Here is a 60,948-nt window from a genome sequence, read left to right as displayed (position 1 = left end):
ATGCATATATACATAAAAACACGCTGCGGACTCACCTGCGGCCTCGGAATTCCCAACGGAGGTCTAATTTTTTAAGTCACCCTCATAACGACCCAGCGGGTCATTACATCAGATACCAATTAAACACCCGTTCGTCCCCGAACGGACAAAGAAGAGACACAGGGGAAAAAATACCCGACTCAGTGAAAAGATGGGGATAATTCTTTCACATATCGAATTCTGTCTCCCAATTAGCTTCCTCAACGGGATGGTTCTTCCACTGAACCTTCATCGAAGTTATTTCCTTCGACCTCAACTTGCGAACCACTCTATCTAGAATAGCAATAGGCTCTTCCTCATAGGACAGATTCTCATCCAACAAGATAGAATCCCAATGAATGATACACGAACCATCACCATGATATCTCTTCAAAATAGAGACATGGAACACTGGATGAATGCCTGACAAACCTGGGAGCAAAGCCAACTCATTGGCTACATCCCCCACACAATTGAGAATCTCAAATGGACCAATGAATTTGGGACTAATCTTACCTTTCTTCCCAAACCTCATCACACCCTTCATGGGTGAGACCTTCAACAAGACCTGTTCCCCAACCATGAACTCAAGATCTCTGACCTTTCGATCCGCATACTCTTTCTTTCTACTCTGAACAACTAAGAGATTTTCCTGAATCACCTTGACTTTATTTAATGACTCCTTCAAAATTATCTGTACCCCATGGCCTTACCTTGAAAGCATCAAACCACCCAATAGGATACCTACATCTCCTCCCATAAAGAATCTCATACGGGGCCACAGCAACGATCTAGTAGTAATTATTGTTATAAGCAAACTCAGCCAATGGTAAAAACTGATCCCAATTGGCCACCGAAGTCAATAACACAGGCTCGAAGCATATCTTTTATGACCTGAATAGTCCGCTCAGACTAGCCACCTGTCTGAGGTAGAAAGTTGTACTAGAATCCAATCTAGCACCCAATTCCAAATGTAAATTCTTCCAGAACCGGGATGTAAACGTCGTGCCTCTATCCGATATGATGAAAATAGGAACTCCATGCAGGCGAAAAATCTCCTGGATATAAATCTGGGCCACCTTTTGAGCCGTATGGGTATCTGAACCTGTATAAAATGGGCAGACTTGGTCAATCTATCAACAATGACCCAAATCGAATCAAACTTACCTAAGGTCTTTGGAAGACCAACCACAAAGTCCATCGCTATCCTTTCCCAATTTCACTCTGGAATGGGCATCCTTTGAAGTGTAACCCCGGGTCTCTGGTACTTATATTTCACCTGCTAGCAATTCAAATATGGTGCAACAAACTCAACAATGTCACGCCTCATCTTAGCCCACCAGCAGTGCTGCCTCAAGTCACGGTACATCTCAGTAACGCCAAGATGAATGGAATATCTAGAACTTTGAGCCTTTATTAAAATTATCTTAATTAAATCATCAACACTGGGAACACACACACACCCCTTGATTCTCAAGGCACCTTCATCATCAATTACGGCCTCCTTGGCCTCACCATGCAATACTTTATCGCAAATCCTACTCAAACTCGCATCCTCGAACTGTCTGGCCTTAATCTGCTCCAGAAATAATGATCTCGCCTCAATACAAGCCAATACTCTGCTCGAACCAGACACATCAAGCCTCATGAAGCTGTTAGCCAGAGTTTGAACCTCCCTGGCCAACGGACGCTCTGACACAATCAAACGAGCCAAACTCTCCATGCTGGTTAATTTCCTGCTCAAAGCATCTACTATCACATTTGTCTTGCCAGGATGATACAAAATAGTACATAGTCCTTAAGAAATTCCATCCATCTCCACTGTCTAGAATTAAGATTGCTCTAAGTAAATACATGCTAAAGACTGCGATGATCAGTATATACCTCGCAACGGGCACCATAGAGATAGTGCCTCCAAATTTTCAACGCAAAAACCACAGCTGCCAACTCCAAGTCATGAGTAGGATAGTTCTTCTCATGGATCTTTAGCTGTCTGGAAGCATAAGTGATCACCTTCTTTTTCTGCATCAAAATAGCGCCCAAACCAGAATGAGACCTATCACAATAAACTACAAAGTCCTTGCCCTCCACAGGAAAAGATAGAATAAGAGCTGCAGTCAACAAGGTCTTAAGCTTTTGGAAGCTCTCCTCACACTTGTTGGATCACTGAAAAGGTACCTCTTTCTGAGTCAAACGGGTAAAATGCAAAGCAATAGAGGCAAACCTCTTTACAAACCGACGGTAGTAACTGGCCAAACCCATGAAACTACCGATCTATGTCATGAAAGTGGGCCCGGCCCAATCCCTCACTGCCTCAATTTTCTTCGGATCTAACATAATCCCCTCCTTTAAAACCACATGCCCCAAGAAGGACACAAATGTAAGCCAAAACTCACACTTAATTAGAGAACTTGGCGTACAACTCCTTGTCTCTCAACAACCCTAGGACTGCTCTCAAGTGTTTTTCATGACCTCTCTTACTCTTCGAATAAACCATGATGTCATCAATAAACACTATCATAAAAGAGTCCAAGTATGGATTTAAAATGCCATTCATCAAATCCATAAAAGTAGTTGGGGCATTAGTAAGCCTGAAAGACCTAACCAGAAACTCATAATGCCCATACCTGGTCTGGAAAGCTGTCTTAAGAATATCCCCTACTCGAATTTTCAACTGATGATATCCTGATCTCAAGTCAATTTTTGAAAACATAGAAGCCCCATAAAGCTAGTCAAACAAGTCATCAATACGAGGGATAGGATATTTATTCCGGATGCTGAATTTATTTAAATGGCGGTAATCAATGCACATCTGTATAGTCCCATCTTTGTTTTTCACAAATAGAACAGAAGCGCCCCACGGGGAGACACTCAGACGGATGAAACCCTTTCTAATCCTGAAGTTATTCTTTTAATTCCCTCAACTCTACTGGTGCCATCCGATATGGTGGCATGGAAATACGGCAGGTTCCCGACTCTAAGTTAATGCAGAAATTAATGTCACGGACCGGTGGCATGCCCTGAAAGTCTGCAGGAAATACCTTCGCAAACTCACGCATCACAGGAACTGACTCAAGAGATGGATTGTCAACACTGGTATCATGGATATGTACCAAATAATCCTAAAACCCCCCTATCCACTAATTTCTTTGCATGAATAAAGAAAATGATTTTCTTCGGGAAGGAACTAAGGTTACCCTTCCACTCAAGTCTAGGCACCCCGAGCATAACTAAGGTGACTGTCTTGGCATGACAGTCCAGGAGTACATGATAAAGAGCTAGCCAACTTATACCCAGGATGACATCAAAGTCTACCATGTCTAAAATCACTAAGTCAACCCAGGTGCAATACCCCATAAGTGTGACAGTACAAGATCGAAAAACTCTATCTACAACCACATAGTCTTCAACTAGACTAGATATATGTATAGGGGCATTAAGTAAATCACAGACCATATCAAGACCCATAGAGAAATATGTAGACACATAATAAAATGTAGAACCCAAGTCAAACAATACAAAAGCCATCCGGTGACAGACTGAGATATTACCTCTAATAACTACATCTGAGTCCTCAGCCTCTGTCCTGCCAACAAAGGCATAACAATGAACCCGTCAGCCAGTAGCCTGGGAACTATTGCGATCAACCTACCTTGCCCGGGCTTCTCCCCTACCGGTCTGATATCCACCTTTACTAATTTGAAACCCGCCTCTGTTAGGTTGGTTTCCTCATCTACCTGCCGTGTGACCTCCACGCCCAGATTGAGCTTAATTACCTTCATAAGATCCTCCCCCTCTACCTGATGCTGGAGCGCTGAGAGCCTAAAATTGAGTACCCTTGCCACCTTGACTAAGTGTGGGATAATTTCTCTTAAAATGCCCCGTATCACCGTACTTGAAGCATCTGCGGTCTAGTGTCGGACGCTGAACAGAAACGGACAAAGCCAGTAACCACCATAATCTGAGGCTATGATCTGCGAACCCCTAGCTGATTGGAATAGTGCTGACTGGCCCTTGATGGGCCCCCATCTGTAGCATGTTGGCTGATTGAACAGGATATCCCGAAAAGACATGGGAACCCTAGCCTTTTGAGAAAGAGCCACTGAAACTGCCGCCCTTTCGAGCCTTCTTCTCTGCGTACTTATTATAACCGTCCTGCCTCACACCTTCGATGGTTCTAACATGATCTGGCTCCAGGCGAAATTCGTGCTTCTATCAAACCATTCAGTAGGTTCAACACTCGGAGCATCACATCTGACAACACTAGAGGAGCTATAATATCTGGCGGAGCCGGTGCTACTTCAAAATTTACTGCCTCATCTGGAACTACCTGAGGCTCAGGGGACCTAGCATTGTGCTGACCAACCACATGAGCCCCGCCCTTGCCTCTACCACGACCACGGCCTCTAGCCTGGCCTCCTCCACGAACTGTGGCCCTAGCTGCCTGACCTCCCCTGCAAGCTGCGACCAGCGCAGGTTCCTCATTTGCTGCTACCTCACGAGTCCTTACCATCTATGAGAGAATAGAAAGAAAATTCAGATACCAATTTGAATTATCCAAATACCAATTGGAATCAAATAGCACGAAAGAAGGAAGAAATTGATTTTTTCTAGTGTCTGATAGCCTCTCGAAGATAAGTACAGATATCTCTGTACCGATCCACAAGACTTACTAGACATGTCCTTGTACAACGTGGTCGACAAACCTAAGGCTCTGATACCAACTTTGTCACGACCCAAATAGCCGTGACTGGCACCCACACTAATTCACCTAGGGGGCGAACCAATCCTCTTAACCAACCATCCAACTATTACCAATTACCTACCCATTTTTAGACCTATCAAGAATATAAACAAAGTAATAATCATTCAAACGTCAAGTCAGTGCCATAAACAAATAAAGGTGTGGAAGTCTAACTATTACAACCCCAAAATCTGAAAGTCATCGTATAAGGACTCTAAAACATAACTGTCTACGAATGAAAAACTGTCTGAAATAAACATAAATGTCTGAAGTGAAGTAAACATCTATAGTAAGAAAAATCTTCAGGCGGCCTGGCATGGGTAGGAGCTCACCCTCGAATATGTCGGAAACTGGCTTCACGCTAAATATGAGGTTTGGTAGATGCCTCTGGATCACAATCCGCATTCAAAAGAATGCAGCAAGATAGTATCAATAGAAACATTATGTACCAGTAGATATCATAGGCCGCCTAAGATTAGTATCATAAATAAATCACGAAATCAATAAAATAACAGATAGGCATAACAGCACATAACTATAAGAAGTTATCAACAAGAATCATCCCACTGAATTAAGATAAGCCCAGACAACAAACAATCCATAAAAGTGACTCAATCATGCAATCATAAATACAGTTGTATCTCATGAATTATCTCAACTCTGTCATATATATGTACACACATGGTAAATGGTAGTGTTTTCCCAAATAGCCATGAGTTCGATGCAATACAATAAATAATGAAAGTACCTCCACGTGTACACACATGCTAAATGGTATTATTTTCCCCAGATAGTTATGAGTCTGATGCAATGCAATAAATAATGAAAGTATCTCAACCGTGTACACACATGCTAAATGATATTGTTTTCCCCACTTAGTCATGACATGCAGGGGACCCATGGTGTCCATGTACCACTCGCTTCGGAACTGACCTTGGATCATGAGCCCATAACTAGGCCACATCCTCACCCCCTGTCAAATGTGCCTTTTCATAATTATATTATCATTCTCATCATAATGTATTTCCGTTCCACAATCAATTAAGGAATGTGACCAATCAATAAGTTAATATCAAGGAACACAAGTCAGCATGCCATAAGTCATATCAAGACTCACGAATCAATTTATCAACAACATGGATATGAAATTACTTCAAATCAACAAGAAGAGTATTCATTAAATCCTTCTTTTTTATTTCATAATAGTTAATCACAAAATGAGTAAACCAATATTAACTAAGAAATTTCCAACCACACTTATGTCTGAAGTCCTAATCATGCTTCTCCTATCAATTTCATAACATATATAATCAACTAATCAAAGTCTAACTCAAGTAGACCGTAACCTACCTCAAAGCAGAACTGGGACAATGAAATCACTCTGCGATAACTTTCCCCTTTCGCAAAGCTTCCGAACGTTCAAAGTCTAGAAATATAGCGCTACTCAAACAATACATGAGTATTCGAATCATCTACTCAAACAATACAACAATTGGGGAAAAGAACCCAACTATTTCTACCCCTCTTCAAATGGGTAAACTATCACTAAGCGTGAATTCACACTAGTATTGATCCCAATAATCATATTCTATCCCCGTTCATGGATTTTCTAATCATTTCAACCCTTTTACAAACATTCTGTATGCTAAAGTCACCCTCTTTATGAAACCTTAAGTCTAAGAAAATATAAGAATACTGGTTAAATTAAATAAGGCAGTAGTTTGTAAAAAAAAACAGACTTTAATTATAAGTTAAACCAAAAGAAAGTGTCAGATCAGCCAATATTTTTATAAGCATTAGGAATAAATCACGGCTAAGTGTCAACTGATTTTAGATGATTAAGGAAAATATATTAAGCGATCAACTAGGATAAGTAACAATGCAAATTAGCCAATATTAATTTGAGAAGTAGCTCCATAAGCAAAATCATGTTATTTATTAAAATACGAACTTGGTGAGAATGGAAGATTCACAAATATAAAAAAAAATGCTGAAAACCTATTTTCCAAAGATGCACTAAAACAGATTGTGAAGATCATTTTTTATCCATTGTGCACTTCCAGCCATATTCAGTTGATTCATTTAAAATGTGCAACCTATATGCCACGTTCTATGATGTAACATAAATGTATTTCACTAATAACTAGAGTGGGAATCCTAATAGAGTAAATAAATAATCATTATTCACGCTATGTTAACTACAAGTTTCAACGTGCAATCCCAAAACTTAAGATGGATCCCACACACACACAAATAAGTCAACAATCATAAAAGATAGGATGACGGAGTAAAAAGAAAAGACGCCATAAGCGCCCCAAATGTTGGGCTCGTTTTCTCGCTATGTGGTGTAATTCTAAGGAAGATGATGTATGATGATTCCAAGCATGGGTATGTCGAGGGTATGTCGAATCTCATTTTGAGACTTTCAATTTTGCGAGAGTCCCGAATTAAGACTCCATTTACTCTAAAGTGTACATGTAAAAGAAGGGGAAATAAAAAAATAGCAAGAAGTCATGATTGATAATATGTGGAATATACATATCAGTAACATTTGACTGAACAAACTCTTAAGCAATTTGACCGTAACATTTTTTTTAAACACCGAGTAAAGAAAACTTAAAATCAAGTCCCAGAATCAGCTACATTAATATTAACTAGCTCATTCCATATGCATATATATCACTTACAAAAATGCCACAAGACATGGTATTTGAACAAAACAACATTTTATATTCATGTTCTTTATTACGAATGCAAACTCATAGTAAGGTGCAGTACATGAACATACGATGGCACTTTAGCTTTAAACAGATTCATGACGAGAGAATTTTAAAAGTAGGGATGTCAATCAAAATTTAAAGACTACTTAATACCCAAGCATTTTTAAGTACACAGGGGTATAATCAGATTTCCTTTTTTTTTTTTTTTAAACTCAAAGTTCACTATTTTTCAGATGTGAATAACAAAAGGCACAAGCTACAAACCAACAAAAGTTTGTGCGACATTGTAAGAGAATTTACTACCTCAATATTAGAAGACAACAAGATAACACAAAATCCATGTTCAACTACATGAAACAGTAAGCACATAAAAGAAATTCATATATTAATATCTTGAACGTACCTAGGAATATTCCACATTTTATCTAACAAGGTAGTAAAAAGATGAAGAATAACTTTGGCATAATTCAAGTCTTCTTTGGCTGAAGTTGTTAGCCTTCTTTCTTCTTTTAAATGTCTTTGAGCTTCATAATTGAACAAAACATATTCTTTTAGTCATATTATATATTCTTCATTTAAAATTCATGTTTGGGCTTTAATTTGGCTGAAGTTGTTAGCCTTCTTTCTTCTTTTAAATGTCTTTGAGCTTCATAATTGAACAAAACATATTCTTTTAGTCATATTATATAATACCGTGTAATATAAACATATTAATGTTTAAGTAACTAATTATTTAATATACCTTACAAAATTATAGTTGCTACCACTTAAATAAATTATGACATATTTCAAAGTTATGTGAAATAAAAACACTATAGTAAAAATATTATAGTAGCTATTTACAAAGTGTAAGACTAGAATTGAATCATGAGAAGCCTTAAAGATGATAAAAACGAAAAAAGAAAGAAAATGGTAATATTAATCATACTAATAGTAATAATAATAATAATGAGAATAATATTAATAGTAATTGATTTAGTAATAGTAGCGACGATACAATATTTGATTTATTACTAATTTAGAAGCTCGAAGAAATAAATTGGAAGAAAGGAGAGTCAAAATTGGGTGTCAACAGCTTGCCCCTCTTGGACCAGAGACGATATAAGAGTTTTCGGGCAAAGAAGTTGACGAAGTAGCTGATTTTGTCCCGTCCATCAGAGCTGAAACAAATATTAGAAACGTATGGGACAAAACAAGTTTTAAAAAGATTGCGACTGGACTTTGGTTTATGAGTTGTCTAAATATCTCAGGTTGCATGAGAATCAGGCCGTATGTAGTTCAAGAAGAACTATGGTACTTATGAATTGGGAAACAAGGTTAATGCGAATCCTTAAAGGTATTTCCCCAGTGTCGAATTTTGATTTGATGACACTGGTATTGGTTGAGGAGAAGGTGTTTGAATGGGTGGAATCTAATTATGAACACAACTAAACTTAATCGTCGAGGTACAGACGAATCCCAAAAATGTTGCCCCCATTTCGAATTATGATGACACTGGCATTACGGTTGAGGAAAAGGAGTTTGAATGGGTGGAATCTAATTATGAACACAACTAAACTTAGTCGTCGAGGTACTGACATAAATAAGACATATGAGAGTAGAGCCAAGCGGAGTTTGTGTAGACCCTTGACCTTTGTTGGGAATTTTGGTTCCTTCCTAACAAATTGCCCCAGTTTACTGTCATAAATAAAGTTCCACGTTGTGTGATGCTGCCTGCTAAATCTGTTGCAAAGATCTCAGGTACAACTATTAGTAATAAAATGAAAGCATTAAGATATAATTTAGGATGCTTATAAAAATAAACGCGATAAAATTGGTGCAAGTGAAGAAATCAGTGTTATCATTTCTAGATAAAATTAGTGCAAGCATTAAAAAAAATAGTGAGATATTATTTGAGATAAAACTAGTGTAGGTGCGAGATTAGCGCAAAAATATGTGAGATAAAATTAATGTAAGTGCAAAATCAGTGCGCTTTATAAAATTTAATATGTCTAATTTGAAGACGGACATGTCCAAATAAAATAATTAAGTACTATTATAAGGCGGACAAACCAAATAACATTAAATCCTGTTTTAAGGTGGACATACCCAAATAAAATAATTAAGTCCTATTATCAGTTGGACAAACCTAAATGCCTTGTTTGAGGGTAGACAACCCGAAATATCCTATTTGAGGGTGGATTAACCCAATATATCCTATTTGAGGGTGGAGGAACCTAATATATCCTATTTTAGGGTGGAGGAACCTAATATATCCTATTTGAGGGTGGAGGAACCTAATATATCCTATTTTAGGGTGGAAGAACCCGACATATCCTATTTTAGGGTGGACGAACTCAATATATCCTATTTAAGGGTGGACGAACCCAGCATATCCTATTTGAGGGTGGAAGAACCCAATATATCCTATTTATGGGTGGATGAACCCAACATATCCTATTTAAGGGTGGACAAACCCAAAATATCCTATTTGAGGGTGGAAGAACCCAATATATCCTATTTAAGGGTGGATGAACCCAACATATCCTATTTAGGGGTGGATGGACCCAAGATATCCTATTTGAGGGTGGAAGAACCCGATATATCTTATTTTAGGGTGTAAGAACTCGATATATCCTATTTTAGGGTGGAATAACCCGACATATCCTATTTTAGAGTGGACGAGCCCGATATGTCCCATTTTAGGGTGGACGAACCCAATATGTGGTGCATACTTACAAATAAGAATATTGGTGCAGTGCATAGAGTTTGATGCGGTGCTTTCACAATAGCAAATATTTAAAATGCAATATGGAGAGCCAAGCGTGGTGCCTTTGCAATAACGAACATTCATGGTGCGATGCTAATAACTTGGTGATATTCCACCTTACTAAAATGCTTATGTGAAGAAAATTCCTGCACTCAAAGAAAATTATGAGTTTTGAAATTCGTGTTGTTTTTTCATCATCCTTTGTTTCATGAATCTGGTGATGTCTTTCTTGATGCTGAGATTCGATCTAGCATGCATTATCATTCAAGAATAGCAAAATTAGCCCTGCATTACTTAAAGAAACTTGTTCGTATAAAAGAAAGTGGTTGCCTTGCATTGAATATTGAAGCTTTGGCTTTTATTCTGCGCTTCTCGTTGCTATGCATTGCAGAAATCTGATTATGCGAATATGACTTACGATTTCAACTTCTGCCTTTTTCGAATAATGATAGGTCGTCTGCAAAATATTCCTAAATTTCGGCTATGAAGGGAATTGATATTTTTATTTATTGAGACCGAACCCAACATGGGCGCCTATGTGTCCCGCTACTAACAGGAATCAGGTCAAATGTAGTTCATTACAAAAGATTGCAAAATAGTAGCTACTTCATAAAGGCAGGCAGGTGGAGAATGATTTTCTCAAGTTGCGAGATGACTTCTTAGTCAGTCCTCCTGAGTTGTTGCACGCTTTCTCTTCAAAGGCCTTGGTGCCAATTTTGATGGATCGCCCTTAATAATAATTGCATTTGTGTTTGTGATATTATCATTGCTGGTTGGAGGCTCTTGTTGCCGCTTTATCTTACCATTTTCAATTATACTCTGAATCTTGAATCTCAACGCTAGACATTCTTGAGTGTCATGCCCTTGAATGTTTGAGCGGTAAGCCCAACTCTTAGATAAATCAAAGTTTGGCAGTGGATGCTTAGGTATGAATCCCTTTTTTGGTTGTAGAATGCCCTGAGCACTTAATCTCTCAAGTATATTTGACAATGGCTCATCGAGAGGGGTGAAGGAGAAAGATTTCATCTTCTTCTGTTGTCGAGAGCTAAACTGTGCCTGGTGATACCCTTGTTGGCAACCATGTTGTGATTTCTGCTGGCGAGGACGCTGCATAGTGGCGTAAGATTGTAAAATTTGGTGACTTTGATGGCATTGCGCTTGATGCATAGTCATGGAACCGAATTTGTTTTCCTTCTTTTCATTTTGCATATCTCCTGGTATCTTAGATTGGAGGTTTTGGTGAACGACTTGAGTTGCTGAGCTGTCTACAATTCGTCCTTCTTGAATTCCACTTTCTAGCTCTCTACCAATTCCAATCAAATCATAGAAGTTGCGTGCACAAGCTCCGAGCAGCTTATCATAGTATAAGCCTTGTTGAATTTGGATGAAGGTTGAGACCAATTCTACCTCAGGCAATGGAGGATGTATTTTGAAGCTTCTAACCTCCACTGTATGGCATCTTCTTGGAAAGACTCATGCAGCATTTTATTTAATTTGAGCAAATCGGCTATGTGCAGATCGCCTCTAACATTGAACTCATATTGCTTTATAAAGCCGCGGGCCATATCTTCCCACGCGTTGCATTTGCTAAAATCTTGTTTGGTGTACCAAGTGAGTACCAATCTTGATAAACTTTGACTGAATAGTCTCATTCGTATTGTTTCATCATGTCCAATGCCAATTAATCTGCTACAGTAGTCCTTTAAATGAGTGACGGGGTCTCCCTCACCATTGAAAGTGTTAAAGTTAGGTATCTTGTGCCCTTGCGGAAGCTCAACATATGGATGCACACATAAATCTTCATACTTCAAACCCTGGAAATTTCTTGAACGTAACTTTTCATTAATGGCTTTCCTCAAATCGTGGAGCTCTTTTCCCAAATCTTCATGGCAAATTGACTTGATTTGCTTTCCAGGTCTTGTATATGGGCATATTGCTAGCTCATTTTGCTTATTTTCCTTAAATGGAGTTGCGGTTATGGAAAGTTGAGGATTAGGAATTATCCTTACTTGACTGGGAGCGTAGGTTGATGGCATTTGTGGAGAAATAGCATAAGTAGGAGTTGGGTTAGAAGAAATAGTTAAGGAAATGTTTCAGGTTGAGCTGGAAGCTAAGGTTGCATTAGGAAGAAGGCTGAAGGTATTTCTCAAATTGACCAAAATGTTTCTTCGAACTACATTTTTCTTGCTTTCATCATTCTGTGCTTGCACCAATCCCATACCAATGTTGAAACCTTCAAATTTGTCTGTCATTTTAGTCTCGTCCTTATCCAGATTCGTAGCCAAAACAGTGTTCAATGCTAGGCAACCTTTAAAGAATACAATAAAACTAAACTACACAAAATAAAGTGTTAGTGCGTGAGAATATGCATATGAAGTAAATGCACAAAATAATAAAATATGTGATAAATTAGATTAATTCGTGTTCTAGTTAAGTAGGATCTCTAGACTAGAAGAGATGACTGAAGTCGTAGAATGAATGGACGAGAATGAATCAGTAGCTAGTAGGCTCTAACGCTCGAGAATGAATCCGAAGAAAAGTAAACTACATTGGAGTAGAACATGCAGGTTGAAGAAAGGCTGACTCATATCAAACACCAAAGCTTAGCTCTGAGTTGATTCTTCCTTTGCTAACTCCTACGTATTCCAAAAATTTTGCCCCAGTCTTTAGGACGTTTCTGATGAAGATTTCTTGATTGCATGCCAAAATTTTCCCTAGTTTCATGCTCCTTCTTTTAGGAAATATTAAAATTTTATAATAATAAGACCGAGCCTTATATAGGTTGCCTACGTATCCTGTATCTGACAGGAAATCAGGTCAAATGTAGTTCCGGTTACATGCAAATGGAATATTAAAATTTCTATTCTAATATGACGGGGTCCCTATGTGGGCTGCCTACGTATCCACCGAGGAATTACGTCAAGCGTAGTTCGCCTTATATAAAAAGGGATTTTAAAAAAAAAATAGAAGACATACAAAAAGACTGATCATTAAAGCTTACAAAAGTACATAATTGTTCCCAAAAAGATGCTACCCAAAAACTATCCTACTTTATGTCATTATTTAAAGTCCCACCATACGCCTAGCAGTCTTTCTTAATGAAACCATTATTGGTGCTATGTCCGGCTATATCATAAGTGCTTGCATCAGATGCGGGGAAGGATAAATTTGATGCAGTAAACGTTGATCTAGTAATTACTTGGCTTTGAGGAGGAACTTGACTGGAACATTGCGGATAAATTGCTTGATTGTAACTTGGCATCGGCATGCCAGCTGGAAGTTGATTCAAAACAAATTGAGGGTGAGCCAATGGTCTCTGAACGATCCTACCATTATGCAATAGTTTTGGATCGCGTCTTTCAAACAATGACACTCGTGTTGCCTTCGGTGTTCAACTTAAGTCAACCTTTGGAACGAAAATGAAATATTTGGTAAGCGTAGGGTAGGTATGATTAACGTGAGGCAAGAAAGTATTAAAGGCTAAGAATCCGCATTTAGAAATTTTCCTAAGAAGAAACCGATGGATCGAGTCTTATAATGGTTATTTTAAAACAGGCCAAATATAGGTCATGGCTTTAGACCTATTTTGATGACTGTTGGGATATATGATAGACAAACTTGGGATTAAGATAGAAAAATTATGATTGATCAAGCGCACGAGAGTTGAACTTAATATACCCAAGAGTTGCGAACGGCTCTAAAATTTATTTTAGCATTGGCGGGTTGGAAAATGTCAAGGACGGGAGACCTATGAAATTGTCCCTTGACTTGCATGTCAAAACTTGAAATTAATGGGTGTGCTAAGATAAATCTCGGCGACCCAAAATAAGAATGACGAGATTAAACAGGTGAAGACTCCGAAGAAGTAAGGTACTTGGAAAGTCGTTTCTGAACAACTTGAGGGCAAAATCAAATAAATATCGAGAAATGCCATTTGATAGATTGCGCAAATAAATTTGGACATCTACCAATTTAAGAAGTGATAAATGGTGAAAAAAGGAAGAATTATAGAGTAGGACGTCTATCAAGCGCTAAATGGATCCTACGAGGCGCAGAACTAACAAACCAAATGTTCTGTCATTTGAGATGAAAGATCATACCCATAAAAGAAGGACTTGGAAGATTGAGAAGGTAAAAGCTCTAGAATTCGAACTTGACGCAAGACCAATTATTTGACACTAATTTAGAAGAAAAAGAAAAAAAAATTGATTAACAATTAGAAGAGACTATTCCCATTAAAAGAGTTGGAACGATAAGACTTAATTCAAGTGTCGGCAAAAGAAAATTTTTTGAGGCTAGTTCATGGATGCGGAAGTAATAAATTTTATCAACTAAGACTTATGAAAAATGTCATACTTGGTAAAATAAGAGATCATGCTCGGAGAATGGAAGGCTAATTAGGTACTAGAAAAGCGAGCAACCCTAAATGGTGCTCTAGAATCGCTAAAGTGAGCTAAATGCGGAATAATTTGATTATTATTATTTCAAAAAATCGTGAAGATGATTTATAAAAATAATTAAAGACAACATTCAATCAAAATAAAGAGATAAGTAAATATGAATGCAATTTTTTTTTTCTGAAAGTAAGGGAAACAAAGATAATGTTAGTAAATATCAAGTAAAAGCATATCGCAAATAAATTCAAGTAAGAGCATATCGCAAATAAATTCAAGTAAGAGCATATTGCAAATAAATTCAAGTAAGCAAACAAACCACTTAAAAAGTTTATAACACAAGTATATTAAATAACAATAAAGCGTCTTAATATGCAAGGGGCCTCTTTATGCCAGAGGTAGGCCTAGCGTGGATTTGAAAGATGAATGTGTCATTATATGTCATCTCATTACTCTTTAATTATTTAAACGAGTCTATTCCCAAAATGAAGTACAAGAATAACTCCAAGTTTTATTACATGTCAATTGAAAGAAAAATACAACAAAAATATCTTATAATCTATGTAATCTAAGTGCACTTCTTCGTCGCATCCAAACTTCTTCCTCCATTGATAATGTGTGCATGGGCAAATTTTTTTTTCTACCAAAGCTTGTGATCTCCATGGCTATAGGCATGGCAAAAGGTTAGTCAACGACGCCCTCCTAACGTTTAATTAATTCAGAACAATGGTCCATAGTTTGGCACAATCAACCTTCAAATAATGCACAAATAATATGATAAGCGTCACTCGGGGTCGTGAACCCACTTGGACAATTGGATAAGGTTGACTAATGGACTTAATATACTAAGGATATTAAGCCTCCTAAGTTTAATGATGCATGCCCTTAGGAAAAATGTGTTGTTTTAGCTCTATCTTAGGTTTTTCTAAGATTTGGTTGACTAGACTCAAGGTTCCCAAGTGGACTGCTCGAGTGAGAAGGCTATGCGGTCATACGAAAAATTCAGACACCCCGCGCACATGACAACTCTCCTAAAATTTAGGATTTTGAAAGAAATTTGTAGGTGCGCAAAACACACCTCGCGTGTACGTGTGATAGTGTGAATTTCCAGAAGTGGAGGAAATATGAACAGAATGACAGTTAAAGAAAGCGGTAACATGCTATTACAAAGAAACATTCACATAAGAAAATAATTAAAGCAATAATTTAAATCACTTAAAAGCACATAAGAGAAACAATAAAAGCAGCAACAAAGAAAAGCAACCAGAACATCCAATAAATTAATTATTAACCAAAGTTTGTTATGGTTAAGAACCTAATATCCCCAGCGGAGTCGCCAAGCTGTTATACCCCATTTTAACCGTGTCAAAGCAGAGTATAACATATTGGTGATTCCTATATTATTAACTAAAACATATTGGTGATTCCTATATTATTAACTTAAGGAGTCGCCACCTAATTATTTTTAAAGGTGAATTAGGACACCTATTTTAACTAAGTAACGCCACCTAATTATTTTTAAAGGTGAATTAGGATACCTATTTTAACTAAGTAAATGCTTTAAAAAAAATCCAATTAATGGTCTACTTAGCTAATGTGATTCTAGGTAAGGATTCTAGTTATCCTAAAGGGAAGGACTTAAGCATCCTTTAAGATCCGTTAAATACGGTTAACCAACCAAACATATATTAATTAATTAAGACTAAGAAAATACAAGTATAGAGTTTTAATATTCGAGAAATCAGCTTATAAATATTATTAAGGTTACAAATGAAAAATATAAGAATACTGGTTAAATTAAATAAGGCAGTAGTTTGTAAAAAAAAAGACTTTAATTATAAGTTAAACCAAAAGAAAGTGTCAGATCAGCCAATGTTTTTATAAGAATTTAGAATAAATCATGGCTAAGTGTCAACTGATTTTAGATGATTAAGGAAAATATATTAAGCGATCAACTAGGATAAGTAACAATGCAAATTAGCCAATATTAATTTGAGAAGTATCTCCATAAGCAAAATCATGTTATTTATTAAAATACGAACTTGGTGAGAATGGAAGATTCACAAATATAAAAAAAAATGCTGAAAACCTATTTTTCAAAGATGCATTAAAACAGATTGTGAAGATCATTTTTCCTCCATTATGCACTTCCAGCCATATTCAGTTGATTCATTTAAAATGTGCAGCCCATATGCCATGTTCTATGATGTAACATAAATATATTTTATTAATAACTAGAGTGGGAATCCTAAGAGATTAAATAAATAATCATTATTCACGCTATGTTAACTACAAGTTTCAACGTGCAATCCCAAAACTTAAGATAGATACCACGCTCACACAAATAAGTCAACAATCATAAAAGATAGGATGACGGAGTAAAAAGAAAAGACGCCATAAGCGCCCCAAATGTTGCGCTCGTTTTCTCGCTATGCGGTTAATTCTAAGGAAGATGATGTATGATGATTCCTAGCACGGGTATATAGAATCTCGTCTTGAGACTTCCAATTTTGCGAGAGTCCCGAATTAAAACTGTATTTGCTCCAAAGTGTACATGTAAAAGAAGGGGAAATAAAGAATTAGCAAGAAGTCATGATTGATAATATGTGGAATATACATATCAGTAACATTTGACTCAACAAACTCTTAAGCAATTTGACAGTAACATTTTTTTTAAACACTGAGTAAAGAAAACGTAAAATCAAGTCTCAGAATCAGCTACACTAATATTAACAAGCTCATTTCATGTGCATATATACCACTTACAAAAATGCCACAAGACAGGGTATTTGAACAAAACAACATTTTATATTCATGCTCTTTATTACGAATGTAAACAGATAGTAAGGTGCAGTACATGAACATACGATGACACTTTAGCTTTAAACAGATTCATGACGAGAGAATTTTAAAAGTAGGGATGTCAATCAAAATGTAAAGACTACTTAATACCCAAGCATTTTTAAGTACACAGGGGTATAATCAGATTTCCTTTTTTTTTTTTTTTTAAACTCAAAGTTCACTATTTTTCAGATGTGAATAAGAAAAGGCACAAGCTACAAACCAATAAAAGTTTCTGTGACATTATAAAAGAATTTACTACCTCAATATTAGAAGACAACAAGATAACACGAAATCCATGTTCAACTATGTGAAGTAGTAAGCACATAAAAGAAATTCATATATTAATATCTTGAACATACCTAAGAATATTCCACATTTTATCTAACAAGGTAGTAAAAAGATGAATAATAAGTTCGGCATAATTCTAGTCAAAATTAAGACGCACCCAACCTTTGCGGGCGACCTATTACCCCCCTGGCCTTATTTTTTCTGTATTTTTGTACTTTTTTTGGCTGATGTGGCACCAAAAAAAAATTAATAGCGAGTGAAAGCAGTAAAAATAGTTTTTATATTTTAATAAAAATTAATTTTTAAAAATTTATTTATATTTTATCCTCTCACCCACCCCCACTCTCCCTTTCTTCCACATTTCAATTGTTAAAGCGACTAATTGCAATTTATTTTTCTCTTTCTTCTTCTTTCTCCTTTTTCTCTTTCTTCTTTTTTCTCCTCAACCACCCCCACCACCGCCGCCGCCGCCACCACACCCATAATATAAGAAATCTTAGCATAATTGTCCACTAAAGGATTTCTAGCTGAACCCAAAATTCCAGGAGCAAACAACACTTAGCTCAATCTGGTTTCGTCTAATAAAGACATAACAAAAGATTTCAAATTTATGACAGTTTAGCATGCTTGTCTACCCAAAAAATAGGTCACAGGATTCACAAGAATTTGAAATTTCTGTTTCATTAACTAATCATTAGTTCACAAATTGTGCCATATAGCTATCAGTCCACTTCAGGGCACTTTAAAACAAAAACAAAAAACATTGTCACCACAGAGGTAACATTGACTATGAGATGTGCAAATTTGTTAAATTTCCGTCCATGATTGAACATAGCCCAGAAAGGAAGAAATTGCACAGTTTGTCCTTCAAATGACAATTTTTTCAGATGGGTGTCAATGACAATTTCTTCAAATGGGTGGGGCAAGAGCAGCGGGTTGGGGGGGGGGGGGCAGCAGCAACAACAACAACAGGAAAATGAAGAAATTGTACAATCTCGAGTTTGGTTGGGGGGGGGGGGGGGGCTGAAATGAAGAAGAAGAATGGGGGTTTATGATGAAATTGAATGTGTGTGTTAATGGAGGAAAAAATGGATTGAAGAAAATGGGTTGAAAATAAGCTCTTTATGATTGATGATTAAATTGAATGTGTGTGTTAATGGAGGAAGAAAATGGGTTGATGGATTTCTTGAAATGAAGGAGAAGGAGAAGGGTTTAGTAATGAAGAAGACAAAATTAATGGTTTAATGGTTAATTAGAGGTTAATTAGTGTAAATATAATTAATAAAAGAAAAATCAAATGAAAAAAAGAAAGGAAAAGTGGCAGTGACGTGGCACCAATGTGGCAGAGAGTGTGCAACACTCTCCACTGTACAACTGGGCATCAATTTTTTTTGGTGTCATGTCAGCCAAAAAGGTACAAAAATACAGAAAAAATAAGGCCAGGGGGTTATAGGTCGCCCACAAAGGTTGGGTGCGTCATAATTAATCCGAGTATACGTTGGGGTTTTTTTTTTTTAATGTATTTTCCCTTCTAATCACATACACGAGAATGACATTTTCTAACAAAAATCAAATAAAGGCTTTCAGACATCAAGAATACTTACTAACAATGCAAAAAAAAAAAAAAAAAAAACCAAACTACATTCATATTTATATTTTGGCCACGAACTAAGCTAACCAGATTAAAAAGAAAAAGACTGACCTTTTTTGGGTGCAGTGAAACTGGGGTGCGAGGCCTTAGATTCGACGGACTCTGACCTCCCTCACAAACAAGACGACACAATAAATCAAAAGATATCCCTGCTGAAGATTGAAGGGGACGGAGATTTGAGGAGGGAAAAAAAACATAGCAATGGAGAATAACTTAAAGTTTGTACTTTTGAAGGCCAAGTAAGAAACAAAAAGTATTTTGGAAGTTTGGAGGGGTAGAAACTGCGGCCAAGGAGTGTTGTGCAGCGGAAAAGCTTGTCTCAAAATGAGTACAAAATCTAATATTTAAAATGACGAACTCGGGTTCCATTGGCGGGAATTTGATTTCAAAATAATAAGAGATCACGAGTTGGCTTCTGAAAGAGCCGTTTGAAAAAAGTTTGACCTCTGAGACCCTCTCTATTTCTCGAAAATCAGATGTTCTGAAAAAGCATTTTTGGCTCTTAGCAGTATTTGCCTTTTTTCACCAAATCTTTTTTACTAGAAGGATGCTAAGCGAATAAGCAAGAAGGAGCATCTGGAAAAGATATGGACCTTGCACTAAAATGGAGTAGCAAGCTCTGTCAATAGTGATGAAGCTTTAAAATTTTGTTTAAAAGAGGAAAGCTGGAAAAGGGCGCCGTTGTTGTGGAAAGTTTGAGAAAAACCTAGGTTTGAGTTTAAGATATGATGTGGGCTGCTAGAACTATTGGGATTAATTTGATAAATGGGCTTAGACGAATTTGGGCTGGTGAAATGGAGGACTTAGGTCATTTGAGCTGTCATGCTTAGGCTTTAATTTGGCTGAAGTTGTTAGCCTTCTTTCTTCTTTTGAATTTCTTTGAGCTTCATAGTTGAACAAAACATATTCTTTTAGCCATATTATATAATACCATGTAATATAAACATATTAATGTTAAGTAACTAATTATTTAATATACCTTACAAAATTATAGTTGCTAGCACTTAAATAAATTATGACATATTCCAAAGTTATGCGAAATTAAAACACTAGAGTAAATATATTATAGTAGCTATTTATAAAGTGTAAGACTAGAATTGAATCATGAGAAGCCTTAAAGATGATAAAAATGAAAAAAGAAAGCAAAATGATAATATTAATAACACTAATAGTAATAATAATAGTAATGAGAATAATATTAATAGTAATTGAGTTAGTAATAGTAGCGACGATACAATATTTGATTTATTACTAATTTAGAAGCTTGAAGAAATAAATTGAAAGAAAGGAGGGTCAAAATTGGATGCCAAAAATAAACAGAAGTTAACTGTTGAATTTATTTGTACTATTTGTTCAGTGTAACTTTTTACAATAATACAAGTTCCCTAAAAAGTAATACTCATCAAACTTTCAAGAACTTTAATAGTCATTTTCGTCATTATTCATTTTATCTTTCTGAAATCAAAATAATTAATTAGACTTAAAGGTTGAACTCTCTTCTATTTCCCAATAGATTTGTTTTCCCACTAAATTAACATTAGATTTAATGGTTATGTTTTTTCTTTTCATTTTTTTTTTAATTCCTTGTCTATGTTGTGTTTATTCAATGAAAATTCCAGTTGAGTTTTTTCTTGTTTCATAGCTGATGGAAAATGCGAGTTGTTCCATTAGTGGTGTTCCTAGATGTAGTGGACTGTATATATGAGTTATTTCCCCATATATAAGGCTATAAACATTGGAATTCTATTGGAATTAAGATGGGTCTCTATAAGACGAGCCCAATCTATTTTCTTCAAACTTTAAGGTCTATGAGAGTTTTAGATACTGCTCTACCTTAAACCCTATCTCAAGCCTATAAAAAAAAAAAAAATCCCTTGAAGAGGCATCTTGAATATCCCATAAACTCTCTGGTATTCACAAAGAGATAAGACATCAAATATTGTCTTTCTCAAAGACATGGTGGTCAAGAGGCGTTCTTCCTCAAGATCAACTCGAAATGTCTAAGCGTTGTCCGATGTTCTTGACAATCAAATACATTTCAAGGAAGTCCGCAACATCTTGAATCACAAAGAAAATTTAAGAAAGAAGAATCAAAGGAATACATAAAATCGCGCCCACAATCTTGATAAATAAAATAGCGTCTTTTATTCGTTTTATGATTGCAGTTTATTCCATACATGAGATAATTTATTGCAAATAAAGGCATTTTCATAAAAATTATCTTTAGGTAAGTAATTCTTCCATGCAGTGCAGAGCAGCTAAAAGAAAAATATATCCCTAAAATACAACGTCTACTCTTAAAATTAAAATTGTACTCTTTAATTTCTTCAACCACGAGAACTCAACGCAACAGGAAAAAGAATAAATGAAAGGAATGCAAATAGCTAGTGACACTGATTGTGTTGGGTGTGAGTGAACAAAGTTGCACATGAAAAGTAGAATTTTTTTAACTTATTATAAGGTAAATACTTTTAATGGTGTGAGACCTTGCAGAAGAAACCCCTACGTGCTCTGTCCAATGTTATAATATTACACCATGTTAAGAGTATCTTTGAATTGGTTTAAGCCTAACAGTTGGTATTAAAGTTAAAGTTTTGACGGGACGAGTATGAAAATGGCTAAGTTATGGCATGAGACACGAATTATTGTCATTACTTGCTTATGAGCTAATTTATTACCTTTACCTGTAGCATTGACACAAAGTTTATCTCTAAATTAGCCTATGAAACATGGACATAGTACTACATGAAAAGTAGAAAAAAACTATTTATAAGCATTCTATACTTTTAATGGCACGAGACCTTTTTAAAAAAGAAAAATTATTGCGAAGTACCATTCAACTATCTATTTTACAAAATATGAACACAGTGCACAGATACTATATATTTTATATCAAATATACATATAGTATTACGTACACTATACAGAACATATACAAACTAAGATTATAGGTAGTGTATACTTCGGCCATATCGATAAATTAGTTGATCGAAGAATATATTTATGTAAGTTTCCCTTAAAAAATTGTTTGAATTTATCTCAAAGTGGATAATATTATGCTATGTTAAATCTATTTTGTACTAATTTAGCCCATCAGCTGGCTACTTCAATCTCTAACGAAAAAAGAGAGAGAATGTTTGTTTTTGGAGAATAATCAAGCAAAAAGTATTACTCAAGGCTGCTCTAAACTAGATCCTTATAGACAATCTTTTCAAAAATCTAAAGCCTGCCGATTTAAAATAGGGAGTTATCTTTTGTCCAGAACATATTATATTATACTAAGCTAATGATTAATCACACAGTGAGTGTAGTTAGATAAGTCCAGCATAAACATATGTACATAATTTTTTTAAATTGCCTCTTGGCTTTTCTCGCTTTTTTTGGTTTTGATTCTTGTATTTCACTTAGTACGAAATAAAAATATATATGGAAAGAAGATACTCAACTTACCATTTACAGGTTTTGAAGTTCCATCAATTACGAACTAATCTTTTGGACCTTTTGAATAAATTATCCAAATTTCTACGATTGAACTACATTGTATGGTACAATTATATAAAGACTTTACCAGGTATTCATCGTGCTCATATTTGTTTGTTCATCCTCCTGATAAAATTTCACATTGATTTTTTCCATTTTATTTAAAAAAGAAACTGTTCTGTTTACATTTTTGTATGCTTTTAAAATCTTCTTGTTTCTTCTCTTTTTTTGGATGAAAAAAAAAATCTTTTCTTTTGACATGTAAAAGAATGGGAGCCTTAGAAGACCTGATCAACGCCTTTTGTTTTAGTGAATGCTACTACTTATATATATTTTTTTTCATACTTCTTGTTTAAAATATAATATCCTTACAAAACATAACTTATTTAAAATCACATAGTAATATTATTGCTATTATTTATATAGTAAGGATTAATTTAAGTTAATAAGATATTAGTCATGTGTTTGCACTACTAGTTGTGAACAAAGTAGTTGCAGAGAGTCCTTACAGATATTTTGAATGGAATGTTACTTATGGCACCATTTCTCCTTTAGGTGTCCCCAACGGTGAATTCTGATCAATGAGCAATTCCCTAGTCCTGACATTATCTCTGTCACCGATGACAATGTTATTATCAATGTCTTCAACAGCTTGGATGAGCCTTTTTTATTTCTTAGAATGGAGTATATAAACTCATTCAAAGACGGAGTTTGGGGTACAATGCGTCCAATACCACCAAGGAAGAATTTCACATACACTTTGAAAATGAAGAATCAAATAGGAAGCTTTTACTACTTCCCTTCTCTTGGATTCCACAAAGCTACAGACGATTTTGGTAGCATCAGGATCTTTTGTCCCTGTTCCCCTCCCTGCTTATTCTGGCGATTTCAAATTGGATATTAATACAAGAGGAATCACACGAACCTTAGAGCTATTCTTGACAGAGGCCACAAGTTGCCTTTTCCTGATGTCATTCTTATTAATGATTGTGGCCCCAATGATGCTTTCTTCACAGTTGATCAAGGAAAAAATTATAGAGTGAGGATATCTAATGTTGGATTGGAAAACTCACTCAACTTTCGGATCCAAGGTCACAACATGACATTGGTGGAAGTAGAGGGTACACACACAATGCAAAAGACATATTCCTCACTTGATGTTCATGTTGGACAATCCTACTCTGTCCTAATCACGGTTGACAAAGCTCCCAGGGATTACTACATAGTGGTTTCGTTTTGTTTCACATCTAAGTTTCTTACTACCACTGGTGTACTTCACTAGAGTAACTCTAACAGCTCAATCTCTAGCCTGCTCCCCAGTGGTCCAACCATCAAAGTTGGTTGGTCCCTTTACCAAGTCTGTTCTATCAGGACCAACTTGATAGCTAATGGACTTAGGCCTAACCCACAAGATGCATATCATTACGGTGATCAATACAACTAGAACTATCAGACTTGCAAACTCTGTTAGTCCGGTGAATGGTGAGCAAAGATATGCTATCAAGAACATGTACTTTGTGCCCACTAATACTCCTCTCTAGCTTTCTTACTACTTCAAGATTGGTGGATTCCGCCCCAGAAACATACTTGATGCCCCGCCCGATGCAGGAATTCACCTCGACACATTTGTTTTGCAAATTGACTACAGGACATTCATTGGAATTGTATTCGAGAACAAAAAGAGGATCGTTGGCATATTGCCATCTACGTCTTCTAGGTAGTAGGTATGGACGGAGGATGATGAATTCTTACAAGCAGAAACCAATATAATCTTCGCGATGCAGTTTCACGTTGCACAACTCCGGTGCATTCGAGGTCATGGACAACAATATACATTGGATTGGACAATGTGGGAACGTGGAACCTAAGATCTGAGTTTTGGGCTTGATGGTATCTCGGACAGTAGTTATACATGAGAGTTAACACGACATCAACCATTTACCGAGATGAATTACCGATTCCAGTTAACGCTATTTTATGTCGCAAGGTGGCTGGCGACAACACAAGCCGTTTTTAAGCTAAGCTACGAATGGAATAGAGAAAAACTTGATTTACGTATGATTCTCAGATAGGAAGGTTAGGATTAAGTAATAGCTTATTAATGCCATTATTAGGTTACCACTTCTAGTTTGATTGGTCTTTTAACATAAAATCCATTCCCCTATAGTAATATTATTGCTATTATTTATATTAGTAAGGACTAATTCAAGTTAAAAGATATTAGTCATGTGTCTCCAATACAATTCATTTTATGTTGTTGTATAAAATCCTATTTACTAATATTAAGATGTGAGTAGTTTAATTTAAAATTCTAAAATATTTCGCCAATAAAAAGTATGCATTTCTTAATATAATTATTTTTACAAATTTCAATATTATTTAAGCAAAAATAAAGTCATAAAATTCATTATTAATTGAAAAAATAAAATAAATTGGAGTCTCAAATTTTTAGACCCTAAAACAAAGGATTTACTAGCCTCTTTTGAACAACTCCTATTATAGTTAATTAATATTCACCGATCTACTGTAATTTTCATGAATAAGACTTTTAAAACTTGAAATACACATAAGCAAGTATTATTCTGACGAAATCAACCTGGAAATAGCTTGCACAAACCACAAAAAGAAAAAACAAGACAAACGGAAAAAGAGAACACATTTAACGCAGTTGATAGTTATTTAACTGGGATGATCATATCATATTACACTAAAAGTGGGAAGCTCCTACTTTTAAAATTGGATTACGATTTTACCCCTACACCAAATAAAAATTTAATTAAATAATAATATTTTAATTACAAAAAGGTTGAATAAATAATTATTTCTTAGTACATTGAACGTGAATGTAGATAACTCTTCCATCTACCCATAGTTATTGTAGGTGTAAATTTGTTGAATTATTAGCAATATTTATTTCATTCTTTACTTTCTTCATCTTCCTCATTAATGGTAAGGAGATAGTAATATTCATTCTTTACGTGAACTTAATTGTGCTCTTACTTTATAATACTTCACTTTCTCTCCTTGTGTCGTGGAATGTGTCATAAAGTGACGCGTCTTTTCTTTATAACCTCGCCAATCGTTTTCCTTGATCTAACATGATTATCAGGTTGCCTCAATCATGATATCATATAATCAGTTTGGAATCTTACAGTACAATGGTGGAGCAAACCTTAACATGACGTTAATAATTAGCCCCACACCATAATGGGCATGGGTTGTATAAAAAAAAATTCTATTACTCCCTTCTGATTATAAAAAAAGTCCACTTATTTTTTATTTTTTTTTGGATAAAAAAAAGAATTCACTTAGTAAATTAAAAAAAAAATAATCTTATTCATAGTTGATCAAATCTCAATGCCTATTTAATTAGGGATAGTTTAGTCAAATTATTTACTTTTGATCTATAAATTAGTATTTTCTTAAAGAATGTATAAATAGCTAAGTGAATTTTTATTTTTTTTTATGGAGAGAGTACTGGTTATGAAAAAATTGAATCTTACAGTACAATGGTGGAGCACCTCCTCTTGTGCGCCTCTCTTGATCTTCTCAATTGGGTCCAAAATCCAATATGAGCTCATCAAAACTCTGGAAGCGTCCTTGCAAAAAATCAAGACGAACCACTCCTTCTTCATCTTCTCAACTGGGTAAGTTCATGATTTCAGGGAGGTTTTCCACCAATCGTCTTTCAGTTCTCTTCAGATTCTCCAAATGCATGGCTGATAATGTTATATTCCAACTCTTAGGTGACGCACGAAACCTAGGTCTATAAACATCCGAGGCTCTTTCATCTCTTATACTCTTTTAGGTTTCCTTCTTCACAGTTTCACCTTCAAAGAATGCTCCTTCAGCTGTGCTAAAATATTTCTCGTCGGTCTGGAAATAACTTGTTTTAAACTTTTTCCTTTATGCTATATTTAATTGCAGGTACAACTGAAAAGCTAAGCTGCACAAAATTCCCTCTGAAAAAGGAAATATTTTCATGAATGCTGATTTGTATTTCATATAAGCAGGGTAGCAAAATCTATTGTTCCACGTATAGATCCCTCAAATTTGAGGCTATCATGTCTAGAATTTGTGTTTTTCACTCTATGATTGAGAATATATGCTCTTTTTCAGTGTACTATTGACATTATTCATTGAGTCATGCATGTCTTCTTCAAACCCTTACTGGAAAAATTGATATGTTATCCCAATGTTGCAATACTACTATAATAGTGTTTGTATGCAATATTGCCTCGTTGTTTGTTATGGAAGAACTTGGATACGAATAATTTTCTTAAATTCAATAGAAGATGGGTTAGCCAACAATAAAAGTAATAATTTGTTTACTGTCTTCATTAATTTAAGCGAGCTTGGAAAGGAACAAGAAATTGTTGTAAGTTAATACTCATAGGTCCATTGGATAAATTCCTTTAGAACACCTTTTCTTAGACGAAAAGTTTTTTGCAAATTCCGTGTTAGATTTGGGTATATTTTAACCCATATTCCGAATGTTATTTTCTCGAGTTCTTCAAGGAATGGCTATAGCTTGTAGTTGCAGTGTTTTTGTCTCTTTAGTTTTAGATGCATTATGCTATGTTTTCTGAAGCAGAAGGTCATATATTCATCTTATTGCTTTTGGCGTTCGTCAATCTGATTTAATGTCATGGAAGAGTAATACAACAACAACCCAGTGAAATCCCACAACGTGAGGTTTGGGGAAGGTAGAGTGTACGCACACCTTACTCCTACCAAGGTAGGACTGCTGTTTCTGAAAGACCCTCGGCTAAATAAAAAGCATAAAAGATCATCTTAGAGCCCGTTTGGATTGGCTTATAAGTTGCTTATAAGCTGTTTTCAGCTTTTTTGAGTTGGCTGGCCAGCTTAAAGTCATTTTGTGCTTAAAATAAGCTCAAAAAAATAATTGGGTCCATTTGACTTAGCTTATCTAAAGCAGCTTATAAGCTGAAAACATTTTATAAGCCAAAAAAAAAAAAGTTAGACTACCCCAACTTATTTTTTTTTAGCTTATAAGCTGTTTTTAACTTATAAGTATAAGCCCATCCAAACAGGCTCTTACATTGATAGTCAGCTTTGATTGGAAGATTATCCTGTACTAATCAGGTTTCATAATTAGCGTTTTAATCTCCATCAACTATTATATGTTTTTTGTTTCATTTTACTTCGACTTTAGCATTCTGATATCTAGAGTCTCACTTGCCTTAGAGAAAGAGAAACACACGTCACTACTAAAAAAACATGGAAAACCGACCAAAATTTTCGACCTCAAGGACTGATCGCTAATTGATAGGGTGAAATTTTTTTCGATCTCATGTGGTCGAAATTTTTCGACCACACGAGGTCGATTTTTTTTTTTTTTACGCAATAACAGTTTTCGACCTTGTGTGGTCGAAAACTGCATATTTTATTTAAATATTATTAAAAAAATTCGACCGCACGAGGTCGAAAAAATAATTTATATTTAAATATTAAATAATATTTTCAACCTCATGTGGTCGAAAAAATTGGATTTTTTAAAATTTAATTTAATTTTTCGACCACGTGTGGTCGAAATCCTGGACAGCATTTTTAAATTTCGACCACAAGAGGTCAGAATTTAATATGTTGCCCAGAATTTCGACCACATGTGGTCGAAATATGGCAACATTGTTGCTAAATTTCGACCTCTTGTGGTTGAAATTTTAATGTGGAGGTACATTTTAGACCTGGTGAGGTTGAATTTAGCAATATCTGGGCTGAATTTCGACCTCGTGTGGTCGAAAATCTGGGAACAAAATATCAACATTTCGCTGCTTTTACAGCAACCTACCTGCCAATTCAACCAAATCAACATTATTCTGCAACATATCCAATTCATCAACAATGCAACATTACAACACATTCACTATCAAATTCAAAGTACTTCTAAATATCCTTAAAACTACATTCAAACACTTAAACATCGTAAAGGTGAAAGTTTCTGATAGCCTTTTCTTTTTCTTAAGAAGTATATTTGTAGTATTGAATTTCTTCTAGGTTGAAGATTAGCAGCTCCATTAAGTTGGCGGAGAGAGCTGATACAAGAAAAGATTGAAGTGAAAAAGATTGCAACTTTTCTAAAGCATATAAATTAAAATTTTGTCTTGAGGTGCCGTCACAAAAATATAAATAATAAAAGTTGAAATAAGAACCTTAAAAGTTCTAGAATATTAATAAGTATGTGGATGGGGAATGGAAAAGTTGATAGGCTTATGAAACTCAAGATGAGGTGATAGTTTATGCAACATTTTGCTAAACTACCCTGCTCCTTCTTTTACTATGCATGTCTAAGACCTCTAAAGGATCAAAGATAGTTACAAAAATAGGGTTCAAGAATTAAAATATGACAAATTCTCCAAAATCTGATGCTTCATTTGAGAGAAGGGACCAAATACTTTGACTTCGTTGGCTCACTCAAAAAGTTTCCAAGCTCAAAATATAAAATATTGTCATCATCAAGGTTTGAATTAGATATTATTTGTTGCAATTACAGCTAATGTGAATATATCAAAGAGTTAAATGCTTTAGTTGATGCCTTACAAGTAAAAACCCTTATCCAAAATATATAAAATGTAACTCATTGTTTATATCTTGATTATACATTAATATTGACAATTATTCTTTTTCTACTTTCAAGAACATTATTAGCTAAATTCTATTACATTAGGTCCATATACATGAGAGAGGCCTTGTGAATTTATATCAATTTTGCTTTTTTTTTTCTTTTCTTTGGCCACTGCTTTTCGGAAAAGTTCAGTTATCACGCTTCATAAGTAGAGCGTTCCTTTATATGATGAAGATTTATCTCATTGTTGTTACTGATCTTGTGACTGATGATCTAAAACCGTCATGTTTGCAGACATGACCGAAGCACATATAAATGGGTGAGCGAAATGAGTTAAGCTCAAACGAGATATAGCTGAAAGAATCTCAAAACCTGTCATACCCGATCGGTGGTGGTTGTAGGAATAGCCAGTAGCCTTTGCTGCTAGAGCCTAGAAGATGAAAAGGCATTTGAAAATAGTTTTACTGCTGAAAGAACATTGTTTATGCTAACTAATCACCTGAATACAAATATTATTCAAGACTGCTCTCTTTCATCTTATCGGTATTACATTAAGAATTGCCCTGTACTCTAAATAACACTTGTCACTTCGTAAACAGTTGAGATGAACTGCTTTTTGGGTATCACCCACTTCAGTTTATATATAATGCGTTATTCACCCTTAATCTTAGGGATATTGGTATTTTTAGATTCTTATCTTAGCAAATTTTTTAATTTTCTTGCGTTTCTTGAATAGTTGCATTAACATTCACAGATGATATAGGTGATTTATGACCAGAACACACTAATACAGATGATAAATGAAGATATCTCTACTTGAGATGATAAGTGAACGGAGTAATGCTCAGATTTAGTGGAAGGAACCACCTATAATAGAGGCAAAAGTATTCCAACTTTAATGATGATCTGAATGTTATCTTAAAGGTTAAATCAATTTTGTGGAAATTGAGAATATTCACTTTGCCTGAATGTACCTCTAATGAACTTTATGTTTAACTTTCAGGAAGAAGAAGAACCGGTGAATGACCTTAGGAACAAAGTTGAGGAAACAAGTGGAAGAAATTGTCAATTTTTCTCAGCTCCAAGGTGGTTCTAAGTGTGAGATCTAGGATTGATTTCATGTAATCATCTCTAGCTTGTAACATAAAGTTTTACGGTTGTATCCTCCTCTAAACCTTTTGATAGGTAGTCAAAATTATCCCGGGATTATAATCCTAGGACTAATTTATCTCAGTATAAGTGGGATAAGAAGGGATATTCCATCTCTTGGGATGTGATGCATTTTATACCATCTCAGAATAAATTTATACCTTCTATCAAACATGATACAAAAAATTAGTGTTGAAATATTTCAGTTTATTCCATGCACCAAACGACCCCTTAGTAGTGTCCGAATGTTGATACAAAGGCACTATGTGGTTAAATCAAACGACCAAATCTTTATATATGAAAGAAATATTGGTGACAAAGTAGTAGAAAGGTGTGAACGTGAGAAATCTTTTTGCTGCTACAACAAATGTCTAGGAAAGTAAGGAAAACAATGTAACCATCTGAAGTGTTGGGCCCGCATCTCAAATATTAATGCATTTCCATTGAATCTCAATTGTAATTTCACAGCAAATATCAATGCATTTTCCATTGAATCTTCCTTGGGCCCCATTTCCCATTCAATGTCGTGCTTTTCTACCTTCACTATTTTATCCTGATCGTTACTACAATGTCATTTCAATTGGAATGGAACAATTGCCTTCTAACCACGTGTCACTTCTTACATTTTTATTTTTCACCGTGCCTTTCCATCATGCTCACATCATTTTACTTCTTCATTTCATCTATAAACTCTTTAGTACTTCCTAATGACATTCTTATACACTCTTTATATTTAGTAGGGTGTTTTATATTATTTTTTTATCTCAATTTACGTAACATTTTTTTTTCTTTTTATTCAATCCAAAAAAAAAATCTTTTTATATTTAGTATCAATTTAACTTTAAACTTCTCATTTCACACTCAAGAAATGACTTAACATCACAGAAGTTTCTATAGCATACTTTAGACTGCAAATATCAAAAGTTTTCTTGTATTTCTTGAATTTTGTACCTAATCAATCACCATCATATAAATTTTAGATGGAGTAATATATTGTGGCATAACTTCTTAAAAATCCAAATGAAGCTTTATCCTTTTACTCCGTAGTAATTAATTTCACTGTCTTTATGAACTAAATCAAATGTTCATATGTGCCTCTTTTATAAAATATTTTTATTGTATAATTAAGAAGAAACTAATTTAACTTATAAATACCCACATATTAAAACAAAACATCAAATATAATATAATAAAAATGTTTGGTAAAATAAATTAATTTTGATAGAGGAAGAAATTCTTCAACTTTTTTTGACTGATAAAAATGTTCTTGAAGTACTTTTCAGAAGTGCTTAATTAATAGTAGTAACAAAGAAGAAAACACTAAAATGTATTTCTTCTCATTGTTGTTTATTAATAGCTAATGATGTTGTTAGAAAGTTTCAAGTTCAACATTGTAATAATTTCATTCCATTCACAAAATATATTAGAAAGTTGAAGAAAAGTAGTTTTTGTTTTAATACCCAAATTCTTTAGAAAAATATGTAATATATTAAACATAATTTTTTTTTAAAATAAGTAGAACTCTTTATGTCAAATCTATGTTTCTTTGGGAAAAATATACCTTAAATCTTTGATACCCAAGAAATACGAATATATCAGGAGATATACCACCAAAGTTGGCTTCAAAGTAGCAAAATTTAATTTCTTAGTAGTCTGTGTTTTCCCGAAATAGTATTACTTTAATGTTAAATAAAAAAAAATATGAGAAGAATATCGATTTGCATATAAATTTCTACTATATTATTTATATATAGAAGAATCATGTTCAATATGTCTGCTTCTTGGCAATTAAATTATTTTAAGGGTATATTTTACTTTTAGCATTTAGTAAGTTTTCAAAACTGTTTAAATTTAATTGCTATCAAATATAAAAATATCTTATTATTTTTAAATGGATTAATAAAATATTAGATTAAATAAATTAAAACAAAAGGTGTAACAAGGAATACATCAATAAGCAAAAAACAATGGATTGCTGGGCCCGTGCTAGTTCCTTAAGAGGATGGATGGACAAACTTTTAGGTTGACACATCTCAAAAGAGGGGTACATATGTATACATTAGGCAACTCCCTCATTGAAAAGAAAGAGAGAATGAAATACTACTATATAGGCAGAACCCAAAATTATATGGTTAACTTACGCCCAAGAGCCAACTCCTCGCTACCTAATAACCCTGCAGGGAATATTTTCAAGAATTGAGCAAAGGAAAAACAACAATTTAAGAATAAACATCATGTCAAACAAAATAGTGTGCTCTCAGCAGGAATGGGAATAGAAGTAATAAATAAGAAATGAGTAGTAATTTTATTATACCTCTCGAATTATTATAAGTCATCTCAAGCATGGGGAATAACTACATACTAGTAGTACTTAATAATAAGGGTAAATTAGATATAAAACGATAAATTAAATAAAAATGATACATTATCTTTTGATTTTTCAAACTGAACAACTAAAAGTTGATATTTATTTTCAGTATAGTGGACAAGTAAAAGTAAACGGATGAATTACTTTTTAGTTGAGGATGGAATAAAATTATTATTTTTCTTAAAATTAAGTTTCAAAATCAGAAGAAAAAAAATGATTTTCCTTATTGAAGTAGAGAGAACAAATTACAATATTTTATGTTGATTGTCTTTTTCCCACCCTCACCCTCACATCTCGACGCCCCACCACCTCCAAATCAACCCACCCCTCAGAGTTCTCTTTCAAATACAGAGTAAAATTCATGTGATATTTCGTTCTTACTCATGTAGGTTTACACTATACAAATCACAATTAAGATAAATTAGTAGTTAGGGGAAAGAGAAAACCGAAGGAAGTATCCGGACAACATTCAGCAAGCTTCTAAATTTAGTTGTGTGAGAATGAATAGGAAATGAAGATGCAAGACTTTGAAAGTCAAAGTCTCTCAAGGGATAACAAAGTCTCAAGAGTCAAGGAAACTAAGTTCTAGGCGTGCACTGCAAAACGGTACTAAATTTGAGGGACACCAAGGTATTTTTTCCACTTATGTACAATATTTGCTCATCCGTTTTCACTGAAATATCAATACATAAAACTTTACCACTTCAAATAAAAGTGTTTATTTTTTGTTTAGCTTTTCAATTAGAGCCCGATTGCATTCGATACGCACTGGAAAATCTCACATTTGAAATAAAAGGGTTTCTTGATCGTACCAATGCATTATTTTACTAGGTTACTATCCTCATTCAAATTTTACTACCCACGACCTAAAAATAATAATGATACCATTGGAGTACCATATCTTAGTAAGAAGTAAATAAGAACAAGATTCTAGGAAATTGATGAGTGAAATCGATATAAGATTCAAGGAAATCAACAAGAAATTCTTTCGTACTTCATAAGAAGGTAGGTTTTCGTACTTTACTATTTTATTTCTTGTTGTCTTTCTTGCATAACTACTTTTGTGATGGTCCACTAAGAAGTGGAAATGGATCCAGTCTACTGCTATCATTAGTCTTTCACATTGTGTGAACTAGATTTAATAAATATTTGACTAAAGTAAAAGATGTGATGGCTATTCTATTCCTCTTTGTGATATTTCACTAAGTTAATGTTGATTTATTTATTCGTTGTTCTTTCTCCTTTTTTGCTTTTAATTGTCCCATAAAAATATCAACGATGGTCAGTTTTAATTACGATTTCAAAGTTGCAAAATCAAGAATCACGTTTTCATGTTTGTAGTTTTAAGATAAATTATTTCTACTATAATATAGGGCAGCCATGTAGAAAGTTTTAAGTTTTGGAAAGGATGAAAGAAAGTACATGAAATTGAAGAAAAATATTCTGTATGTTTGACATGAATTAAAATTACATACAGCAATGTATTTTCTATTGAATGACCGGAAAAAGAACGAACAAGTACATGGAAATTAAGGAAGAAATTAGAGAAGAAATTTCTGCTGGATTTTCATTTCTTTTCTTTATCTTTTTATTTATTTCGTAAAAATCTAGACTATAACACTACTATTATTTTTCCTCATTTTATTGAACGTATTTTCTTGGAAATAAGCATGTGATACGGTTCAGTTTTCAATATAGTAACGAAAATGTATTGTTATGGAGTCTTAACAACCCTTTGAATCTTCATCTTATTAGAGTCTAATTAAGTCTGAAGATTATGTATAATGGCTATTATGTTATTATGGAGTAATGTTTATTTATTTATCCGTCTCTTTTTGGAGGTTCTCGGGGTAACTTTTGTTTCTCAATTTTCTGGAAATTACAATTTCAAAGTTGAAATTTTGTTTATTTTTTTATTTTTGTGTTTCCAAGTTCAGTTATTTTTTTTCTACTATAAATATAGGGCAGCATATAGAAAGTTTTAAGTTAAAGAAGGTTAAAAAAGATCACATGAAATTGAAGAAATTTTTATTTATGACATGAGTTAAAATCACATAGAACGATGTATTCTATTGAATAAGTCCGAAAAAAGAAAAAAAGAAAAAAAACTAGCAAATACATGAAAATTAAGGCAAAATTAGAGAATGAATTTCTGTTGGTTTTTCATTTATTTTCTTTCTTTATTTATGTATCTATTTCATGAAAAAAGAAGTTAGGCCGTGATCTCTTTATAACACTACTCCCTTCGTTCCATTTTAACTTGTCGCTTTAGCTCTTTCACACTCATTAAGTGAAATAATAAATACAAGATATAATTACTAAGTTAACTCTATTTATTAGATGTTTTTTTTTTAAGAATTAAGTATTAAAATGACTACTTCTCTAACATTAAGGTTATAGTTAGAAACAATTGTCAATTTTGACTTAAAGTAAAACTTATTTGTACACAATTCTTAAAAGTAAATTAAGCGATAAAACTGAGACAGGGAGTATTGTTTTTCACGAGAAATGTGCTTTCCTAGAAATAAGCATGGGATACTTTTTAATATACGTAATGAGGGTGTGTTGTTATGGAGATTTAACAACCATTTGAAGCTTCATCATATAATCCAAGTCTAATTTAACACTATAAAAAGAGCTCTCTGTTGTATACTTGCTAATAACCCACTCAAACTCCATTCTTCAGGCAACAACTCTCAATCTGCCATCTTCCACTCTTCTCTCTCTCTCTCACACGCACAAAAAAAGTAAAGGGAATTTTTAATTTGATGGCTAAAACAACCCCAAATCACACTCAAGCTGTTTCTGGATGGGCAGCTCTTGATTCTTCTGGCAAAATCACGCCTTACATCTTCAATAGAAGGTATTTCATCATTTCCATACATAAATCTATTTTCCGCGTTCGTTTCAGTACGTTCCAAAAAGAATGACACGTTTTGTATTCGAAAACTTAAAATGTTCATGCTTATGCAGAGAGAATGGTGTAAATGATGTGACCATCAAGATTTTGTACTGCGGAATTTGTCACACTGACCTTCACTATGCCAAAAATGATTGGGGTATCACTATGTATCCTGTTGTTCCAGGGTAATAATCAAATTAACTTCTCTCCTTTTTTTTTTCCCCCTTTTAATTAAGTTTCTAATTTTTTTTTTTCCAATTCCTGTAATATAGGCATGAGATTACTGGGATTGTTGTGGAAGTTGGGAGCAATGTAACCAACTTCAAAACAGGGGACAAAGTAGGAGTTGGATGCATGTCAGCATCATGTTTAGAATGTGAGTCTTGCAAGAACTCAGAAGAAAATTATTGTGACAAGGTTCAGTTCACCTACAATGGTGTCTTTTGGGATGGTAGCATCACTTATGGAGGCTACTCCAAGATGCTAGTTGCTGATTATAGGTGAAGTATTTAATTGAGTAGTTTATTTTCTTCAATCTCTCTGTTTTTCTCCCTTATATATATAAAATGCAGTTTAGTAGGTACTTGACATATTAAGTCAATTTGTATACATAGATAAAGGTTAGAGGGAAAGTTATTAGATTCTGCCGAATTGCAGGTGACACTCTAGCTCCGTCATTGATGTAAATCCATTAGTTTTTACGCAGTATCTATATTTGTATTAAAAAATTTACTAATTATCTATATATATTTGATTGTGAATTCAATTATTATTAAATATTAATTTGAGATAGTTATAAAAACCCCATACACTTGAAATTCTGAATCTGTCGAATCAACACAAAACTAATTTCTCTTCTTCTTTTTATTTTTATTTTGAAGGTTTGTGGTTGCTGTACCAGAGAACCTACCAATGGATAGAGCAGCACCATTGTTATGTGCAGGAGCCACTGTGTTTTGTCCAATGAAAGACAACAACTTGATTGGCTCACCGAGGAAAAAGATAGGAGTCGTTGGTTTGGGAGGTTTGGGACATTTGGCTATTAAATTTGGAAAAGCTTTTGGGCATCATGTCACTGTCATAAGCACTTCTTTATCCAAAGAAAAAGAGGCCAAAACCAAATTAGGTGCTGATGATTTCGTTGTTAGCTCTAATGCACAACAAATGCAGGTTTGTTATATATGTCAAACTTCATTATTATTTTTAACACGGCATACAACATGTTTTTTAATGATAAGAAATGAATGTTAGACCTAACTCAATCCAAAACTAACTCATGATGATTGTTGAAGATTATATAAAAGCACCTTCATATTCTTAAATAGTTGATGTGGGAACTGAACAACCCCTCACACAATACTATGATAGAATGGACCTTGCGCATAATCCTACTCCAAAAATTAATTTACTAGTAAGGATTGTCAAAAATTATATGAGGGATCATTGTTATCCCTAAATAGCAATGTGGGAACTCCGTATTATAATGCATAGACTTTTAGAATTGCTATGTTAATGAATTTTCTTTTTGTTGGATTTCATACTGACAGTCGAGACAGAAGACCTTGGACTTCATATTGGACACAGTCTCAGCAAATCACTCTCTTGGGCCTTACTTGGAACTGCTCAAAGTTAAAGGAACTTTTGTCATAGTGGGTGCACCAGATAAGCCCATGGGCCTTTCAGCATTTCCATTAATATTTGGTAAGTAATACTCCAAGATGGATATTAAGAACGCTTTTAAATGTTAGTATCATATTAAGAACACTTCATTTTATATTTTAAGGATTGTGTTTGAAAAATTTCAGTAATAACCCCATAAAATTGTGAAATGCAGGTAAGAGAACTGTGAAAGGAAGCATGATTGGAAGCATAAAAGAAACACAAGAAATGATAGACATTTGTGGGAAGTACAATATCATGTGTGACATAGAGATAGTCACACCTGATAGGATTAATGAAGCTTATGAAAGAATTGAGAAAAACGATATTAAGTATCGGTTTGTTATTGATATTGCTAGTGAATCATCAAAACTTTAAGTCCTTTAGGGAATTCGACACGTTTAAGTATCGATATAGTGTGTTGGACGAGTGTATATCTTATTTCATGTACTAGATACGATTATTTATAAAAAAGAATGAGTCATACACTTTCTTATTGTGCTTTAATTGATTTTTGTGAAAAGAAAAATACTTCGTAAGTTTGAGATAGAGCATGGAGAATGATAAGGTCAATCATAAATCTCACATAAAAGCCAAGTTAACTAATTGCCTTCATGTCACGTTAAGCCAATGTTTATCTATTCCCCGCAAAAGGGACAATCCGGTGCACTAAGCAGTAAGCTCCCACCATGCGTGGGGTCCCCTATTTCCCGAAAAGTTACTTGATAAAAATTTTAAGAGAAATTGTTGGGCTTCAAAGGCGGGTTATGGTCTAATTACTGGCTTGGGCTTCATTCTAGTAAAATTTACTTGGCATAGCTTATATTATTACCTATTTATGGAATATAACTAAACTTTACGATAATTATATTTAGAAGCTAAAATATAACATATTTACTTCCTATAGCTACCACTTTTTTATCACTCATCTGATAATTTCCCACACCTCTAAATTTAAGCAAAAAAAAAACGTCCCTCTCTCCTATCCCCCTAAATACATGCCATTATGCCCAATATCCCTTAATTTCCTCCAATTTCAAATCAGTTTTATAATAGTTCAACTTCCTTGTTTATCTCTAATTAACTACTCATTAATTTCACTCATAATTCAAATCTAAATTCCAAAAAAAGGTAAGATTTTATACTGATTTTTACGTTTCACCGTGTATTTAACTTATATTTTCGTTTTTTTTTCACTTTGGATTGATATTTTAATAGTTGTTTTTCATATATATTTTGGCTATATTTTTAATTGTATTTTGATTATTATGTTCAATATTACTTATTCTGGTTTCTGTTGACTATATTTCAGATATATTTTTCATATATTTTGACTATATTTGGAAAAATTCAGAAAAAAAAAAAGTTGCAGTGAAAATGTTGTTACCTCAATTATGACTATATTTTGGCTATATTTTAATTGTATTTTTTATTATTATGTTCAATATTACTTATTCTGGTTTCTGTTGACTATATTTTAGATATATTTTTCATATATTTTGACTATATTTTTCAAAATTTCAAAAAAAAAAAAAAAAAAGTTGCAGTGAAAACGTTGTTACCTTAATTATGAACTCAACTTGAATTCGATATTTCAACAGATGAATTCAAATATATATTCGTCGTTTAAAACGAGCTCTGTTCACTGGTTTGATATTGTTATTTTTCAAAGTTTTTTGATGAACTAGTTTTTGAACCTTTTTTTTTTTGGGGTTAAAAATATGAATGTACTTTTTGAATTCAAATTTTTTTGAATTTATTAGCTGTTTGAATGAGATATGAGATCAGATATGGAATGGGAGGATATTTGTGTGAATCAGGGAATATTAAAAACTAATTTAAATTTAAATTGGAATAGATTTTGTTTCCATAAATATAACACTTTCAGTTTTCTCAGCGTGCGTATTTCCGTTATATTTATCTTATATTTAAGTCAACGCATCTACTAGCTAAATATAGGTCCTCTAGCTACGAATCGTAAATGTAGAACATATAGTTATAAGTTGTTAGAATGAGCTAAAAGGTAGCTGTTTGTGAAAAATTTACTTTGATTCTATATGCTAGACGACAATCATATATGTGACCCAATAACTCTGAGTCTCTTGGGCTTGGCTTATCTTTCGTCAACTCTAATACTCCATAATATTGCAGCCGAAGTTGATAGAGATAGCATGTACTAGTTACTTTTTGGAATGGTCTTTGAAACATAATTGCACGTACTGGTTACTTTTTGGTATAGTCTTTGGAACATAATTTTTGTCCTGCAGTTTCAATACTACTATCATTAACATTTCAAACTTCGAATTACTGTACATTATTAACGGGTTAGTTAACTTGGCTTTGAAGAATGTAAAATGAAAAAGATCTATAGAAGAAAAAGAGTATTGTCAATTAAGACATGGTAGATATAGCACTAACCAATGAGGAAAAAAGAACAAAATTAAAAGGGGAGGGGGTCGAAAAAGGGGAAGTAATGCAATTAAAATGGGAAAAAATAATTCGGCTAATTAATTACTAGGAGCAAAGTTAGTAAAAGAACAGTAGCAAGTTGTTGAGAAACACGCCGGCATCTTAGGGATTGATATAGGAATAAATTATACGGAGTATTTTTTATGCGTCCGACGAAACGTTGCATAAGTTAGGCAAGAATTATTTTTTCTAGTCCCTCTAAGTAGGGGTGCTCAAGAAAAATCGAATCAAATTGAGGGGAAAAAATACATCTTTTTTGTTTGATTTTGATTTTTTATTTTAAAAACCGACAATATTTAGCTTGCTTTTGGATTTAAGCAAAAAAAAAAAAAAAAAAAAAGACTATATAAACACCTATTTAAAAATTATCATTGCACATACATATACATCTAAATCTTTAGCACTCTTGATTTGTAATATAGGTATTTACCTATATAGTAATGCAATTCTTTGCCTTTACTATCTAATTCGTGCTTCACGCAATTTAATTCGTTTATTTGGATTAATACACCATTTGGGTTCTTAAGGAAGATTCATTAGGAGCAGTACAAAAAGTTCAAAATAAAATAACATAATTATCATACAAGTTGAAATATTTAAATTATGTTTTGTTATAGATTGAGAAGATAGAAACAAGTGACTTATAAATTTTCTTATCACCATCAAAAGATCTTTGGCATCAAAGAAAAGAATTTTTCTAGTTTATTGTTCTTCTTCATGCTCAATTGTAGATTCCTTGAAACAATTTATTCTTCTTGATATCATGATCACGAGTTGCATTTTTGGAAAATAACGACTCAACTCATTATAAAAATTGTATTCATTTCAAAATTTGGAAATTCCACTCCTAACAAATCAAAGTACAACTTAATACTCGTAAAACAGGAATATAACACCACAAATTAACTAAAGAGTAGTGTGCTATTGAGTTGATCTAAAGATGTCAATATCTAAGGAAATCCAAACTTAAAAAACACCATTTTAAATTTCAAACTCATGTACACTTGAGAAAAATTTAAAATTAATGGTGTCAATCCGACTCGAAATTATTTGTTCATTTTGAACTATTTATAAAACACATATTCAAACTACTCATTTAAAATTTGAGTTTATCTCAATTTAAATAAATTTATTCGAGTCAAAAGTGTTTAAGCATATTCTATACTTTTTATGGCATAATATATCGGACCTCTATGTGAAGCCAATGATATGTTACATTTTGAGGAGTGAATAATGTAAATTTAATATGTAAGTAAATATTTAGAATTTAATGGGCACCTAAATGCGTAGAATCCAAGGTCGACATTAGTATTTCTCCATCTATCTCTCTTTGACTTTGTGCATTATTGAGTGTTTATACATACTTTTAAACATTCTCTTATAAATGGGGCCTGGTTGGGCCTTCCTTTCTGGCGGCTTGCTATCACAGTGAGTGCTGCTTACGTGCCCACCTTACCAAGGCTTTTACCATTATCGAATGTTCTCTTACATACCTAGATGGACCCTTAAACTTGACATGTTTTGTAAGATAGGCATATAAACTTACAAGGTAACCAGATAGACACTTAAACTTACTCAAAGTGTATTTTTCAAGTTTTCCAGTTATTTTGAAAACAAAAACTATATTTTTCAAACACTCACAATTTTCATGGCCAAACAAGCCCTAAATATATCATAAAATATATATTTTTTTTAAATGCAAAAATAAGGCAATTGCATATACATGAGACTATAAATGTGCACTTAAACCAATAAATACTCGCTAATCGCAATTTTGCAGCTTTCAATTAACTCGATTTTTTTTTTACACTTGAATAATTAAAAAACAATAACTTTAACCAATAAAAATCCTTAAAAAAAGAAATTTCAAATTAAGAAATTTCTTTTTTTTAAGGATTTTCTTCTCGGCTTTACAGTTTTCTTAATTTGAAATTTCTTTTACACTTGAAATACTGAACTTAGAAATTTCTTAATTTGAAATTTCTTTTTTTAAGGATTTTTATTGGTTAAAGTTATTGTTTTTTAATTATTCAAGTGTAAAAAAAAAAACCCCGAGTTAATTGAAAGCTGCAAAATTGCGATTAGCGAGTATTTATTGGTTTAAGTGCACATTTATAGTCTCATGTATATGCGTTTGCCTTATTTTTGCATTTTTAAAAAAATATTTTGTGATATATTTAGGGCTTGTTTGGCCATGAAAATTGTGAGTGTTTGAAAAATATAGTTTTTGTTTTCAAAATAACTGGAAAACTTGAAAAATACACTTTGAGTAAGTTTAAGTGTCTATCTGGTCACCTTGTAAGTTTATATGTCTATCTTACAAAACATGTCAAGTTTAAGGGTCTATCTGGGTATTAAGCCTTACATATTTTGCACTGAAAGATTTTTACCATTAATACTTCTATACTTTAGCAATTATGTTAATGTTGTTGGGTAGTCCAATTAATATATGTTGAATTAATAAAATCTAACATTTCAACAAACTAACTAAAAAGATACAACTCTGAAAGAGTTTAGAAATATTTTAAGAGTTTTCATTTGTTCAAAATATATACTATTAAAAAGATAAACATTGTATGATTTTAGTTTGTCCAAGACTTTGAATTTAAATGACAAATTGCTATTTGGCTGCATGCGTTATTATACACATTGTACAAAATATTATTAGCTAAATTCTCATCATCCATATAGGGATGGTCTTTTAATTTATCGTACCAAGTCTTACAGGTAGGGGTGGGCGTTCGGGCCATCGGATTGGATATGAAATTTTCGGTTTGGATATTCGGTTTTCGGATTGAAGAAATTACAATCCAAATCCAATTCAAATAAGTTCGGATTGGATTGGATATTTTAAGTTCGGTTTCGGATTATTCGGTTTGGATATTTCGGATTTTCGGATTTGACTCTTGAGACTTAAGGCAAACTTATTAGGAACGAAATTCATGTGTTAGTTCCACAGAGGTAAATCTCAATCTTTATTGCTCAGTAAAAAAAGTCTTCCAGTTCAAGTTAGGATTAACAAATCCAAGTCATGTCCAACATAATAAATCCATACTAAATAAAAGCATTATGGAAAAGTGGAAATGAACAAAATAAAATCTAAGTAGTCATCTGGAAAAATAACAAAGAACATTGCCTTGGGTGACACTGACGTGAGACTTTCGAGACTCGAGAAGTAAGAAAACCCTATATTATATTTGATTTAGTAGAGAATTGTATATTAGATTTAATATTTTAATGGGTAAAGCCTTAGGTACTAATCTATTGGACCTTTAGAAAAACTAGACTTATTAGTACATATGATATAGGTAGGTCTAGATAAGGTATAAAAATTTTGGATTTTCGGATGTCCAAAAATCCATAGTGCTAAATCCATATCCAATTCGAAATCCATAAATTTTAAAAATAAAATACGAAGTCCAATCCATAATCCAGATATCCAAACCAAATATTTAAAAAGTTCGAATTTCGGCTTGGATTTCTGGTTGGCCCAAACTGTGCCCAACCCCACTTACAGGAGCAAGGTAAATACAAATAGTTAAGTAAACATCCGATTTGGTTGAATAAGATCAAATATTATTTAAATTAGACATAGTTTGGCTACTTACAATTCGTAGCTAATGTTCAATTGTTACCTGCTTGTATCACTTGTATTTTTTTCACTCCAAATGGTTGTATCACCCCCATACAATCTTGATGGATATACTAAAATCGCAGGAGCATATCCTTTGAAAAATGGAAAACGCCACAATTGAGCGTGTATCACGCTTGAAATATCTTATCTTTCAAAATGGAACACCGTTCTTTTATAACATAAGACATAGTTTGATCGGCTAATTATCAATACTGCAAAAAGAATTTTTAAAAATATTGGTCCCTATCTTATTACTAGTGAAACTCAAAACAAAATGGCTGAAAAAGAATGGGAATAGCACACGGATAAATATTTTGTTTTGTTTAAAGGCAAACTTCAAACTTGAAAAATCCATATGTGTTACATATATTGACCATATAAGGAGAGGGGCACATATAATGTATTCCTGAAAAACAACGCTATTTATTACTAGATGAGGTTTGCCAACAATGTTGACACTCAAATTTTTATTTTTTTATTTGTACCCGATGTTCGATATCCGCTTTGGGATACAAATCTCACTTTAAGAGTTAAAGCATTTTTCTCTAAAGAGATTTCATACACAGAACTGTATTATATTTAAAAAATCGATAAAACTGTATTAACTAACAAAATCGACAAAACCGAAGCTTTGAAACACTAAATTAATTGGTTAATTTAGTCTAGTTCTACCATTTGACAAACCAATTTAATCAATTTGACTTTCTTTTAGTGGAAAATCGACTGTAACCGGAGCATGAACACCCTACCTTTAAGCAAACATAATAATATCTAGTCCCTTAACCAAAATTAACAATAACAATATCATTTATGTAGAATTCAATATGGAAGTAATCAAGTTGTTATTTCGATTAGTTTTGATAACAATTTTAGTTTTTGATTCTCACTAGAGTTAAGAGGTTTTCGATTTTTATGTTGATACTCTCCTACTAATTAAGAGTGTTGTTGTCGATCTCAATCAAATAGTGTCGTGTGGACTTTGTAATTCCTCTCTTTGTGAGGGAAAACCTTAAAGGCAATAAATTGATTGATTGAGTAGCGTGCGCAACTGCACATGTTGGATAAGTCACAAGGTTCCCACGTAATTTAAACTGTCAACTGGTCTTGCTTCCTATACTTTATCCGTCTCAACTAACACCAGCCACTTTCTATGGCACTTCCTCTTTACTAAAACCTTATTTTAAAATTCCATCTCTGAAACACCAAACAACCAAAATGAATTAATACGTGGTTGTGTGCCAGCCAAAAAATAGGACGATTAGTTTAGTACAATTAAGGGGTCGTTTGGTAACTGGTTAGAGTTATGCAAGTACCAGTAATATGGGGACTAGTCATGCATAAAATAATACATAAATTCCTCATAACTTATACTCATACACAGTCAAATTTCTCTATAACAACATCGTCGGGTCCGAAATTTTTCAGTTGTTATAGAGAATGGTTGTTATACACCTATAACAGCATTGTCATTTAAATAATATTTAGCTGTTATAGGCAAAAAAGATACATAAAATCTAATTTTCATTTTTAACTGCCAAATTCTAAGCTTAATCACACTTTGTATAACGAAGGAAAATCATTTAATGATGAAAATATATATATTCATATAATTTTTTTTTGTTGTAATAGCGTATGAAATGATCAAATATTTTGTCTAAATCTCTACACTTATTATTGGTAATCATAGATATTCTATTTTTTTAAAGATGGTAATTATTATATTACCAAAAAAAGAAAATAGATGTTATATGAGGGGTAATTTTACAAAAAGCGTACTGTTATAAAGTTGGATGCTGCTTTTATAGGTGAAATGTTGTTATAGAGAAGTAAAATATAACATAAAAAATCGGTTCCAAAAAAAGTTGACTGCTATAGAGAGGTGCTGTTATATGTGAGTGTCGTTATAGGGAGGTCTGACTGTATGTATTAGTTATGCGAAAATCTAAATTGCAAAACGAATACCATATTTATTTTGTACATAAATAGCTAACTCTCCTAACCAGCTACCGTGATATTACTTATGCATATTACTTATAACTCTTCTTCAATCCAGCTACCAAACTACCTTAAACAAATAGGAGTAATTGGTTGATATTAGGATATGGTAATGTGGCAATGAATGGCTACTACAACTGAACAGTCCCTATCAAATAAACTATGATAAAATGAATTTGAAGAATGCTCCAATTGACCCCATGTCTTTTACACAATTTCCGTTTCTCTCCTCACATGGATCGAGTTAATTCCATGGCCAAGTTGATTTTAAGTGGCTTTAATCAATTACCAAGTCCCTATTGTGACGTGACTAAATGTCCAGAAAAAAGCAAAGAATAAGAACCAGAATAGTGAAGTCAAATGGGTAAAGTTCACTCCTACTTTTTTTTTTCCATTTGATATTCAATAATTATCTCGAAGCTCTAATTAATACTCTCACTCCTCTCAATTTACGCGAATCTATTTTCTTCTTAATCCGTGCTGAAAATAATGACCTTTTTCTACATGTGAAAACAATTTAACTTTAGGCAATGATTTATAATCACACAAAATATAAGTGATTCATTTAACATCATAAGTTTAAAAGATCTTTTCTTTTTAAACTTTATGACAGGTCAAATAGATTCACATAAATTGAAATTGAAATGGGGAAATATAAATTTGCACACCATAAAGCTCGTTAAGAAAAAATGCTCAGTCTAAATATGATACAAAGGGACAACTTTGATCAGAATAAAAGACCATATGATAAGATGTGGCTTTCTTTTCTTTATAGGGAACAAAGTTGTCCTCTTCCTCGGCATGAGATACTACCTTTGAATTACATTAGATTAGTAGTTCTAGGTTGTCAGATTTATTTGAATCTCCCCACTGCCTCTGCCTCTGCCCCCTGCTACTGTCCTCAGCTTTTGTTTTGTTTTTAGTACTCATCATGTCTTCTCCTTTTCTCACTTACCATTGTTTTCGTCAGTTTCCCTTTTTAGTCCTTTTCCTCAATTTTTTCATTTTCCACTGCTTAGTCCCCTCCTTTTGTTTGATTAAACGATCCCCACTTCTACTGTGTTTGTATGTTACTTTTTGAGTTGTCCCCTCTTCCCAAATGGCACCCTAAAATTGTTCATTGAACGGTTTTAAATGTGTAATTACGAAAAGAGAACAAAATCTCGCATTGTAAAAGACGTTTGCGTGTATCAAAACTTGAGTTGTAAATTTACATGGTATTAGGGTCAAGTTAAGTTGCTGATTCAAGCTGATAGCTACTTAGCTTTTTCCTTTTTGCATCTTTATGTGTATGAAATGTTTCATCCTGGCTAATCCAAATTGCAAACAATCAATTTAAGGTCTTATATTTAATTTTTACATTGCAATTCAAGTATTTCTTTTCATAGTAATTTGAGCCCGACTAATTCAAATTCGTATCGAAAATCTTTATTTTAATAGTCCAAATTCGTATCGAAAATCTTTATTTTAATAGTCTAACGCTCCCTGCCAAAGACGATTCTCAGAGCTCAAACTATTGGGTTCTACCAGGCCAAAGATAATGTGAACATAGTATAAGAGTATCTCCAATTTTTTTTCCAAAAGATGTTACACTATTAAGAGTATATTTATACCTTATATGTAGTATCATAATCTTTTCAACAACTAATGTAGGATTTTGTTCACACACTGAACAATATCCCTCTTGAACTAATTAATTCATGTGACCTATTATCATGATCCACAAAATAGTTTTCGAGCTTCATGTGCCACCCACATGATCGAACATTTATGATCATTGAAGCTAGAGCTAGTTTTCTGTGCGTGTCTATCCCCAAGTTACCCTCACTCTGTCATCTTTATACTCGTCTCATCGAACCATTATTATCCATTGTTGGGCTCAACCAGCCCCAACATACTTTAACATAGTGTGGTAATGGTCCTTTTGGGTTAAGCCCGCACAATTTTCTCTCAAATCCTCACACTATTATACTATTTTATTTTTCAGTCTTTTCAACTATCATTTATCAATATGAGACTTATTCACACACATAAAATAAACTCGAAACCTCTGATTAAAAATGAATGAATATTTATCATCTCACACAATTGTGGATAATAAATAATCCTTGGGAATCGTTGGGTTAACCAAGAAGTTATACACCATAAAAAAAGCCGAAAAAAGAAAAATAAAGGTTATAATCAGTGTGAGAACAGAAATTGCGTAAATATTTAATAACCGTATTATCAAGTGGTAGGAATCAGTCGAATTAAGTACAGATTTATACCCTGCTTGACAGGCTATTAGAGTACTTATTATCTTGTTTTAATAATACAAAATCCATCATATTGGGTTACTCTACAAATCTTATAGATTAATTAACTATTTCTCTAATTAGATTTGCTAATCTCTTTTCAAGAAAAAAATTAATAAAAGATAAGCTAATCGAGAAACTTCCTCTTTGCTATGAGTTGTCATGATTGTGATGCCTTGTTGGCAATTGGTTTTGCTTTCACTATACGAATTTTGATTCCTCTTTTCTTGATTCTGTTCCATGCAAAACTCATCTTCTCTTTTGCCCTTTTCTCTAATTCTCTCTCTCACACAATTTTTTTATTTAATTCTTTTCCATCTGTTGGATTCATGCTTATTGTCTTTGAATTAGAATCCCTTTAATTTTTTCCTCTGGTTGGCTTCACTTTACACTCCGACAACTCAAAGGTTAGAACTTTTTTTCCCAACAGTAAACCTTCTTCTTCATCCTTACTCACCCACCCTACAAACCCCACCTGGGGTGGCCCTTTATTACCTCACTTTTATTGTTTTCTTGGGATTGCATGCATCATGTTTTTGTATTTTTTTGGTTTCTGGGCTCTTCTTTTTTTCTATTTTTGGACGTTTTCACTGGGGTTTTTAATAGATGTTTGACTTTCATGGTTAAATTTCTTGTGCAAAAGCAATAAAGATTGGATTTTTAACATGCTTAAGATCTAATTTCCTACTTAATTGGTTTTTCTTGATTTTTTTCAGAGAATTCTGTTTCTTTCTGGACTTTCAGGAATTGAAGTTGCATTGGTTGAGAGGGTTGTTTTTTCAGAATTAAAGGTTTAATTGAGGTAAGTTGTAGTTATCTTTTCCTGGTTTCTTACATTTTGTTTTGTTATATATTGTGCTCTGTTTTAGAAGTGGTTTTCACATGCATTAGACAATATTTTGATTTCCCTTCCCCTTTTCTTGTCTTTTTGTTGTTGTTGTCTGCTCAGATAAGAGGGTAATCATTGCTTGGTTCATTGGATATTGTGGAGAGTTGAGGATTGAATTATTATGGGGTTTTATTGCTTGGTTCATTGAGTATTGTTGGGATGATTTATATGTGAACTAACTAATTGGATTGAATCTCAAATGGACTTGTCAAATTGTAAGCAATTGAGATTCTTTGGAGTCCATTTGAATTTGTTGGCTGCAAAATGTGTGGTGTTGGTTGTCATTGCTTTGTTCCTTGGAACTGTTTTGCTCCCAACATTCTCTGGACTCAGTGGGGTCATTCAACAAAACACCTTTGTCTTTATCCAGAACCGTTCGTTCCCATCGAATCAACCCGTAAAACAGAAGTTTCTTGAAGTTCCTCAAATTGTGTGGGGATTGAATAATCAAAAGATTGCTTTTGCTAGAGCTTGTTTGACTGCACGAACGCTCAATCGAACATTGTTGATGCCTAAATTGAGCGCTTCATTGTTTTATAAAGAAGTCGAACTTTTGAAGCCTATTAACTTCGATAAGGTCTTCCAATTCGAAAGATTTAATTCCCTTTGTAAAGGGTTTGTCCAATTGAGTCGTTATTCCGATGTTTCAAATCAAACTGATGTTATCGAACTTCAGAAAGGCAGCGGAAGAAGATGGACATTGCCTAAAGATATGGAGCAGTTAAACCAGTTTAGTAAGCATCCATATGATGCACGTGAGACTGTTCGGATAGTAGGAAAGAACCCGTTTTTGTGGCACGACCATTGGCCTGCTAAAGACTATGCAAAGGTTTTCGAATGCTTAGCTTTAGTAGAGGAGATATCGAAAGAAGCAGATAAAGTTGTCTCCAAGATTAGAGAAATAGGAATGGAGGTTAGAAGTAAGATTCCAAAATCACAACCAGTTCCGTTTGTTGCTGTGCATATGAGAATAGAAAAGGATTGGATGATTCACTGTAAGAAGTTGGAGCAAAGATTAAATATTAGTGAAATTTGTAGTAGTAAAGAGGAAATTATGACCAGAGTGGGAAACATCGTGGGACTTAAAACCCCGGTAGTTGTTTATCTTGCTGTTGCCGATACGCTTCTTGAAGATGATACTGTGTTGAATGGTTGGAAGGACGGTTTGCATCCTTTCGAGAAGAAAAAACTTGGTGTTTTTGAAATTTACAAGAAGCAACTGTATCTATTTCAATCTGCCATCGACTATGAAGTCTGCTTAAGATCTGATGTCTTTGTAGGGAACAGTTTTTCAACATTTTCGAGCCTTCTTGTTCTTGACAGAACCCAAAAGATGATTAAAGCGGGTGAAACAAAGTTTTGTGGTTCGGATGTTAGATGGCCTTCTTATGCATATAATATAAGAGGTGTGGGGAATGGACCTCATCCGTGGGTAACAAATATGTCCGACACTAGCTTGACGGCAATTAGCTATGGCTCTAATCACATTTCTTGCTGATGGATCTCAAGGCTTAAATTACTTTTTTTTTTTTTTTTTTGTCAGCATTGGATTGGTTTCGATTCTTCTTTGAAGTTTCATTGTCCTTGTGGAACCGATGTTGTGGTCTTCGAGTTGTTTTGGTTAAAGAGATAAAAAAAAGGAGGCAGCCCGGTGCACTAAGCTCCCGCTATGCGCGGGATCTGGGGAAGAGCCGGACCACAAGGGTCTATTGGTTAAAGAGATAAGTTATACAAATTCTAAAGCGGCTTTCTGGGGATTCTGAAGAGTAGGTATACTTTGCATTTGTGTAATTATGTAGTATCTCAGATTTTGCATTCATTTTTATTTATTTTTTGATAGGTTAGAGTAAATTGTTAATAGGCATGCACTTCCTATGGAACTTTTGTATGATATACTCGTTGTTTCTCATACTGAGCGAAAGAACAAAGAACAAGAACTTGGTATTTTAGGCCTCAATGCCTCATTGTTTGCTTGAGCCTCCAATAACTTGTGAAGAACAATGATTGGTATTGTCAGTTTCAGCTGTTTTCGAATGAACCATGCAGGTACTTCCAACATATTCATTACCAGTCTTGTAGAGGACTCTGTTTTCTTCTTTCATGCTTTTATTTAGGAACAAGAATTCTATACTATCTTTTATCTTTCATGGACTTGTGTATGTACTTAGTTAATCTGGGTAACATCATGAGTCATGACGAGGAATTACATTTGAAACAGGCTAGTTTACAAGGTTGTGAAGTTAGATTCCCATACAAATGAACCTTTTTCTTTTTGTTGCCTTTTTGTAGGAAATCGATAAAACATCATATGTCATGTTTTTGATGATTTGATATGTGGAATTGTACATTTTTTGGCATTGGTGCATTTTTGGTGCCCCAAATGATTGGTCTGTTCGTTGGCAAGGTTGTTTTGGGCTTTCAGCTAGGCAATATTAACATAGAGCGTAACGTAGTAGTTTTCTCTATTATTATTTATTTATATGGACTACATTAACTTAGATGGCAACAGTATAGATATTTTTAAGTGAACCCCAACTTTTAGGTCCAATTTCATCCGTTTTATGTTTTTCCTAATTTGTAATTTATTTAAGGTGCAGATTTTAGATTCTTTTGAATTATGTCACTCTCAAAATCTTTAGTACCAGTTGGCAATTACGAATCTGTGGCTGCCTTCTTTTGGTTGTCCTGCTATTAGTGACTGCGAAGATTAGAGCTGACTATTCATGGAACAAGTTGGGAATAAGAAATAATATAGTTCCACGTTCAATTTGGGTTTTACTAATTCTATTTTTTTACCCGTTAAGTAAGGGTGTCAACCGGTTAAACTGTAACCGGTTTAACCGGTAACCGGAACCGGTTAAACCGGAACCGGTTATACCGGTACCGGTTAACCGGATATTAATTTACCGGTCCGGTTCCAATTTTTTTTTAACCGGAACCGGTTAAACCGGTTAAAATTAAAAAAAAAAATAGTATATATATTAAGTATATATTGTATATATAGTAGATATGTATACATAGTATATATATTAAGTTATACTTATATATATATATATATATATATATATATATATATTAAGTTATGCATATATTTAGTATATATATTAAGTTATACATATATATAGTATATATATTAAGTATATATTGTATATATAGTATATATATTAAGTATATATTGTATATATAGTAGATATGTATATATAGTATATATATTAAGTTATACATATATATAGTATATATATTAAGTTATATATATATATATAGTATATATATTAAGTATATATTGTATATATAGTAGATATGTATATATAGTAGATATATTAAGTTATACCTATATATATATATATATTAAGCTATACCTATATAGTATATAGTACATATATATACATATATATAGTATATATATTAAGTTATGCATATATTTAGTATATATATTAAGTATATATTGTATATATAGTAGATATGTATATATAGTATATATATTAAGTTATATCTATATATATATATATATATATATATATATATATATATTAAGCTATACCTATATATAGTATATAGTACATATATATAGTATATATATTAAGTTATACATATATATAAGTATATAGAGTATATAGTACATATATATTAAGTATATATAGTATATATATTAAGTTATACATATATATAAGTATATATAGTATATATATTAAGTTATACATATATATAGTATATATATTAAGTTATACATATATATAGTATATATATTAAGTTATACATATATATAGTATATATATTAAGTTATACATATATTTAGTATATATATTAAGTTATATATATATAAGTATATATAGTATATAGTACATATATATAAGTATGTATAGTATATATATTAAGTTATACATATATATAAGTATATATAGTATATAGTACATATTTATATATAAGTATATGTAAGTTATACATATATATGTATACGAAAAGCATTATTCTGTATTGCTGATTTACTGTTAGGCTGTTAGTCAGTAAATATTTAAATTTTAATTATAAAGTTGTATAACATATGAAAATATAGCTACAATATACAAATAAATACTATAATATATATATATAATACAAAAAACAAAAAAAAAAAAGATTTTAATCACTCCAAACCGGACCGGTTCCGGTTTGAGGTTTAAAACCGGTAAAACGGAACCGGTTAAACCGGAACCGGTTAGGCGGTTCCGGTTTTGGAACCGGAACCGGTTAGGTGGTTCCGGTTTTGGAACCGGAACCGGCCGGTTTTCTAACCGGTTCCATAACCGGTTCCGGTTCCAACCGGTTGCCACCACTACCGTTAAGTGACAAAACAAGTTGGAATAGAAAAATAAGATTGTTCCGTGTTCAATTTGGGTTTAATTAATTCAATGTTTTTGTCCATTAAGTTGGTAGATATAACGAACACCATGTGATCTTTTTAATCTGCCCGAGCTCTGGTAGATAAAATAAGTGTAATATGTATTCGTTGAATGTTTTGGGATGGGTGTATAGTTACTGTATTATTTATTGCATTGTTCGTTGCATTAAATTTAAATAAAAGATTACTTCACTATTTATTAAAAGCTAAAAGAGAATAAAATAAAATGGAATATCTTATTAGGGATAAGACACTATTAACCTTGAACATTGGCCGCTAAACATTTGCCGCAGTTGCTACGACACACATTACTTTTTCAGGGGTCCTATTACCCCCTGAACTTTTTAAAACGGAATCGTTACCAAATTGTCTGAGAGTGACATACACTCTCCTTGCCACATGTATATTTATTTGTTTTCTATTTTTTTATTTCTTTTCGCTTATGTGGCATATTTTAAAAAAATTGAAAAACTGAATTTTCTTTTAAAAAGAATGAAAAATGGATATTTAAAAAAAAATTTAAAATTTTCATTTTTTTGAAACCCGTCTTTAAATAGAAAAAATAAATCTGAAAACATGGATTTTTTTTAAAATATGGAAAAGATGGATTTTTTTAAAATATGGAAAACTGGGTTCTCTTTTAAATGTCTTTAAAAATTAGATTTTCATGATTTCATTTTTTTAGGACACTTTATCTTTTAAATAAAATCTGAATTATTTTAAAAATAAATCTGGAAATAGTGTTTTTTCTTGTCAAAATGGAAAAAACTGAATTTTTATAAAATTTGGAAAAACTAATTATTTTCTTAAAATGTGGAAAACCCGTTTTTTTTAAAACTAAATCTAGAAAACTATTTTTTTTCATATATAGAAAAAAATAATTAGTTTTGCACATTTTTTAAAAAATCAATTTAGGAAAAAACTTTAAGCTTTAATGAATGATAATTAATTAGGTGTAATTAAATGTGAAGTACCCAATTAAAAAATGACACGTGTCAAATTTTTATGCTTCTCACTGTCCCAAAGAGAGTGAAATACACTCTCCATGCCACGTCAGCGCTTAGGGTGGACCCCTTAAAAAATAAGATATGTCGTAGCAACTTTGGCCAAAATTCAGGGGTAACAGTGACTTATCCCTATTTATATCTTGAGCTATTAAGCTACGAAGAATAAATATTTTATCATTAATGTAGATTCTAAAATTATAAGGAAAATAAATACTTTATATAATATTTCTAAACTACAAAAAAGTAAACACTAATACTCCATTAATTTAGATCCTGATGTAAAAGGAAAATAATTATTATAAAATATATTTAATTACATCATGACAACATTACTGATTTTTAGAGGGCATTGGGTACCCTATCATACACGTAACATCAATGAATTCGTAAGAATTCTGGTGATGGTGAATCCTTATTAAGGATTTAAGGATAAGAAGTTGTCAAATCAGTACCAAAGACACCACGATTGAGATAATCAATATGTGTGCAAGTTGATTAAAATACTATCATTACTAAAATAGTTGAGATGCGCACAAATTGATCAGCATACCATGCTAAGTTATTCAAAAAATAATATGCCACATCATTTGCTCTGGTTGCAGGTTGACCTCTTTGCTATTGTATTTTTTCAGTTTCTTTCTACTTCCATTCTGTTCACCTCTGAGTTATTCACGCATTGGACGGCTAATAATAAGGTCCAGGAATTATTCATCCATAGCCTGTTTCCACATTAATTGGCTAGCATCCAACTTCCTTCCCTAGTTAAAATTACCTAGTCTTTGCATATGCTAGCTCCTCCTTTTGATTAAAATTGATATTTCAAGTATGCGTTTCCCTGTAACATAGTGTATCCAATTATGTCTGTCACGATATGCCCAAAAAGTCATCTTAACCTCTCTTTATTTATGTAAATTAAATAAAACTGATACTAGTTAGATTTACTGGTCCATGTGACACTGATGAATTATGATGCTTGAATTAGATTGTCATGATAATTTTATTCTTTTAGCAATTACCTTCAGTTGAGTACTACATTACTAAAAGGAGTCTACAATAAATCAAGTGTATATAGGGGTATAGGGGGTGTTTGAGAACTATCGGTATTACCTTAAGGATATCATGTGAAATGATGGATGATCCTGATTTATAAGAAAAGCAGTTGGTATATGGACTTTGAATTATGGTAGGAGGCAAAATGAGTAATGTCTGCATTACCGAAAAGAAAATCATTACACATTTCATAACAAAAGCTTCACTTTCTCTCAATTTAATTTTTGAATAGATCGATTCCTCCTCCCTCTCTAGTCTTTTCATGTGGGGACAATGTTTATGTCTGTTATTGTTAATTGTGAGTTTAGCAATAATTATTGACTATTGCTTGGTTGTTATGAGCCAATCTTGCCTGGGTTTGTTCTCTCTTTTTTTTTTTTTTTTTTTTTTTTTTGTTCCCTTCACGTTTTTCAGTAGTCAAATTATTGTTGCTTGATGGAGAATTGTTTTTATTGTTGCTTAGTATTCTCGCTTGATCCATATAAGCTTTAGCTAACTTCGCCTTCTTCTCCCTTTTATTTGTCTTTAATTTTTGTGCAATTTTCATGTTAGAATAATGTGTAGTATAGTTGCATCAGAACTCGACAATGATCGTGTTTCATTTGACTAACAGTATGTTACAGGAACGTATTACAATAAACGCTGTAAAACTAAAATAAAAGAAAGTTCTACTTTAGTTCTAACAATGCATGCGATGTACAAAATGTATTAAGATAAGATCTCTTCTTTAGATCTCCTATTACATGAATTTATAGACGAGTAGAGCGTTTGAAACATACCTTCAATATCCTTGGTGAAAAAAAAAACATTTTTTTACGTTTATTGTTATACAAAACTCAATTTTGCAATATATATATATGATAAAGGTAATAAATAACTATCCAAATACTGTAGAAAAGGCAACACGACATGTGAACAACTTGTATAAATGAATATCAAAACTTCTTATACTGGTGAGGCTGGAAAAGGTTTCAAGTTCAGTTTGATTCCCTTTGATTTCCGTATCTAACTTTTCGTTATCTTTACTAGGTTAACCATATAGGCTTTTTGGTGCTTTTTCATCTATAAGTTTTAGGGCGTTCATTTTGTCATTATACTCTTTACCAGTTACTATTAAAATTTAGCTCCGTCATCAGAGTAAACTTCTCAAATAAAGAATTGTGTAAATCGTTAACAACCAAGTGAAAAAACACCATATTTTAGCTATAACAGGGTGGGGGAGAGATAATTAACCAAGTTTTACACAAATTTCTTGAGAGGCAAACAGTCAACATGCGATAATCATAAGATCAATCCAAAAAGCTGAACGGAAACCTCATTTAACCTGATTAGACAACTAGATTAAAAGAGAAAGTAATATACACTAATAGTGTAAAAAGCTTTTTCCTTCTATAAGGCTAATAGTGTAAAAAACACTTAACACTTTCAGTGCAGCTTAGTTGATTATAGAAGGTTAACATTTCAGTTTCGAGATTACCACATCAGACTTGATACGAGGGTAACATGTTGTAGGTCCAGCTTAAACAGATAGTATAAAAGTTCTTATACTAATAGAGCAACTAAATTACACGACGTCCACAAATCATAGGAACTCTTCAATCAAGCAAGCAAATGACCCACCAGTCCATATGCAATGACCTATGTCGTCGATTTATGCTGTTTTGCTCATCATTTTTCTTTGAAGAGGAAGCTTCTTGTAGCTACCAATACATCATACAATTGGGATGGAAATAGGCCCAACATCTCTTTTACCATGAAGCAAATGAAAAGGACATTATGAAGGGCCTATTTGCTTAAACTATCAAGGAGTCTTGAGAGTGGGATACTCATTTACCTCCCATGTCAAATTGTTTTACAAATGCTAAATGGCTTCAAATCTTTCTATACTTCACTGGATATGTTCTTCATAGTAATTGTCACTTATCACAGACACGAACCGTTCGAGCCATGGAAGCTGATGGAGATCCTTCATGGCATCGACATAAGAATCTGTACAACGTGGTGGGGATTGGTAAGCTTGGTGGTCCGTAAGACTGAAACCACCAGCAAGAAATCTCTGGATCAAAGCCAGTTGAGATCTCTCTTCATCTGAATATGCATCCATCATCATAGGCAGCGACTCGAATGAGTCCCATGCCCATTGCTCAAACTGTTGAGTCGGTTGAGTTACCAAATCTTGAGTGTAATCCTCATCCCAGAATGCGCATTGACATGTCTGTTGGCCGTCCCTGTATTCCGCACCACAAGAATAACAGAATTGATGCCCACACCTGCCAGTGTTCAATACAAGCACAAAAGCTGTCAATACTTAAAATCATGATCCACCAAATGTGTCTTTCCAATTTAGTGCTGCTGAAGACATCATGAATACGTCAAGAAAAATCAATTATGAATGAATAGGTCAAAGTTGTATCAGTTGTGAATTGTGATTCAACTGTTCTCCCTTTTGTCCAGTCAAGCACCGACTGTCCCCAGCTTCAAAAAGCTCTAATAAGCCAACTGTTAGAGCCCAAGTTACTTCAACGTAATTTTACTCACCAAGTTATTAGTTTTGGTCCTCAAACTACCAGCCAATTTACATTACAAAGTTCTTTTGGCAAGACATGAATCAGTTCCCAAAATTTATGTTCTGTGGGTTCCTTTTGTAGGTTCTAGTTTCTTTAATCTGTGGATGTACACCTACTGCTGTTCTTTTTTTTTTGATATCGGTAACGACTTGTATTCACAGTAAAATTCAGCTTCAACTGAAGCTGAATTGTAATCTTTACAGCAAAAGTATAAGGAGCACCCAACAAAAGCTTACACTTGTCCTATTAAATCTACCAGGCCTCTTATCTCCGCCCACAAATTTTGTTTACACCAAAAATAGAAGAGATTTAGACAATTCATCCTAATTTTCTGGATAGAGCTACTAGTGCCCTAAAAAATTCTAGCGTTCCTTTCCTTCCATATTGTCCACCAAACACAAGCTGGGATGATCTGCCACCAATCTTTCTTCTCCACCTCTCTTCCCTACACTCTTCCAGCATCTGAGAAGCTCAACAGTAGTATTAGGCATAGTCCAATTGATACCAAGGATACAAAAGAACATGTTCCACAGATTTGTAGTTGTCTTGCAGTGTAAGAAAAGGTGCTTATTGGTTTCACCATCTTGGCCACATAAGAAACATCTTGAACAAATCTGAAAACCTCTTCTTTGTAGTTTCTCGTGGGTCAGGCATGCCCTCCTCGCAACCAACCAAACAAAACAAGAGACCTTGAAAGGGATTTTTACTTTCCAAATGAGCTTCCAGGGCCAAATCTCCATCAGGGTGGTACTATAGTTGAGGTTCCAGCCTACTGCTGTTCTACCCCATTTTTCTACCCCATTTTTCTGATACAAGTAGCTATTCTTTTGTTTCAGTCAACTCCCTGCCCACTTCATATCTCATTAAAGATTTAAAATTGCTAATTTCAAAACCTACTACATATTTAGCCTGCTTGGTTACTTATTAAAAAAATATATTAAGAAAAAGGCCTGCCTAGCTGTCGTGTAAGCAGTAGATGAAGGAGAAAGAAGCAGTAGTATCCGTAGTAGTAGAGTAACTGGCAGCAAGAGGATTTGAAGAGTGTTCAAGAGCTCCAACCGTTTGGAAAGGGACAAATAGAGCACAAGTCAGACACATTTATAAACAAGCTAGAATACTCGGAACCCAGAAAAACACTTGATGGCTAGAAGCTATTGACTCTGAGACACAGAACTAATTTTCAAAAAATTGGATCATCGCTCAAGTTCTGAGACTAATGTAGCAATTATACACTATAAAAGCTTTATCATTAACTGATGATAACACGAGCATAGATGTAATCCGACACTCAAAATTACAAAAGATAGCCTTCGGATGACCTTTCCATCAAGTTCGGTCATTGATCCTTGGGGGTTTCCTTAATAACAGCAGCCACTGACAACACTTGCAGCCAGACAATCCATTGAGAATCCATTCTTTCAATAGTGGAATCCTTGTTCATATGCTTAACAAATGCAAGTTTTGTGTGTGAACATACCATCAAAGTAGCTATAATAGACAACACCGATATTGAAACTACTAAGTACTAAGGATACTTGTTCACTAGATGCTTCCTGCTAAGTAGTCTCTGCCTTCAGCTATTTCAGAGCAGCTGCTACTTGGGGAAAGTACCCCACTCTCCTCTCCCATTATCGGATAACTCCAAAATGGAAAGAGTGAATGGTGAACATCCTAGTCCTCATTAATATGATGTTTTATTTGCTTTCTCGGAAACTCCGAATCTCAAAGAAAAGGGTGATCTGGTTGCAAAACTTTATTAGTCACGTTGAGTAAATCTGTCTGTCAAGCCTTTGAGGGTAATAAGAAGTTACAGAAGGATGATAGACCTACTAACCACTAAATATCCTTCTATATAGGTAATGTAGGTATATCGCAGGTGTGTGTGCATATATATATGTTTCCATAAGTCAACTAAAGATTCAATATAACACTGTGCAATTGAAAACTAAGCTTTCTTAGTTGACAATGTATTGGAAAATAACACCAGTGAGCAAACAGATATCTCCAACTCTATTCTAGACTGGGTAGGTTTTCCATTAAAGAGGTGATAAACCAGTAAATTAATTAGCTACACCACCAAAACGAGACATCTTATTCCAGAATCTCTCAATGGTAACTTTGATATTCAAACGCTTTACATCTTGCAGGCAGTTTTATGAGGTGCAGATAAAATGTAAGATTAAGCCTTACCAAGGTAAAATATGTGTTAAAAAAAACTTGCCTAAATGAAGTGTTAATAAAACTTGTTTTCTGATAGTATTAAAGAAAAGAGCTAATCCACCTTGATGGTTCTCATGCAGGATAAGAATGGAATATAAAGAGGAAAGATAGTTCTCTTTGTATCAGATATAAACGATCATTCCTAGAGAACCAACACTAAAGGGCAGCCCGGTGCACAAAACATCCCGCGTTAACAAAATCCGGGGAAGAGTCGCACCCCAAGGGGTGTGATGTAGACAACCTAACCTAATGCAATTTCCAGCTACTTAGAAGAATCCTCTGGTTGCCAAGCTCCTGAGTTTAAAAGTGCTTTTGTCTGACAATGAGTATCTGTCAGAGTATCTGGCACTTAGAGCTTATGTTCCAAAATCTCAATATCAGTTTTCAGGATAATTAATCAGATTATATGATACGAAAAACAGAAATGTAGCTAGCAAATTCAGAATATCAATGCGTTATTATCATTGATTCAAAAGTCTATATACAACCTTGAATCTTGCATTAAAAAGTATGAAGGAAGCAAATATATTACCAGCATGCGATATGATAGCATCCATGTGTGAGCTCAATCATCCTCCTGCAGTGTGAACAGCGCCTCCATCTTTTATTTTGTGCGAGGCGATGCAAAGTTATGTCACCAGCCTCCCTCTCCTCCAAAGGGAGATTTTGGTAATCTTCACATGTCATTGAAGAATGCCATGGGACCCTACAATCCACACACATGAACCTCTGACAAACTGGACAATCCACACAACTATTCTCTGACTGGCTTGATGAACTAGCCCGAGTTGAAATACATTCATGAGGATCCAGAAGAACAGAACAATTTGGATACGGGCAGTAAAGTTTGTCCGAGTTGAGAGCATTTGCTTCTTCAAGAGCCCTCACTAAAG

General features: G+C 33.5%; 4 protein-coding genes and 1 pseudogene across 6 annotated transcripts in view; 3 read left to right on the top strand and 2 right to left on the bottom strand.

Annotated features, from left to right (window-relative positions):
* Positions 1-10,894: 10,894 nt before the first annotated feature.
* On the bottom strand, positions 10,895-12,267 carry LOC132624458 (uncharacterized). Its single transcript, XM_060339236.1, has 2 exons — positions 11,639-12,267; positions 10,895-11,534 (listed from the first exon to the last, which is right to left on the bottom strand). Exons 1-2 carry the CDS (start codon positions 12,265-12,267, stop codon positions 10,895-10,897), a joined length of 1,269 nt encoding a protein of 422 aa, XP_060195219.1.
* Positions 12,268-20,954: 8,687 nt separating this feature from the next.
* Positions 20,955-24,905, top strand: LOC132624457 (L-ascorbate oxidase homolog; annotated as a pseudogene).
* An 8,555-nt stretch (positions 24,906-33,460) lies between these two features.
* On the top strand, positions 33,461-38,036 carry LOC132623891 (probable cinnamyl alcohol dehydrogenase 6). Of its 2 annotated transcripts, XM_060338701.1 has the most exons (7): positions 33,461-33,621; positions 35,678-35,854; positions 35,965-36,078; positions 36,166-36,393; positions 36,775-37,063; positions 37,441-37,594; positions 37,728-38,036. In XM_060338701.1, exons 2-7 carry the CDS (start codon positions 35,760-35,762, stop codon positions 37,928-37,930), a joined length of 1,083 nt encoding a protein of 360 aa, XP_060194684.1. In that variant the 5' UTR covers positions 33,461-33,621; positions 35,678-35,759; the 3' UTR covers positions 37,931-38,036. The 2 variants fall into 2 exon arrangements, with proteins under 2 accessions (XP_060194684.1, XP_060194683.1); XM_060338700.1 differs by lacking the exon at positions 33,461-33,621 and having other exon boundaries at positions 35,581-35,854.
* A 9,911-nt stretch (positions 38,037-47,947) lies between these two features.
* LOC132622093 (O-fucosyltransferase 23) lies at positions 47,948-50,790 on the top strand. 2 transcript variants are annotated; one of them, XM_060336622.1, is made up of 3 exons: positions 47,948-48,351; positions 48,689-48,746; positions 48,894-50,790. In XM_060336622.1, exon 3 carries the CDS (start codon positions 49,033-49,035, stop codon positions 50,329-50,331), a length of 1,299 nt encoding a protein of 432 aa, XP_060192605.1. In that variant the 5' UTR covers positions 47,948-48,351; positions 48,689-48,746; positions 48,894-49,032; the 3' UTR covers positions 50,332-50,790. The 2 variants fall into 2 exon arrangements, with proteins under 2 accessions (XP_060192605.1, XP_060192604.1); XM_060336621.1 differs by having other exon boundaries at positions 48,661-48,746.
* Positions 50,791-56,674: 5,884 nt separating this feature from the next.
* LOC132624884 (E3 ubiquitin-protein ligase RSL1) overlaps positions 56,675-60,948 on the bottom strand; it is a 6,582-nt gene continuing 2,308 nt past the window's right edge. Inside the window, exons 3-4 of the mRNA XM_060339624.1 lie at positions 60,588-60,948; positions 56,675-57,538 (exon numbers count right to left, since the gene is read on the bottom strand). The exon at positions 60,588-60,948 is cut by the window's right edge and continues 400 nt beyond it. Coding sequence (XP_060195607.1) covers positions 57,157-57,538; positions 60,588-60,948 — 743 coding nt within the window. The 3' untranslated portion in view covers positions 56,675-57,156. The remainder of the gene's footprint in view (positions 57,539-60,587) is intronic.

The sequence above is a fragment of the Lycium barbarum genome, chromosome 12, assembly GCF_019175385.1.
Source record: "Lycium barbarum isolate Lr01 chromosome 12, ASM1917538v2, whole genome shotgun sequence".
Lineage (NCBI taxonomy): Eukaryota > Viridiplantae > Streptophyta > Magnoliopsida > Solanales > Solanaceae > Lycium > Lycium barbarum.
Note: the sequence above shows the minus strand (reverse complement) of the source record. Positions and strands in the feature narration are given on the sequence as shown.

Coding starts and splice junctions, on each gene's coding strand:
- LOC132624458 (XM_060339236.1), bottom strand. CDS start 12,267: ATGCCATCAACCTACGCTCCCAGTCAAGTAAGGATAATTCCTAATCCT. Junction 11,535..11,638: donor TACATCCTCCATTGCCTGAG/GTAGAATTGGTC, acceptor TGGAATTGGTAG/AGAGCTAGAAAGTGGAATTC.
- LOC132623891 (XM_060338701.1), top strand. CDS start 35,760: ATGGCTAAAACAACCCCAAATCACACTCAAGCTGTTTCTGGATGGGCA. Junction 36,079..36,165: donor ATGTATCCTGTTGTTCCAGG/GTAATAATCAAA, acceptor CCTGTAATATAG/GCATGAGATTACTGGGATTG. Junction 37,595..37,727: donor AGCATTTCCATTAATATTTG/GTAAGTAATACT, acceptor TGTGAAATGCAG/GTAAGAGAACTGTGAAAGGA.
- LOC132622093 (XM_060336622.1), top strand. CDS start 49,033: ATGGACTTGTCAAATTGTAAGCAATTGAGATTCTTTGGAGTCCATTTG.